Source organism: Lotus japonicus, chromosome 1 (genome assembly GCF_012489685.1).
Source record: "Lotus japonicus ecotype B-129 chromosome 1, LjGifu_v1.2".
Classification (NCBI taxonomy): domain Eukaryota; kingdom Viridiplantae; phylum Streptophyta; class Magnoliopsida; order Fabales; family Fabaceae; genus Lotus; species Lotus japonicus.
Genome location: NC_080041.1, coordinates 28,546,265 through 28,618,353, shown reverse-complemented (window position 1 = coordinate 28,618,353; position 72,089 = coordinate 28,546,265). Strand labels below are relative to the sequence as shown.

At 41.0% G+C, this 72,089-nt stretch overlaps 2 protein-coding genes and 2 non-coding genes across 4 annotated transcripts; 2 read left to right on the top strand and 2 right to left on the bottom strand.

Annotated features, from left to right (window-relative positions):
• Window positions 1-6,607: 6,607 nt before the first annotated feature.
• On the top strand, window positions 6,608-6,714 carry LOC130734883 (small nucleolar RNA R71). The gene has a single exon (XR_009018220.1). It is a non-coding gene; the product is annotated as a small nucleolar RNA R71 (small nucleolar RNA).
• Window positions 6,715-25,360: 18,646 nt separating this feature from the next.
• On the top strand, window positions 25,361-25,467 carry LOC130734757 (small nucleolar RNA R71). The gene has a single exon (XR_009018103.1). It is a non-coding gene; the product is annotated as a small nucleolar RNA R71 (small nucleolar RNA).
• Window positions 25,468-44,784: 19,317 nt separating this feature from the next.
• LOC130731946 (uncharacterized) lies at window positions 44,785-48,477 on the bottom strand. Its single transcript, XM_057584107.1, has 8 exons — window positions 48,150-48,477; window positions 46,977-47,179; window positions 46,799-46,885; window positions 46,506-46,700; window positions 46,255-46,422; window positions 45,752-45,808; window positions 45,518-45,664; window positions 44,785-45,156 (listed from the first exon to the last, which is right to left on the bottom strand). The coding sequence occupies exons 1-8, from the start codon at window positions 48,475-48,477 to the stop codon at window positions 44,785-44,787; spliced, it is 1,557 nt and encodes a 518-aa protein (XP_057440090.1).
• A 42-nt stretch (window positions 48,478-48,519) lies between these two features.
• Window positions 48,520-49,566, bottom strand: LOC130731935 (uncharacterized). Its single transcript, XM_057584098.1, has 2 exons — window positions 49,133-49,566; window positions 48,520-49,024 (listed from the first exon to the last, which is right to left on the bottom strand). Exons 1-2 carry the CDS (start codon window positions 49,564-49,566, stop codon window positions 48,520-48,522), a joined length of 939 nt encoding a protein of 312 aa, XP_057440081.1.
• Window positions 49,567-72,089: the final 22,523 nt, after the last annotated feature.

The window sequence follows — 72,089 nt, the reverse complement described above, 5'->3', positions numbered from 1 at the left end:
TAAAACCTGGAACATAAGACCTAGGGAAAGCTCCCAAAGCTTCAGAACTCAAGCTCTCTCTTCTAACTTATGTAAAAAATTGATAAAAATGACAAAAGGTACAAAAGAAATGACAAAAAGCCTATTTATAGGCAAACAGGTCGAGTCTGGGCGCTCAGGCGCCAATTCGGAGTGCCTGAGCGCCAATTGCATGTAAAAACATGCCCTCTGGACCCAATTGGCGCCTAGGCGCCCATCCCCCAGCGCCTAGGCGCTTAAGCTCGCCTGAAAAGGGCTTTTTGGCTTCTGAAACTCCTCTTTTCAATCCTCTTTAAGTTTCCCATCCATTCCAAGCTTATTGGCCTTCTTCCTTCTTCAGTTCCTGATCTGAAACTTAACCAACAAGCCAAGGAAAATTCTAGAAGCTCAAAGAGCTTATTAGCACAAGAGATCCTTCAATTAACACAATAAAACCATGCAAGTCCTAAACTTTACCTAAAATGCAAGAAAACTCCCTATAAAACTACTAAATTACCAAAACAAAATAAAGACTAAAGAAAAGATAAAAATGCATGAGAATGCATGAAATACTACATGAGACTCAACAAAAAGACTCAAAACTATCAAAGAAATGACCCTAAAAACACTACTAAGATAGGGTCATCACACCACTATACCCAACGACAGCTGGCCCTCGAGCGTAAATAACGCTCGCTTGTCCTCAAGCGCAAGAAATGCTCCCAAACAAGTGCTCTCAATAAGGAATACTTCACAAAAACAGGGGGACAAAGTAATCACGGCTAGTTCCAAGAGAAAGATCCAACAACCTACTTCATGCATCTTTTGAAAAGAGAAGAGTGTAGAGTCCATTCATGAGAAACATATAGAACTACGAATCCTAGGACGAGATGTTAATTTAGTGCACTGAGCACACAAGCAAGCTCATAGGTCCTGAGTGTCGTTCACCCAATAGCAACAAAGATTAAGCATGCAAATATTCAAAGAGACTTTCAAAAGGGTTGAAACATTGGCTAGGAAAAACATGATGGTGGTTGGTCCCTAAGGGAAAACTAGGCTTTCAAGCACACTGAGTGTAGTCCTCTTCTAATAACCCCGGAGCTTACAACACACTTTTTTACAAGTCTCTTGCACCCACCTTTTCAAATTTTTTTCTTTTTTCCAACTCCAACTTTTGGTTAGGAGCCCTTTTTCTTTCCTTCTTCTCTACTGATTTTTTTCTTTTTGGGGCAAGAGTCTATTTCTCATTTTTCCAGCTCCTAACAACACAACAAGGACCATCACTCCCCAATATTCCAACCAAACATCCGTCCCAAAAACTTGGCTACAACAAATTCTCCAATAAGGCTCAAATGGGACAACTAAAGACAATGTTCAAACAATGAATTCAGAATCTCAAGAAATCCTACAAGTCTCAAGAATAAAGCAAGAATCACTAAGCATGCTATGAGCGAAATCAACGCAGAACCAAGAATTGCAAGTGAGTCAAGATCCTCCAGGGACATTTTATGGTGAAGGGTCAAAGATAGACCCTTAATGGACTCACCTCGACTCTTTTCTCAAGAAACACTCGGAAGACCGAAGTCTCCTCCTCTCTTCCCCAAACATGCAATCACTCATCCCCAAAAACAAAACACAAGTATTCACAAAAAACATTTTCAAACCAGCACAAGTAGGGGAGCAAAACTATAGCTAAAGCATGTGAGTATAGGGAAGTAAAAGACCCCAAAAACAAAAACTTAAATAACAATGCATGATTAAAAGAAAAATAAAAAGCTACAAAAGGAAGATATGAAAAGATGCATGAGCTAAACTAAGGGAAAGAGTTGACCTTCTTTACCAATTACCATGGAGGTCTTAGAGTCACCTCCTACTCTAGAATTTAGGCTCTCAATCCCTACAAAATGCAACAAACAAACAAGCGAAATAACAAAACTTGGGTTGTCTCCCAAGCAGCCCATTGTTATAGTCTTAGGTAGACTATCCCCCTTATCAAGGAGGTTTGAAAAACATGGTTTCCAACTTCAGTACCTCACCACCTTGGTACACTTTCAACCTCTGTCCATTCACGGTGAAAGTGTTCTTGGTCTCTGGGTTTTCAACCTCAACAGCACCATGAGGAAACACCCTCTTGACCACAAAGGGTCCAGACCATCTAGACTTAAGTTTCCCAGGGAAGAGTCTCAATCTAGAATTGAAGAGCAGCACCAATTGCCCTGAGACAAATTCCCTATTCAAAATTCTCCTATCATGCCACTTCTTCGTCTTTTCCTTATAGATGCTAGCATTCTCGTAAGCTCGGAGTCGAAACTCATCAAGCTCATTCAATTTCAAGAGTCTCTTCTCGCTAGCAACTTTCCAATCAAAATTCAATTTCCTTATGGCCCAATAGGCCTTGTGTTCTAATTCCACAGGTAAGTGACACGCTTTCCCAAAAACTAAATGGAAAGGAGAGGTACCAATCGGAGTTTTAAAAGTGGTTCGGTAGGCCCATAAAGCATCGTCAAGTTTCCTTGACCAATCCTTTCTGGAAGAATCTACCACCTTTTCAAGAATACGTTTTAACTCCCGATTAGAAATATCAACTTGCCCACTAGTTTGGGGGTGATAGGGGGTAGACACTTTGTGCTTAACACCATATTTTTCCAAGAGAGACTCGAAAGCTCTGTTGCAAAAGTGGGTACCCCCATCACTTATAATTGCCCTAGGTACACCAAACCTAGTAAAAATATTCTTTTTTAGAAAAGCAACCACCACCTTAGAGTCATTTGTTGAGAGTGCAACAACTTCAACCCACTTGGAAACATAATCAACAGCCACTAAAATATACTGGCAACCAAAAGAAGGTGGGAAATGTCCCATGAAATCGATGCCCCAAACATCAAACAACTCAATTTCCAAAATATTCTTGAGGGGAATCTCATTTCTCCTTGAGATGTTACCAGTTCGTTGACATCTATCACAACTCTCAACAAAAGCTCTACTATCCCTATGCAGTGTAGGCCAATAGAAACCACTTTGGAGAACCTTAGCAGCGGTTCTCTCTCCACTAAAATGTCCACCATAACTTGATCCAAGGCAATGCCAAAAAATTTTCTCAAAATCAACTTCTGGGATACATCTTCTAATGACTCCATCAGAACAAATTTTGAAAAGGAAAGGGTCATCCCAGAGGTAAGATTTTGCATCATGCATAAATTTTTTCTTTTGCTGCCATGTCAAGTCATGGGGAATAAGTCCAGCAACACGGAAATTAGCAAAGTGTACATACCATGGTAGGGGTTCCTCGGTGGAAACAGCTAGGAGTTTCTCATCCGGGAACTCCTCTTGAATAGGTATTGGGATGCACGCCCCACCTTCCAATCTTGACAAATGGTCTGCCACGCCATTGTCCTTGCCTCTCCGGTCAATGATCTCAAGGTCAAACTCTTGAAGGAGTAAGACCCATCGAATCAACCTTGGCTTGGAGTCCTGTTTAGCAAACAAATGCCTCAAAGCAGCATGGTCAGTATGAACAATTACTTTAAAACCCAAGATGTAAGGCCTAAACTTTTCACACGCAAAGACCACACCCAACAACTCTTTTTCAGTTGTAGTGTAGTTCCTTTGGGCCTCATTTAACACTCTACTTGCATAATATATCACATACAAAACTCTTTCTTTCTTTTGACACAAGACAGCCCCTAAAGCTAGATCACTAGCATCACACATGATTTCAAATGGTAGAGACCAATCCGGAGCAACAATTACCGGGGCTGTCACCAAACTCTCTTTAATCAACTCAAAAGCTTTCAAACAATTCTCATCAAAAGTAAAAGGTGCTTCCTTCTCGAGCAAGTTGGTCATAGGCTTAGCTAGTTTGGAAAAGTCTTTAATAAACCGCCTATAAAATCCAGCATGCCCAAGGAAACTCCTAATACCCTTGATGTTAGTCGGGGGAGGGAGCTTTTCAATGACTTCAATCTTAGCTCTATCAACCTCAATCCCCTTTTCGGACACATTGTGTCCAAGAACTATGCCATCCCTAACCATGAAATGGCATTTCTCCCAATTCAAGACCAAGTTGGTCTCTTGACATCTTTTCAGAACCAAGGCTAAATTCCCTAGACAAGCATCAAAATTTGGACCAAAAACAGAGAAGTCGTCCATAAAAATTTCGATGCAAGTCTCTATCCAGTCAGAGAAAATAGAAAACATACACCTTTGGAAAGTAGCTGGGGCATTGCAAAGCCCAAATGGCATTCTCTTATAAGCAAACACGCCGTAAGGGCAAGTGAATGCCGTCTTCTCTTGGTCTTCCGGTGCAACACAAATTTGGTTGTACCCGGAATAGCCATCAAGAAAACAGTAGTATTGATGCCCAGCCAACTTATCCAGCATTTGATCTATAAAAGGAAAAGGGAAGTGATCCTTTCTAGTTACCGAATTCAGCCTTCGGTAGTCAATACAAACCCTCCACTTCGTCACTTGACGAGTGGGAATCAACTCATTGTTCTCATTGGCAACCACAGTGATGCCTCCTTTCTTGGGAACCACTTGAACGGGACTTACCCATTCACTATCCGAAATTGGATAAATCACACCTGCATCAAGCAATTTAATTATCTCTTTCCTCACCACATCCTTCATGGAAGGGTTAAGTCTTCTTTGAGGTTGGACTATTGGTTTGTAATTTTCTTCCAACAAAATTTTATGCATGCATATCACAGGACTAATACCTTTGATATCATCAATAGTCCAACCCAAAGTTGACTTGTGATCCCTCAAAACTCTGAGGAGTTTCTCCTCTTCCAAGGGTGTGAGAGCACTACTTAAAATAACAGGTTTATTCTCACCTTCCTCAAGATAAGCATACTTGAGAGAGGAAGGGAGTGGCTTGAGCTCACTCTTCTCCTCAATTGGAATCTCCTCATCCCTAGTTAATTCTTCTTTCCAAATGCTTTTGGTGGCAAGAGATGATACAGATTCTAATTGAGATAGAGTAGCATTCACCTCATGGTACAAGGAATCAAGTTCTCTCTCATGATTTTGGTCCTCTATCTCTAACCCCTCCATGATTGTTGTTTCCAAGGGGTCCTTAATAGATATCCTAACAAACTCTTCACACACGAGCTCATCCACTACTTCACATCGAAAAACTTCCTCATCCGCTCGGTGTTTCAAAGAGTCAAAAATATTGAAGAAGACCTCATCTTCACCTACTTTCAAAGTTAGAGTTCCCTTAGCCACTTTAATCTCAGCCTCACCAGTGGCTAAGAATGGTCTCCCCAATATGAGAGGAACTTTCGAGTCCTCTTCCATGTCTAAAATGACAAAATCCACTGGGAAGACAAACTTATCCACCTTAACCACAACATCTTCAATGATCCCGTAGGGGGTTTTTAAGGACCTATCCGCCATTTGCAAAGAAATCATAGTTGGGGTAACCTCACCTAAGTTCAACCTTTTAAACATACTAAGCGGCATCAAGTTGATACTAGCTCCTAGATCACACAAGGCTTCTTCCATAGTTAACCCCTCTATCTCCACCGGAATAGTAAAGCTCCCGGGATCTCTCCTCTTTTTAGGCATCTTCCTTTGCAAAATGGCACTACACTCTTCGGTCATCAAGATAGTATCATCGACCTCACTCAACTTCCTTCTCTTACTGAGGATATCTTTCATGAACTTAGCATAGATTGGCATTTGCTCCAAGGCTTCGGAGAAAGGAATGTTAATGTGAAGCTTCTTAAAAACCTCTAAGAACTTAGAAAATTGTTTATCCAAATTTTTCTTCACCAAAGCCTTGGGAAATGGAATCTTGCGGAGTTCAGGAGTATGGGTATTAACAACTCTAGTCCTAGTAGGCTCTCTAGCTCTTTCCTCCATAACACCCTCATCTCTTTCTACCTCAGCTTCCTCATTTCTCTCTCCCTCAATTTTTTCCTCTGGCCCATGTAACACTCTTCCACTCCTAGTAGAAACCACAGCAGTATTTTCTTGCTCAGTAAAAGTTAAAGTTTCGGAAGAAAACTTACCTTGGTGATTCTCGGACATTTGCTTTGCTAGCTGTCCCAATTGACTCTCCAAGCTCTTGATAGCCATATCATGGCTCTTGAAATTGCTCGATGTATTATCAATGAATCTCTCAATCAGCTCCTCAAGACTCTTCTTGCCAACCGTCTTTACAACAATTTGCGGCTAGACAAGAAGCCCTTGTTCTGAGGTTGGAGCTTTTCCTCCTTGAGTCAATGTTCTGACCTTGCCACCATCATCATTGACAGTACACTGGTTACTATCTTGAGATTCACCACAAAATTTTCACTCCAAACTAGTTACTCTCGCTCCAATGGACTTGGCATCCTGAATATGTTTCCGCATTTCCGCTACTTCCTCGGAGAGTTGCTTGTTGGAGGCTATGAGCTTATCATAAGATTCCACTTCAAAAGAACTTCTTCGGATTTGGCGTTCATTCTCGGAGTTCATGGCTCTCATCGCCATTTTCTCTATCAAATCATACCCCGCTTGTGGGGGAAGAGCATCGAACTCCCCACTTGAAGCCGCGTCCAAGCCAAACCGTGATGAATATAGTAACCCATCATAGAACTTCGCCACACATTCAGCTTGGGTGAGATTGTGTTGAGGACATTTCCTCAAAAGCTTCTTGAAATGCTCCCAAGCCTCATAAAGATTTTCATCTGAGGATTGCGTGAACGTCATGATGTCTTTTTTCAATTTCCTCAAGAGGGACCTTGGGAAGAACCTCGTTGTGAATTTTTCTGCAAGGTCTTCCCAAGTAGTGAGACTCCCTTGAGGTTGTGAGTTCAGCCAATCCTCCGCTGCGTCCTTCAAAGAGAAGGGAAATAGGCTCAACCGGATTGCTTCTGAAGAAACATTCACCACCCGATAAGTGTTGCAATTCCGGATGAACTTCTCCATATGAGCATGAGGATCTACCGAGGAACCTCCACCATATTGGCTTTGGCTCACCATGTTGATGAATGCCGGTCTTCATTCAAAGTTCCCCACTCCTTCGGGAATGACAATACTTCCGGGATAGTCAAAGCTCATGGACCCCGAAGTTAGTTCCCGAAGAGTTCGGTTGGCATTCTCAACTTCTTGTTCACGCAAGCGGAGGGTGATACCCTCTTGGATCCTTGCCTCAATGTGGGCTTGCATCTCCTCCTCTGTCATGCGGCCACCCATGGTGGTGCCTCTCTTGAAAGCAACCTGCGTATGACACTCACAGAGAAAGATTAGTAGCACCAATTCTAGACAAGTTAAAACTTAAAACTTAAAACTTAAACCAAAAATCGCAAAACAATTCCCCGGCAACGGCGCCAAAAACTTGTTGGTCAATTCGCAAGTGTACGAAAACCTCCGGGTTTTAAATTATCGAACCACAGGGAATTAGATTGCAAATTCAGTTTAAGATTCAAGTTCAAAGTTGAAAAGCAAGTAAAATTCAGTTTTAATAGCTGGTTGTTTCTTGAGTTTGTAAAAGACAAGAAATCACGTAATAAAGCGATTGAAAAAAAAAACAGAGATGAAATTTCCTTGGGTTCTTGTTCAACTAATTCAGTTTTAGCAAACCTTTCTATTCAATCAATCCGGAGTCTCTCCTTGATGTTCTAGCCTAGATAGTCATCTATCGATGCCTCGTAAAGAAAACCCTTCCTAACCAATAGATAGGTTCAATTCCTTGATAACCTAAACAATTGCTAGGAGCACTAAGCATACAAATCAGGCCAACAGACCCCAACCCTTCCTGTATTCCTAGCAGCAAGTATAGAAGGAGTAATCTCACCACAAGTCCCAATTCTATAACAAACTATCGTTATGTTTATAGAAAAGTAAAAAGCTAGCATGCATTCAAGCTTGAAAGGTAAAGCATAGAAGTGAGATTCAAGGGTTTACTCAGAACATCATGAATAGAAATGTATTGAAAGCTAAAACATCCAAAGTCTTACAAAGAACCCAAAGCAAAAGGGGTTTTAGCCAAGCATGGCTATGAAATCCATGCTAGAAAATAGAGATAAAACCTGGAACATAAGACCTAGGGAAAGCTCCCAAAGCTTCAGAACTCAAGCTCTCTCTTCTAACTTATGTAAATAATTGATAAAAATGACAAAAGGTACAAAAGAAATGACAAAAAGCCTATTTATAGGCAAACAGGTCGAGTCTGGGCGCTCAGGCGCCAATTCAGAACGCCTGAGCGCCCATTGCATGTAAAAACATGCTCTCTGGACCCAATTAGCGCCTAGGCGCCCATCCCCCAGCGCCTAGGCGCTTAAGCTCGCCTGAAAAGGGCTTTTTGGCTTCTGAAACTCCTCTTTTCAATCCTCTTTAAGTTTCCCATCAATTCCAAGCTTATTGGCCTTCTTCCTTCTTCAGTTCCTGATCTGAAACTTAACCAACAAGCCAAGGAAAATTCTAGAAGCTCAAAGAGCTTATTAGCACAAGAGATCCTTCAATTAACACAATAAAACCATGCAAGTCCTAAACTTTACCTAAAATGCAAGAAAACTCCCTATAAAACTACTAAATTACCAAAACAAAATAAAGACTAAAGAAAAGATAAAAAGGCATGAGAATGCATTAAACACTACATGAGACTTAACAAAAAGACTCAAAACTATCAAAGAAATGACCCTAAAAACACTACTAAGATAGGGTCATCACCTTGTTTCTAACTACATCACCTTTCTCATTCAACTTGTTTCTGAACACCCATTTGGTTCCAAATACATGGACACTTTGAGGTTTCTTCACTAGGCTCCAAACATCATTCTTTGAAAATTGATTCAGTTCTTCTTCCATAGCCAGAATCCAATCCTTGTCCTGAAGAGCTTCATCAATTGACTTGGGTTCAATTAAGGACACCTATCCTTTCAGATTAAGCAAGGTCTCTCCAGAGGGTCTGAAGGCTGATATGGTTCTGACTGGTTCATCTTTGTTGCCCAGAATCAATTCCTTAGGATGAGCCGCAGTGATTCTGCTATTCTTCTGAGATTGTGAATCAGAGGGACCAGCTTCTTCTGGTTCATCTTCCTCTGGCTCAACTTCCTCTGGAGCTTTGCCTTTGTCAGAAACATTTATGCTTAAATCTGCAAACTTCTCAACTAGCTTTGACTGATCAGAGTCAAGCTTATCATCAAATCTAACATGTATAGATTCTTCAATTGTTTTAGCATCAGTATTATAAAATCTAAAACCTTTAGATCTCTCAGAGTAACCAAGTAATAGACATTTAGACGATTTAGCATCAAACTTATGCAATCTATCCTTAGTATTAAGAACATAACAAACACAACCAAAAGGATGAAAGTAAGAAATGTTGGGTTTTATATTCTTCCACAATTCATAGGGAGTCTTATTCAGAATTGGTCTCACAGAGATTCTGTTCTGAATGTAACACGCTGTGTTTACTGCCTCTGCCCAAAAGTGCTTAGCCATGCCAGTTTCTTGGATCATGGTTCTAGCCATCTTCTGAAGAGTTCTGTTCTTCCTCTCAACAACACCATTTTGTTGAGGAGTTATGGGACAAGAGAAATCATGTGTAATTCCATAGGAATCAAACAGGCTCTCAAACTTATCATTCTCAAACTCTCCACCATGGTCACTTCTGACACGCACAATCCTACAAGCCTTCTCGTTTTGCACTTGGGCTATGAAGGTAGAGAACACAACATGAGACTCATCCTTACGGGTTAGAAATTTTACCCATGTCCAGCGGCTATAGTCGTCAACAATGACCATCCCATATCTCTTGCTACTTATAGACTCAGTTTTCACTGGTCCTGTAACACCCCGATTTCGGTGGTGCCACTTTAGTGACTTTAAATCAATAGTGCGGAAAATGCGTAAATATTTTTTTCGTTTTCTTTTTAAAGAGAAGACTTAACATAATGAAGACTCAACCCAAAGATAATAAACATAAAGTAATTGGAGATAGTGCCCGCAGGCGAATAAGTACATCCCATGGTCAGAGCCATGAGTTTTGTGAATACAGTTTTCAAGAAGATAAGTCAGCTCCAAACGGCCTTCGAAAGACTTCCTATGCCCGACAAACTCCCTGTGATCCTCCTGGAAGAGAACCACACAAAAGCTAATAGTCGGGGATCTTCCCTGCCCCAAAATGAGAAATGACAATCAGAGCTGTGAAAACAATCCCCCATATAATATACTCCTAACATCGACCCTCATCCGATCATGCATGAAGTCCGGGTCCACGTCGAAGGCCAGTAGTAGTCGTTGCGCTCAGGATCCTCCCCGAACGACGAACCATCTTGAATCAGCTGTTGGACGTCTGGCAGCAGGCCGACCGCCCAAACACAACCATACACACATAGCCAAGGCGCTGGGGTCAACTCACAGAATATAATAGATAGTACAAGCAACATGTGATGAATAGAGGGGTATATATATATATATATATATATATATATATATATATATATATATATAGGTTGTATATATACATATAAGTTCTGTATCGTCTACCCTAAGGTATATACATAACATGTTATCAGATTTCGAATAACAATTCAATATTCAATATCTCAACAATTCAATAAGTTATATCTTGAAAACTCAATAAGCAACATCTCAACGAATATAGTTAAGTGCATGGTATGCCAATGCAATGTCATGCTCAAAATATGATCCGGATAAAATGTCACCCTCACGATGACCCGAAGCATCTCGCTCCGCTAAAGCATCTCGCTTTTATGAAGCATCTCGCTCCTATAAAGCATCTCGCTTTTATGAAGCATCTCGCTCCTGTGAAGCATCTCGCTCCAATGAAGCATCTCGCTCCGATGAAGTCCGATCTGAGATCGTCCTTCGGAAAGCAGCACACTTTCCAAGAAATGTATGCATGAATGCAATATGGTTAGCCAAACAACGAATCGTCCTCACCAAGGTACGCATGTCTAGCTAGAGTACATTGTTTCTACCACTCCCTAAGGTACACAAAGAATGCTAATCGCATTTGGTAACTTTCCTAGTCACTTGGGCTCACCGTCTCGATGGCCAACCAAACTGCTCAACGAGCAAAAGAATGCAGCTCGCACTCAGTGACCTTTCAACTTACTATGGCTCACCATCTCGATGGCCAAACAAACTGCTCAACGAGCAAAAGAGTATCAACATACTCAGAACTGACTAGTTCCCCGGCTTATCCCTTGGATTGGCCAACCAATAAAACTCGCTCACCGAGCAAAGTGCCAACGCACAATGGTTTCCCGAAAAACCTGGATCCGACGACACTTCTCATTTTCAAAACACTTATGTTCAAGCCCTAAACTTTCATCTGAGTCTTTTATCATTATATTAAGGGTTTTGAGGTTGTTCAATACATTATGGAGGTTCATTATGAAATTGTTTAAGTTTCGTCTCTAATCCTATTAGTTTCAAAGATCCCATAATTCCAATGATTCCCTGTAGAAGGTCTCAAAACAAAAGGTCCATCATCACCCAAGTAATGGCCCGAGAAGTTCCCAGGTAAGCTGGCCGGGCACAATGCCTCATTAAAAGCCCTTCTTGCCTTAGACAGAACAACCCAAGTTCTTACGTGAATTCAAATGGGGTTTTTCCAATATCATTTTCAAACTCAATTTTCCTTTGAGAAGGTCTCGATCCATAAAACAATAATAGGGTACGAACCTCGGTCCGTCCCATCAAACTTTATCCAAAAACTCATCAGGAGTCTGGCATAACTACCCGTTATCCACTTTCTTGACGTTCCTCACTCATTCGCACAATTCCACGGTATATTCAATATAGTCAGCAATTCAAGTGCGTAATAGAAAGACACAATATAATCCAAATATCATGTGAACAAATAATCACATAGCCTATAGTTAACCATCTAACAATTAAGCATGCGAGTCAATTATCAACATATCAATGCGATAAATCCTAATCTCCCATGTCGGCCGAAGCCTCCAGAAAACATTTTTCAGAACATTTCATGCAATATTTGGGCAGGATTTAACAAATAAGTCGAATAAGTCGACTCTAGGTCATTAGCTAATAACGGTGAGTTTCCACTCACTATCACAATATATTCAAGTCGAATTTATCGACGCCTACACACAAAAATAGCTAGTAAGTAAGTTGCCCTAACCTCAAACTCGTCCAGTGTGTTCAAGCAAGGCTCCTTCACAATCCTCTTTTCCTGCTCCAAGTATTCCTCCAAACGAATCTTCGAGCAAACGAAGCGAAAGTCAATCAAAACAAGTCAATTCGGTCAAAACAATACTAACTAGCGTTGGACAAAGCTTAAGAAGCTTCAGAGTACAATATTTAAGCATGGATAGACGACAGAACCTCGTTTGCTAAAACGAGCATAACTCGAGCTACAGAACTCGGAATGACACGAAACTAGCGCCAAAATTTCGACAATCGAAAGAGCTATGCAATGGCTCAGGTCATAGAGACCCAAAAATTATTTTTGGACATGGTACCCTAAGCAATAGGTTTCGGCCACTATGTAAAATAGGGTTTCCGAACTTTTTCTTCGATCCAAATCGATTCCTAGGTATTCTTAGGCGATATCTAGGCCAAGGAAACTCTCATAAAAATTATCGAATCGAAAACTGTCGCAGGGGTATTTTGGTCAATATATTCAGCTCAGAATTTCAAAATCAGAGTTTCGAAAAACAAATTAGATGTGGTTGATACTAACGATGATTATGGCAACTAATCTTACTAACGCTAAGCTAAGTCGAGGGTTTTAAGCCCAAAGGTTGGAACTTTAGCCAAAAAGGGTATTATGAGCAGAATTGAAACTCGGCAGCAATTCGGCAAGAATCGGCGAAATGTAATCCGCTAAACATGCTCAGGGGCACGCAGGGAATAAGTTTAGATAGAAAGATGAAGTTATTTGGATAGTTTTTGCAAAAACCTCAAAACTAAGAGTACAGAAAGACATAGTGAAAAGCGGCAGAATTTACTATCAGAAGTAGGGATTAGCATTAGTACCTTGAGACCTACGCAAAGCAACGAACTGTGGGACGATCAGGCAAGAAACGGCGAAAAACTCTTCTCCTCCTCCTTCCTCCTTGGCCGCGGGTTTGGGTGGGTTTTTGGGTGAGATTTTTGGTTTTTCATTCTTCAAGCTACACATATATATAGGGAATGAAATGGAAGATATTTATCAAAGATCGGATAAGGATGAATGGATATTTATCAAAGATCGGATAAGGATGAATAGATATTTATCAGAGATTGGATAAGGATGAATAGATATTTTGTAAACCGGTACAAATTTGTTTAGATATCGGAGGATTTAACTCATAGAGTTAAGATAAAAATATAAGAGTGATTCCGATTTTTCCGGCTTCATTCTCCGTGAATTCTAAGATAGGTTTTGGCGACAGAATTCCAAAACTAAACAGAGGTTTCCTTGTATTTTAGGTGACTAACGCAAAGTCGGTGTAAAACTATTTTACCCGATAAGTTACTTTTTGCAGTGGATGTCGGAAGAGAAAACTTCCTTCTGAAGAAAGATGGGAAACATTAAGAGAAATGGGTGTATGCGTGTGGAATCTTCATTTGAAGCTCCAAATAGAAAAAGCCTTCATCGTCGGTTGATTTTAGGTTTCCTTGAACTATCAGGGTTTTAGTTTCGGCAAACTTCCGAGGATTGGAATCGGACGTTCATAGATTCTAGGGTTTCGCCTCGAAACGATTGTCGTATAAGGATTAAGAGAAGTTCTAACATTTCTCTGAAAATTTTTGGAATTAGTTTGCATCATGACTTTAAGTGTAAACTAGCTATTTACTAGGGTTTCTGCCCTAGGTTTAAGCGTATATCGATCGTGTTATACCTTTTATCGATCTTGATGCAATCCTTAGACTTTTCCTGAACTTTCTCCTTCACAAATTTATTCTTTCCGATAAACTCTTGTTCAGGTTTTCGTTCACGATACGTCAAGCCTAATCATAAATGGAAATCTCTTCCACTTATTTTAAGCTTAAAAACTTGGGTCTTACAGGTCCAAACAGGTCGATATGCAGAAGTTCCAACGACCTTGAGGTTGAGACAACATTCTTTGCCTTGAAAGGTACTTTTGTGAATTTGCTTTTCTGACATGCTTCACAAAGAGCGTCTGAAGAGAACTTCAGAGTGGGTAAGCCCCTGACAAGGTTTAGCTTGATCAGCTGAGAAAATCTTTCTCATACTGGCATGCCCTAACCGTCTATGCCATACCCATTGCTCTTCATTAACAGACAGAAGGCACTTCACATTCTGAGCCTCCAACTTAGATAATCTGATCTTATAAATGTTGTTCTTCCTCTTGCTGTTAAACAGAACAGAGCCATCGATATGACTTACAGCCCGGCAGGACTTTTGATTGAAGATAACATCATAGCCCTTGTCAGCTAATTGACTTATAGACAATAAGTTATGAGTTAAACCGTCTACCAATAAAACATTGTCAATGCATGGACTACTATCTACACAAATAGTACCAGTACCAACAATTTTACCCTTTTCGTTGCCACCAAAGCCAACTTCGCCTCCAGGCTTAAGTTTTAGCTTTTGGAACATACGCCTTTCTCCCGTCATGTGACGCGAGCATCCACTGTCCAGATACCATGATTGGTGTTTCAGTGGAGCTATCAAGGATATCTGCAACATAGACAATCTTATCCTTAGGTACCCACTTTCTGGGTTCTCTCTTGTTAGTTACCCCAGAGGTTCTGATCACCTTGGGTTTCTCAACATGGATATGTAAAGGAATTTTTGCATGATATTTAGACTTGGAGAAATATCCCTTTTTGAGAGGGGGTTTAGCAACTTCAGCAGGTAAAGGGTCAGGCAATATGGTACTAGAGGGAACAAAGCATTCATACAAGGATTTAGCTTTAGGCATAGAAGGCTCATTTCTAATTGGTTTAGAATAGCCAATGCCATGCATTCCATTTCTGCTTACGCCATAGATCATTGAAGCCATTAAGCTTCTGTCTACGCTTTTAGCTAGGAATCTTTGAAAAGATTTTTCATACTTAGATTCATGCTTACTATCAGAGGCATCACAGGCAATAACTTCTTTTAACTTAGCAATTTGATTCATAAGCACAGAGTTAGAATTCACTAAAGCATGGTTATCATTTTTCAAATCAGAAATGATTTTTTCATGTTCAAAAGGAGTCTTAGAAGCAGCAGATAAGTCCTTTTTCAACTTTTTATGCTTATACAATAAAGAGTTATACTTATCCATGATATCAGACAAAGCATGTTTCAGTTCAGAGGTTGAGAAATAAGCGAATACCTCATTTTCATCGTCTGAGTTAGGATCTCCTTCTGATTCTGAGTCAAAGTCAACAACATCCTTTGACTCTGCTCCTTTGTCTTTGACAATAGCCATGAGTCCTTGGACTTCACCATCGGAGTCATCATCCTCTGACTCTGATTCGTCAAAAGTCACCATCGGACTTTTCTTGGTCATGAAGTGCTTCTTTGGCCTCTTGTCCTTTTTCAGCTTTGGACAGTCACTCTTGTAGTGCCCTGATTCTTTGCACTCAAAGCATGTGACTTCTTTAATTGAGGACTTCTTATGGCCTGAGGATTCAGACTTTCCTTTGGCCTTTCCAGAGCCTTTGTACTTGCTCTGCCTGTGCTTCCAGATACGGTTGAGCCTTTTTGAAATCAGAGTCAACTCATCTTCATGAGAATCTTCTGATGCTTCTTCAGATTCTTCTGCTTCAGCTTGGAGAGCTTTTGACTTCTCAGATTTAGCCTTCTCAGATTTGGATTTCAAGGCTATAGATTTCTTCCTCAGATCTTGCATCTCTGACCGCTTCAGCTCATGACATTTTAAAATGCTGATGAGTTCTTCTAAACTCATACACTCAACATCTCTCGTAAGCTCTATTGAAGTCGCCAAGGACATCCAGCTTTCAGGAAGACTTCTGATGACCCTTATGACATGATCTTTTGTTGTGTAGCTTTTGTTGAGAGGTCCTATTCCAGCTACAAGCAACTGAAATCTGGAGAACATTTCCTCTATGGACTCGTTGGGCTCCATGATGAAGGACTCATACTTCTGGATCAAGGACAATGCCTTTGATTCTTAGACTTTCTTGTTTCCTTTATGAGACAACTTCAGGGATTCAAAAATGCCCTTAGCAAACTCACGATCTGTAATCTTCTGGTACTCTTCATAAGAGATAACACTTAGAAGAATAGCTCTAGCTTTGTGGGGTTGTGAGTAAAGCTTCTTTTGCTCTGTAGTCATCTCTGACCTTGGGATCTTCTTGCCTTCAACATCAACTAGATGCTCATTGCCATCCACAATAATATCCCAAAGATCTGCATCGAAACCCAGAAAGAAACTTTCAAGTCTATCTTTCCAATATTCGAACCTTTGACCGTCGAACATGGGAGGCTTTGCATTGTAACCATCTTTTTGCGTTTCACTGGTGGTAGCCATTGTTTTTCACAACGGCCCGGATCACTGAACACTATTAAGTGTGGTAATCAGAACTTGCGCTCTGATACCAATTGAAGGTATGAAAAACGGTAGAAAGGGGGGGGGGTTTGAATAACGTTTTCAGAATAAAACTTCCACCTTAAAGATTTTAACAAATCTTTCGAGAACAAAGTGCTTAAGATAAGAGATAGAAAAAAACACAAGGATTTTATCCTGGTTCACTTGATGACTCACTCAAGCTAATCCATTCCACCCGTTAAGGTGATTTCTTCCTTCTTAGAATGAAGGCAATCCACTAATCAGGTAAATGTTACAACTGCAGTTGAACCTTCAAGTGACTAACAATACACTGACTTAGCTCACACTATGATTCACTCTTTTAGTCTTCTCTAGGATCCGATCAAACTTGATCTCCTAAAGGTAACTAAACAATTGTTTAAGAAAGAATGTTTACAAGAAATTTGCTTCTGAAAAGCTAATAGTAAACACAATGAATTCAGATGAAAGAATTCTTAGAAAGTTTGAGTATAGCTTGCACGTGTGAGATTCTTCCAACCGCATCTTTCAATCTCCAGCCTCTATTTATACGCCAAGGATTAGGGTTTGAACGCTGCATGGGAATGCTACCGTTGGAGGGCAGTTCTGGAAATTCCAGCTTCTGCTGTGGCTGAGAATGTTAACTAGGTCGTCAGGATAGTACATTTGCTTTTGTACTTGGATAGTGACTTAAACTTTAAACCTAGTAGACTTATGATCAGGGGAATGCTTTATGTTGGAACTTGTGAAGCTCGTTGATCAGAGTTAGAGGGAAGCAGAGATCCTCTTACCGTTGTATCTTCTGATTCTGAACTCAGAGGGAAGTACATGGTCTTCAGAGTCATCTTGCTTCTGGACTTCAGAGTTTCCACTTTTCAGCTTTTGGATCTTCAGAGTCTTCTACACCATCAGAACATCTGAACCTTCAGAGTGTCTGGGTTGTTAGAACGTCTGGATCTTAAGAACTTCAAGTGACTGAATCCATATCAGAGCTTGTATGACTTCAGATCTTCTGAAGCGTTTCGACTGTTCAGAGTGAACATAGATGTTGCGAAAGCGTTGCTTGGGTCACTCTTTAGGCACAGTGCTTCTGATTTGTGTGAGATAAAATTGAGGTCAGAGCCTGTAAATAGCACACTCAGAAAAACACGTTAGAGTACCATAATTGTTCATACTAAAATGTTAACTTGTAATCATCAAAACATAGAGTTGTACTACTCGATCAAAACTTGATCTTACAGAGCCCGCCAAGGACTTGGGCCTCCCTTCCCGAGGCCCAACTGGCCCATCAAGATGAGTTGAAGTCGCTAAGGCCCAACTCCACACCTATAAATAGGGGACGGTTACCAATTTTAAGGGACTCTTGGCTCATTTAAGAAATATTCAGATTGAAATTCAGTTATTCTCTCTCTCTCTAGCAGTTAGAACTTCTCTCTCTAAAACACTCGTATCACTTTCCTCACACTATGGGTACTCTACCCCATTCAATGTTCTCAGGATAGAACACTTAGACAATCAAGTCACTAGGCATAGGGACTATGATCTGAACAGAGGATCAAGGAAAGAAGGAAAACACATGACATGAAATGACTTTCTTTGCTCAAGGCACAAGTTCATGGTGGAAATTGATGTTTTTGATGTAAATATACATGATCAGATGTCAAGAATGAGTTTCGAAGCTCGAGATCTTACCAAGACAATATTCTGGAAATTTTCCGGTGAAAGTTCACCAGCGATGATGGCGGCTCGCGGTGGTCCACGGCGGAGAAGTCGCCGGAGATGGAAAGGAGTAGCTGGTTTTCATGATTTCTCTGCCCTGAACGCGGAGGTGACGTCCGTTTATTAGAGTACACTATGTAACGTGTAAGAGAAGAAACTGTTAGTTAGTTTGCTGATTGTGTATACAGTCAGCTATAGTGTTAGTTATGATTAGCTGTCATAGTTAGTTATGCAGAGCTGTCATACCAGCTGTAATAACAGAATCAGTTAGGATTGTTAGCTTCATCAACAAGCTAAGTGCTCTTCTATAAATACTGATGTAATCTCTTGAATCTGTAGCTTTTACAAATCAATACAAATCAGTTTTTTCATTTACAGTTTTCAACATGGTATCAAGAGCGTAGTGTGATCCTTGAGATCTCTCACTCTTATTTTTCGCTTCTTCTTCTTCATCACCATGGCTGTTGAAGTTCCTGAGATTCCAGTTCCAGTGGCTCAATCACTGTTGAGTTCTTCCGCTCTAGTTCACAAGCTTACCTTAAAGCTTGATGATACAAATTTTTTTTCATGGAAGCAGCATGTGGAAGGGATTGTGAGAACTCGCAGATTGCAGAGTTTTCTTGATCATCTAGATATTCCACCAAGATTTCTCAGTGAAGAAGATCGTGTGAATGTAGTTAAAAATCCTGCATATCAGGTTTGGATTCAGCAAGATTCAGCGCTTTTCACGTGGCTCATCCCTTCTCTTTCACCAACTGTGCTTCCTACAGTGGTGAATTGCTCCCAGTCATGGCAGGTTTGGGAAGTAGTGCTTGATTTCTTCCAAGCACACTCGTTTACACAATCAACAGAACTCAGATCTGAAGTTCGCTCTATTTCCAAGGGATCGAAGACTTGTTCCGATTATCTCAAACACTTCAAGTCGATTGTTAATGCGTTGATCACCATTGGTGATCCTGTTTCCTATCGTGAGCATCTCGAAGCGCTTTTCGATGACCTACCTGATGACTATAGTCGTCTTCAGACGATTGTGTACAATCACGATATGCCAAGCCCGATCTCGCACATCGAAGCGATGATCATTGCTCACGAAGCGCGTTTGGATTGCACTCGTTCGCGGCAGATCAATGCGAATCCACCATCAGCGCTTCTGCCTCAGGTGTCGCCACCTCCGTCTGCACCTGCTCCGCCGTCGACACCGTCGGAAGTGAATTACGCTTCCAGTTCAGTTGATTCCTCTTACGAGGAACACTCCTATGATGATGGCGGTGGCGATCGCGGTGGCTACACTTATTCGCGTGGTCGCGGAGGCTAAGATGGACGTGGCGGCAGTCGTAACTTTTCTCGCAGCGGCTACGATGGACGTGGCGGTGGTCGCGGAAGAGGAAGCAAGGTAAAATGTCATATTTGCTCCAAATATGGTCATGATGCCAGTATATGCTATCATCGTGGATCTTCTTCTCACTCTACTGGCATGTTTGGCATGAACTCTGGTTTTGGCATGAATTTTCCTAATTTTCCTATGATGCATATGATGCCTCAGTTTGGTTTTCCTCCTTACTGTGGTCCTTCACAATTTGGAAGGTCTACACAATTTGGCCAGCAATTTAGTACTGGTGCATCATTTCCTGGTTTTTTCTCTTGTCCTGGACTTGGCATGGGGCACCCTTCACATCATTTTGCTTTTCATCCCTTTGCTGGTTCATAGTGGAACAGTGCACCTTCCTCTCAATTCACAGGTGGAGGTCCAAGGCCTAGAAACTCAGTAGCAAGATCTCCACAAGCTATGCTCACTGGACCACCCTCAACTGTGGGATCTTCCTCTGCTTCAGCAAATTTAAGCACCTGGTTTCCTGCTACACATCATGTTAAGAATGATGTTTCAGTAATTTCCGACAGTGTTTCCCTTACTGGTAATGATCACATTCTTATGGGGAATGGACAAGGTTTGCCAATTCTCTCTATAGGTTATGCTTCCTTTCCTTCTCCATATCACACTAGAACCACACTTACTCTTAAAAACCTTCTTTTAGTTCCAAATATAACCAAAAATCTTGTCAGTGTAAGCAAGTTTGCTAAAGACAACAATGTGTATTTTGAATTTCACTCATCCTTTTGTGTTGTGAAATGTCAGGTCACCTCTAGGATTCTCCTTCAAGGCACTGTTGGTCCAGATGGTCTGTACACCTTTGAAGGCATGCACACACCTTCATCCTCTAAGGAGTCCTCAGTTCCAGTTTCTGCTCCTTTGTCTCCAGTTGTTGTTTCAGCTCCAGCTTCTGCTTTATCTGCTATTTTACCTAGTTCAGCTGTTTCTAGGCCTAGTACTGAATCTTCAATTCCTAGTTCTCCTATTGTATGCCCAACCTCTTATGGTTTATGGCACTCTAGACTAGGACATCCTCATCATGAGGTTTTGCATTCAGCTCTAAATAGTTGTAATATTCCAATACCTAATAAAGCAAAATTTACAGTTTGTTCAGCTTGTTGTCTCTCTAAATCACATAGATTAGTTTCTCATCCCTCTAATACTGTATATACTTCTCCTTCTGAACTTGTGTTTGCTGATTTATGGGGACCAGCTTCCATTGAATCTTCTTATGGATATTCATATTTTCTTACTTGTGTTGATGCCTATTGTTGGTCAATCTGCAAGTGTACAGATATCTCCGGGTTTTAATTTATCGAACCACAGGGAATTGGGATGCGAATTCAGTTTAAGCCTCGAGTTTACGCTAGGAAAGCGAGTAAAATTCAGTTTTATGGTTGATTGTTTCTTGAGTTATGTAAAAAGAACAAGTGAACAAAAGATAAAGTGAGTGAAATTCAGAGATGAGAATGCCTTGGGTTCATGCTTAACTAATTCAGTTTTAGCAAAACTTTCCTACTGACAAAGTCCGGAGTCTCTCCTTGATGCTCTAGCCTAATTAGTCATCTATCGATGCCTCGCATAGACAACCCTCTCAAGTCTAAAGATAGGCACAATTCCTTGACAACCTAAACATTTGCTAAAGGAACTAAGCATGAAATTCAGGCCAACAAACCCCAACCCTTCCTCTATTCCTAGTAGCAAGCAAAGAAGAGGTAATCCCACAACAAGTCCCAATTCTATAACAAACTTCTGTTATGATTATAGAAAAGCAAAAAGCTAGCATGCATTCAAGCTTAAAAGATAAAGCATAGGAGTGGGATTCAAGGGTTTATTCAAAACAACATGAATAGAAAAGGAATTATAGCTAAAACATCCAAAGTCTTACAAAGAACCCAAAGCAAAAAGGGTTTTAGCCAAACATGGCTATGAAATCCATACAAGAAAAGAAAGGTTAAACCTGGACCATAGGACTTGGAGGAAGCTCCTCAAGCTCTAGAACTCAAACCCTCTCTTCTAACTTATTACAATATGAGAAATTGACAAAAAGTACCAAGAGAAATGTCTAAAAACCAATTTATAGGCAAAACAGGCGAGTCTGGGGGCGCATGCGCCAATTCAGAGCGTCTGAACGCCAATTCCAGCTCAAAACAATGCCTCTGGAAGGTAATTGGCGCCTAGGTGCCAATTAAGCATGCCTAGGCGCCAATTCCAACACCTGGAACATAACAATTGGCGCCTAGGCGCCAATGGAGCACGCCTTGGCGCTCTGACTTTGCTGGAAAACCTTTAGAACTTCCTTTTAACTCCTCTTCAAGCCTCTTTAAGCCTCCCTTCAATTCACCAAGCTTCTTGACCTTCCTTAGTCAACAGTTTCAGACTTGGTAACTTAGGCACAAAGCAAAGGAGATATCTAGAAGCTTCAAGAGTTAATTAGCAAAGAGAACCTTCAATTAAAAATAGGAAAACCATGAAGTCCTAAACTCACTTAAAATGCAAGAAAAGTCCCTATAAAACTATAAAATTACCAAAGCACAGTAAAATCACAAAGAAAGATAAAAATGCATGAGAATGCATGAAACACTACATGAGACTAAACAAAAAGACTTAAAACAAACAAAGAAATGACCCTAAAAACACCACTCAAATAGGGTCATCAAACCACTATAGTCAACGACAGCTCGCCCTCGAGCGTAAACAACACTCGCTTGCCCTCAAGCGCAAGAAATGCTCCCAAAACAAACGCTCACAAATAATAGTTTAAGAGAAAACCGGGGGATTTAGCAACTACAACCGGTTCCAAAAGAAAGACACAACAATCCGCTTTATGCCACCATCGGACAAAGAAGAGTGTAGAGTCCACTATGAGAAGCATATAGATTTAAAATTCCCATGATGAGATATATATTTAGACTGAGCACACAAACAGTTCATAGGTTCTGTTTATCATTCACTCAATAGAAACAGAGATCAAACATGCACAAATTCAATGAGACTACAAAGGGTTGAAATGATGGCTTGGTGAAGTACAAGGTAGTTGGTCCCTAAGGAAGGTTAGGCTTCAAAACATATTGAGCGTGGTCCAATTAGCAACTACCGGAGCTTTCAACAACAAACCCTTTTTTAGCACAAGTCTCTTGACCCATTTTTCAACTTTTTTTTCTTCTATTTTTTCCTTTTTGCAACTCCAACTTGATTAGGAGTCCCTTTTTTTTTCCTTTTTCTTTTTTCTTCTTTTTTTTTTACACTTGCGGCAAGAGACATTTCCAACTTTAATTACTAGCTCCAACACAATGCAAGGACCAACACTCCCCAAAATCCAACCTATCATCCATCCCAATCATTTGGCTAACAAAGAAATCTTCAATAAGCTCAAAAGGGACAACTAGGGACAAATGTTCAAGCCAACAAACTCTGAAGCTCAAAAACCTACAAGTCTCAAGAATTGTGCAAGTATCACAGAGTATGCAAAGAGTGAGATCAACACAGAACCAAGAAGTACAAGTGAGTCAGGATCCTCCAGAGAAATTTTATGGTGAAGGGTCAAAGATGGACCCTTATGGACTCACACCAACTCTATCCTCAAGAAAAACTCGGAAGACCGAAGTCTCCTCCTCTCTTCCCCAAAGAATCCAATCACTCATCCCCAAAAGACAACACAAGTATTCACAAAAACATTTTTGAAAACAACAACATGTAAGAGAGCATAACTACGGGCAAAAGCATGTGAGTAAAGGGAAGTAAAGACCCAAAAACGACTCTAATAAAACAATGCATGATCAAAAGAAAAAAAAAAGCTACAAAAGAAAAATATGTAACAATGCATGGGCTAAACTAAGGGAAAGAGTCGACCTCCTTTACAAGTTACCATAGAGGCCTTAGATACACCTCCTACACCAGGATTCATGCTCTCATTCCCTGCAAAATGCAAAAAACAAACAAGCAAAATAAAACAAGACTTGGGTTGTCTCCCAAGCAGCCCTAAGTTATAGTCCTAGGTGGACTCTCCTTCCTTTGATGTCAGGGAGGAAATTTCTTACCATCAATCTTCCTTCCACATGTGCAAGGTAAGAACCTTGCACAAAACCTTTGGAACAATTCCTCCCAAGAGAGGGTATCATCTAAACCATCGTACCAAATCCTTGCTCCCCCCTTCAAGGAGTGAGGGAAGAGCTTAATCATGAGCTCATCACTAGTCACACCTTCCATCTTTACAAGGTGACTAGCTTGAGTGAATCGGGCCGTGTGGGCTTTGAAATTCTCATCTTTAGACCCCCCATACTTGTTTTCACTAACAAGCTTGATGAGAGCTTGATTAAGATCAACACCTTTTTCACTTATCTTGGGGGTCTCCTTCGAAGACCTGGACAAGCTTTTGATCATATCACAAACAAAATCATCATTAAGGTTAGTTTGTGAATTAGGTTTGAAAACCGAAAATCTTACCTTGTCCTTACCAACTCGGAGGATGAGCTGACCCTTATCAACATCAATCTTAGCCCTACCAGTGGCTAAGAAAGGTCGGCCTAGAATGAGAGGAATCTTAGCATCCTCCTCCATGTCTAGCACCACAAAATAAAGTGGGAACACGTACTTATCAACCTTAACCATCACATCTTCAATGATCCCATAAGGTGTTTTTAGGGATCGGTCCGCCATTTGTAAGGAGAGCATGGTCGGGGTGACCTCTCCTAAGTTTAGCCTTCTAAACATGCTAAGCGGCATCAAGTTGATGCTCGCTCCCAAATCACACAAGGCTTCAACAATAGTCAACCCCTCAATCTCCACTGGGATAGTAAAACTCCCAGGATCCCTTCTCTTCTTAGGCATTTTCCTTTGCAAAATGGCACTACACTCCTCGGTCATCATAATAGTTTCATCAACCTCACTCAACTTCCTTCTCTTATTTAAAATGTCCTTCATGAACTTAGCATAGATAGACATTTGTTCCAAAGCATCGGAAAAAGGGATATCAATATGGAGTTTCTTAAAAACATCCATAAATTTTGAAAACTTTTTATCCAAATTCTTTTTAGCCAATGCTTTAGGAAATGGAACTTTGCGAAGCTCAGGAATAGGATCATTCATCAATCTAGTTTTAATAGGAACACTCCTTTCCTTCTCAACTATCTTCTCACTTTTTCCCTCAATTTGCTTTTTTAACTCATGTAACACTCTCCCACTCCTAGTGGTAACAACAGCAGAATTTTCTTGTTCGGGATTGGGGATTGTATCGGAAGGAAATTTACCTTGAGGCCTTTCGGCAATTTGCTTGGCTAGCTGGCCAAGTTGGTTCTCCAAGTTCTTGATAGCCGCCTCTTGGTTCTTATGGTTGTTGTTCATGCGGTTGATGCAACTCTTCAATAGCTCCTCTAAGCTCTTCTTGCCACCATCATTTTCACCAACTTGCTCTTGGACTTGTTGAGAAAATCCAGAGCTTTGACCTTGGAAACCCTGACTAGTAATGGTGCAAAATTCACTAACATTGGGCCCTCCAATAGCCATACACTCCACTTTGGCTGCAGTAGCACCGACCAAATTGGTCGCCTTTATGTGATTTTGAATATCTGCAATTCGTTCGGAGAGTTGCTTGTTGGAGGCCAAGAGTTTGTCGTAAGCTTCCACTTCAAGCTTACTCCTTCGGGTTTGGCGATCATTTTCAGAGTTCATGGCTCTCGCTGCCATCTTTTCTATTAAGTCATACCCCGCTTGTGGGGGAAGAGCATCGAACTCGCCATTTGAAGCCGCATCTAGGCCAAACCTCCAAGAGTATTGTAGACCATCATAAAATGTTGCAACCAATTCAGATTGGGTGAATTTGTGTTGAGGACATTTCCTCAAGAGCTTCTTGAAGCGCTCCCAAGCTTCATAGAGATTTTCTTCAGTGGGTTGCACAAAATTCATGATGTCTTTTTTCAATTTCCTCAAAACGCTCTTGGGAAGAACCTTGTTGTGAACTTTTCCGCTAAGTCTTCCCAAGTAGTGAAGCTCCCTTGAGGTTTAGAATTCAGCCATTCCTCAGCGGTGTCCTTCAAAGAAAATGGAAACAAGCTCAACCGAATTGCATCCGCCGGAACATTGTTCACCCGGTAAGTGTTGCAATTCCGGATGAACCTCTCCATGTGAGCATGTGGATCTTCCAAAGTACCTCCACCATATTGGTTTTGGCTCACCAAGTTGATGAATGCCGGTCTCAACTTAAAGTTTCTCACTCCCTCGAGAAAGACAATGCTCCCGGGATAGTCATAACTCATGGTAGCCGAAGTGAGTTCCCGAAGAGACCGCTTGGCATTCTCAACTTCTTGTTCACATAATCGGAGGGTGAACCCTTTTGGGATTCTTGCCTCGATATGGGCTTGTATCTCTTCCTCCGTCATATGGCCACCCATGACGGTGTCTCACTCGAGAGCAACCTGAAAGTGTGACACTCAAACAGAGAAAGGTTAGTAGCACCAATTCTAGACAAAGATAAAAACAAAAAATAAATAAAACCACAAACTAAAAGCTTAAACCAGAAACCACAAACAATTCCCCGGCAACGGCGCCAAAAACTTGTTGGTCAATCTGCAAGTGTACAAATATCTCCGGGTTTTAATTTATCGAACCACAGGGAATTGGGATGCGAATTCAGTTTAAGCCTCGAGTTTACGGTAGGGAAGCAAGTAAAATTCAGTTTTATGGTTGATTGTTTCTTGAGTTATGTAAAAAGAACAAGTGAACAAAAGATAAAGTGAATGAAATTCAGAGAAGAGAATGCCTTGGGTTCATGCTCAACTAATTCAGTTTTAGCAAACCTTTCCTACTGACAAAGTCCGGAGTCTCTCCTTGATGCTCTAGCCTAATTAGTCATCTATCGATGCCTCGCATAGACAACCCACTCAAGTCAAAAGATAGGCACAATTCCTTGACAACCTAAACATTTGCTAAAGGAACTAAGCATACAATTCAGGCCAACAAACCCCAACCCTTCCTCTATTCCTAGTAGCAAGCATAGAAGAGGTAATCCCACAACAAGTCCCAATTCTATAACAAACTTCTGTTATGATTATAGAAAAGCAAAAAGCTAGCATGCATTCAAGCTTAAAAGATAAAGCATAGGAGTGGGATTCAAGGGTTTACTCAAAACAACATGAATAGAAAAGGAATTATAGCTAAAACATCCAAAGTCATACAAAGAACCCAAAGCAAAAAGGGTTTTAGCCAAAAATGGCAATGAAATCCATACAAGAAAAGAAAGGTTAAACCTGGACCATAGGACTTGGAGGAAGCTCCTCAAGCTCTAGAACTCAAACCCTCTCTTCTAACTTATTACAATATCAGAAATTGACAAAAGGTCCCAAGAGAAATGTCTAAAAACCAATTTATAGGCAAAACAGGTGAGTCTGGGCGCTCAGGCGCCAATTCAGAGCGGCTGAGCGCCAATTCCAGCTCAAAACAATGCCTCTGGAAGGGCCTAGGCGCCAATTCCAACACCGGGAACATAACAATTGGCGCCTAGGCGCCATTGGAGCACGCCTAGGCACTCTGACTTCGCTGGAAAACCTTTAGAACTTCCTTTTAACTCCTCTTCAAGCCTCTTTAAGCCTCCCTTCAATTCACCAAGCTTCTTGACCTTCCTTATTCATCAGTTTCAGACCTAGTAACTTAGGCACAAAGCAAAGGAGATATCTAGAAGCTTCAAGAGTTAATTAGCAAAGAGAACCTTCAATTAAAAATAGGAAAACCATGCAAGTCCTAAACTCACTTAAAATGCAAGAAAAGTCCCTATAAAACTATAAAATTACCAAAGCATAGTAAAATCACAAAGAAAGATAAAAATGCATGAGAATGCATGAAACACTACATGAGACTCAACAAAAAGACTCAAAACAAACAAAGAAACGACCCCAAAAACACCACTCAAATAGGGTCATCACCTATTCTCGCTTTACTCGGATTTTTCCCAAATAGAGGAAGTCTGATACATGTTCTGTTTTCCTTCTGTTTCAAGCCATGGTTGAGTTAAAATTTAGTTTAAAACTCAAATCAGTTCAAACTGATAATGGAACAGAATTTAAGCCTTTAACACCCTATTTCACTAAGTTAGGGATTGTTCATAGGCTTACTTGTCCCTACACACATCATCAAAATGGTAGTGTAGAGCGCAAGCATCGCCATATAGTTGAAACAGGTCTCTCTTTGTTGGCACATGCTCAATTGCCTTACCAGTTTTGGGACCATGCTTTCCTTGCAGCTGTGTTCCTCAAAAACAGATTGCCTACCTTAGTTTTGGGCAATGTTAGTCCTTACTTTAAGCTCTTCAAGGTGCAACTTGATTACAAGCTTCTAAAGGTCTTTGGCTGTGCATGTTATACACATCTCAGACCTTATACACACTCCAAGTTGTCTTTGAGGTCCAAGCTTTGTGTGTTTATTTTCTCTTCTACACATCAGGGTTACAAGTGCATGGATAATGAAGGCAAGATCTACATCTTCAAGGATGTCATTTTTGATGAATTTACATACCCCTATCATGTACTGTTTAACCCTACTGAGAGTGGAACTTCTGGACAAGGATTTTCTTCTGTTATTCCTCTCATACCTGTTGTTGCACACATTCAGCAACCTAATAATGCTGCTGCTATTTCTGCACCTTCTTCTGAGCATCATGAAGACAGTGTTTCTTTTGTTCAGCAGCAGCCCATACATTCTCCCTTGCCATCAGCTTCTTCTGGTTCAGCAGCCCAAGGGAATCAGTCTACTACATCTTCTTCTGCTGGTTCTGTTCCTCAATTAGTTGGGAATGTTCACCCTATGCAGACAAGGGCCAAATCTGGCATTGTAATGCCTAGATTGTTTCCCACCTTACTTCTTACTCAGGCAGAACCAACAACTACAAAACAGGCTCTTAAGGATCCAAAATGGAAAACTGCAATGCAGGCAGAATATGATGCTTTGATGGCTAATGGTACCTGGACTTTGGTTCCTTTTCCTAAGGTTAGGAAGCCTATTGGATGCAAATGGGTATTTAGAATTAAAGAGAATGCAGATGGCACCATTAATAGGTACAAAGCTAGGCTTGTTGCCAAAGGTTATCATCAAGTAAAAGGCATTGATTATTCAGAGACTTTTTCACCAGTGGTAAAACCTATTACAATTAGAATTATTCTCACTTTGGCCATCACCAAAAAGTGGCATATTCACCAATTAGATGTGAATAATGCATTTCTTAATGGAGCTCTCCAAGCGGAGGTTTATATGACTCAACCTATTGGTTTTCAGAATTCAGATACTACACTTGTGTGCAAGCTGCACAAAGCTCTCTATGGCCTAAAACAGGCCCCTAGAGCATGGTTTGAAAGGTTGAAGTCAGCTTTAGTTAAGTATGGATTCACACCTAGCAAGTGTGATCCATCCTTGTTTACCTTTTACATAAAGGGGTCAGTCATCTACATTCTTGTTTATGTAGATGATATCATCATCACTGACAGTTCTCTGCCTTTGGTACAACAAGTAGTGCAGAACCTTGACTCTGAATTTTCTTTGAAGCAACTAGGCCAGCTTGATTATTTTCTTGGAGTTCAGGTTCATCACTTGAAAGATAGGTCCTTGCTTTTCACTCAAAAAAAGTACATTCATGATCTACTTGAAAGAGCTGAAATGGGGGAAGCAAAGGGTATTTCTACTCCTATGATAGGTGGTGCCAAGTTGAGAAAATATGGGTCAGATTATTTTGCAGATCCAACCTTGTACAGGTCCATTGTTGGTGCCCTATAGTATGCTACTCTAACAAGGCCAGAAATCAGTTTTGATGTGAATAAAGTTTGCCAGTTTCTTAGCCAGCCCTTAGAAGACCATTGGAAGGCTGTCAAACGTATCTTAAGGTACCTTAAGGGTACTATTCATCATGGTCTTCATCTCAAGCCTTGTTCCTTGATCTCTACAGTTCCTCTTGTAGCATTATGTGATGCTGATTGGGGTTCTGACCCTGATGACAGAAGGTCTACCTCAGGGTCTTGTGTGTTTTTTGGACCTAACTTGGTGTCTTGGAGTTCCAAAAAGAAAACCTTAGTTGCTAGGTCCAGTACTGAGGCTGAATACAGGAGCCTTGCCAATACTTCTGCTGAGTTACTTTGGATACAATCTTTGTTGCAAGAGCTCAAGGTTCCCTTTTCTCCTCCTAGAGTTTTCTGTGACAACATGGGGGCTGTTACTTCAACCCATAATCATGTTCTGCATACTAGAACAAAGCATATGGAGCTTGATATCTTCTTTGTCAGAGAAAAGGTGCTGAATGGCTCTCTTTTTGTTCACCACATTCCTTCTGAAGACCAGCTTGCAGATATCTTTACCAAGGCCCTTTCTCCAACCTGATTTGAGCTTCTTCGTTCCAAACTCCATGTGGCTGAGAAAATTATTTCCTCACCACCTTGAGTTTGAGGAGGTCTATTAGAGTACACTATGTAACGTGTAAGAGAAGCTACTGTTAGTTAGTTTGCTGACTGTGTATACAATTAGCTATAGTATTCGTTATGATTAGCTGTCATAGTTAGTTATGCTGAGTTGTCATAACAGAATCAGTTAGGATTGTTAGCTTCATCAACAAGCTAACTGCTCTTCTATAAATATTGATGCAATCTCTTGGATCTGTAGCTTTTACAAATCAATACAAATCAGTTTTCTCAATTACAGTTTTCAACATCGTTTTATAAAAATCTCAGCTGATTGCTCAAAAAACTCAGTTGCAGGTTTGACAGGAATTTTACGAAGGATCTAAAACGCGACTTAGCTTGCTCCAAGAGGTTTCTGAGTCTCTCTTCTGTGTTTTGAGGGTTGGAAACAACATTTTCAGGGAGTTTTGGAGGTAATTCGAGTGGTTTACCAATACTATTTCACTCTGTTTTGGTCTCTGTTTTGTGTTGCTCCAATGCATGTTTGCATCCCCTTTTTATAGCCATGGTAGAGTCACTCAAGCAGCTGAATCATGCTTCTGCTGATGGGTTATGCTTGCAATACTTGTCCTCTGTAGAACGTCTCTAAGTGTCCATTCTTATCTTCTGCCAAAACTGTTGTGATGTTGATTCAATGGCTATCTTAAAAATTCCATCACCATTAAGGATTCCTGTGACGCCCTGAGCTGAGAAGGGCGAGGATTGATCGCCTTCTATGTGGAGGGACGCACCGCACCCGAACAAGAGGTATTCCGAGACTGTGTAGGGATGGACTATACAGTTGAGGAAGGCATATATGATTTGATTGTACTACCCATAACAACAAGTTGCAACTTCTTTTCGGGAGCCCAACTCATAAGAACTCCATGGTTAAGTGTGCTAGCCTTGGAGCAATATTATGATGGGTGACCTCCTGGGAAGTTTTCCCAAGAAGTGCGCGAGTGAGGACAAAGCGCGCTGAAAAGACTTGTGTTGTTACCGTGAGGCCAGTCGTCAGATCGGGATGTTCCATTTCACACCCTTGTCCCTCACGATCCACACTTCTTCTCCTTCTCTTCTTCGCTCTTTTTGTGTTTTCCTTACTGTCCAAGTCTTCAATTTATTGTTTATTTTGTTTTGTCTCATAGATATCATAAGCTTAGGATAGGAATTTAAATATACACTAATTTTGGTAGTGTTGAATTTAACTCATAGAGCAATAGAAAAATATTACAAAGATTGTCCCGTCATGAACATTGAGATGAGGTGTAGTACCTAAAGTGCAAGGAACGTGATGCAAGATTCCTAGAGAGAATGAGAGCGTAACCGCTTTAGAGAGAGAATAACTGAATTTCAAACTTGTTATTGCACAAATGAGCTAAGAGTCCCTTACAATTGGTATCCTTCCCCTATTAATAGTTGGGGGGTTGGGCTTGGCGCCCCTTTCCTATCCTAATGGGCCAGTTAGGCCTCGGAGAAGGAGGCCCAAGTCTTTGGTTCATTCATTATCCTAGGCCAGCGCTCCTTGGCGAGGGACCCCAGGGTCTCGCCTAGTCCACAAGACACCGAGCTCGAAGCATGAGAGCTAAGCGTGTCTTTAAGTTGGAAGAACAAGGCGATGGCCACAAGAAACTAACTAATGCTAAAACATAAGGTCCAAAAACGAAGTATAATCGCCAACATGCTTGGTAATTTAAAACTTAAGAATTCACATTTTGAACGTCTCGTCACACTCCCTTGACGTCCCGAGTCCACAAGCAGGCTCGCGACGGTGACGCTTGGTCCGCCCGCCCTGCCATAGCCAAGCATGTGCCTTGAATTGCGATATTCTAACATGTGTCGAGCCTTCGCCACGCGTTGCGCTCTGAAGTGGTGCTAAGGTCAGCGAATCCACGGAATCCCAACCGCTATCTATGAAACGTCTCTTCAAATCATAGTAAAGCCTGACAATTTGAATTCAGACCAATAGGCTTCAACTGTTGTAACTTTCCATTTAATACGTTCAACTGTTGTAACTTTCCATTTAATGCGTTGCCTTTGTTTCCTGAAATCCGCGCCACACTCCCTTGAGTAATCATTCCACCTTTGTCATGATGGGGAACGATTTCCCAACCACTGCTTATCCCAACTTTTAAATTCTCCCTTATCCCTTCATTTGCTACTTCTAGAATCCTCACAATCTGCCGAAGTTGACAACCTTGCACCCTCTCCCCTTTTCATCTTTATTCTCCCTGTTAGCAGAAATGACTTCCCAGCGCCACACCAAAGGATCATCCCGACCCCGCAACGAAACTCCCGCATCTCCTCCTCCGGTTAACCCTCCTCCATCCGGAGGGTTTCCCCTTATTGAGAGTGAAATAAACGCCTTCTGGCACCGGATCTTCGCCACCTTGCCCCCATCCACAGATAAAATCCCCACTCAAGAGGCCATTTGCCAGCCTTCTGAGCAGTCTACTGACGAGTCCATTACCGAGACAGCCCGCCAGGCCGGCGGGCTTTGCCATGATAAGTCCCTCGAAGATGTCCTTGTCACCAGTCGGGGTTTGAAAATTCGCCGTCCCTGGCAGCACTGCACGGTTGAACAGGGCTCGGAGCAACCCCACTTCTTTTATTTTTATGAGTACTTCTTCCTTGACCTGGGATCAAACTACCTTTCTCCCCTTCCTTCGCCAAGTGATGAGGGAAATTAACGTGGCCCCGAGCCAACTCCATCAGAACGCATGGGCCTTCATTCGATGTTTCGAGATTCTTTGCAACGCCGTCAGCCTTGAAGCGAAACCGCCCATTTCTTCTATTTCTACGACGTGGAGCCAAAATCCTTAACGACCCCAACCCCTGTGTGGGTTTCTCTGAAATCTCGTACAGGTCAGCAACGCCTCTACCCCTACAAGAGCAACGTCAAGAAGGGACCCGGGCGCCGGTACTTCCGCATACTCGTACATCCCACTTACCCTGAAGCTTTCACTCGTCGAGACAGGACTGCTCTCTTCCCTTTCTACTGAACCAAGAGTCCTCGCGACGTTCCGCAGCCGTCAGATACGTCGCTAAGTGATGAAGATAAAGTCATCCTTGGCTTTTTCGCTGGGCTCCCCATCCTCGAGTGCTCACAATTGCTTGAAGCTGTTCGCACGAACACTCTCTACTCATTCCTTGGAAGAATCAACTTTACTGAAGCGCGCCCTTGCTGCTAAAGCGTTTGAGTTTCCTCCCGTTTTTAACACCAACGGGATTAAGAGGAAACACTCCGCCGCAGATCCTAATGCTGAGACTGTCGTTTCCCCTTCAAAGAAACAGACCAGATGATCCTCTTCGGTTAATCGGTGCTGCTCCTTCTGAAACAGCCGCGACGGCCCCAAACGTCATTGTTCCTAGGTCTGGCGAGTCAATACCGCTGGAGACTGACGAGCCGGCCCCTGGCGCAGATGAAAAGTCTGGGGTCGCGACTTCCTCGCCTCATAAGTTGAAGAAGAAAAAGAAGAAAATCAAGAAACCCAAGGCCGGCGAAACATATGCCCCTCGTCAAGACCCGGTGGGCGGGGAAGAGCCAAACCCCATGAGCCAAACATCCTCGCCCTTTCCAGAGGAAGCCACCGCTGGTCAACATGCTCCTGAGGGTGTTCCCTCCGGTGTTTCCCAAACGACCTTTCCTCCTGTCCATTCATGTCAACAAGCTGAGGCAAGCCCACCTAGGGTCTCCCCTATCCATACAATGAGCCATAAAGGTGAAGATCAAACTCCCATCGCCTCGCTCTTCCCTCGCCACTCTTCCCTAGCCAGCCGATTGTTGATGGGCAAACGTGCTTTGCTCCAAACCAGCAACCCTCCCCTATCGACTTTATGCTGACTGACCCTTTCCTTGGCGGCATGAAAAGAAACGAGAATCCTGACCTTGATGTGTTGCGCAAGAAGCCATCTCGATCTTTTTGCATGCGGGGTGTCTCTTCGCCAAGTTATCGCAAGATTCAGCCACAGCCACTGAAGTCGAAGAGCTCCGCCAGAGGGCTGAGGGTTACCGCCACGCTACACTTAAAGCGTATGGCGAGCGTGACCAGTTGCTGACCCAGGTAGCGGCCTAGATGACCAAACTGAACAATTTGGGCATCGAGATGAGTCGTCGCGAGGCTGACTTGTCCGCTTGTGAAGGGAGAACGGAGGAACTGGAGGGCGAGCGGGACGATTTACAACAGGAATTGAAGGCAAATGCCGAGTTGGGGTGCTTGCCTTCTCAAAGACAAAGAGATCGCGTTCCTTCGTAGCGAGTTGGGGTCGACGAATGAATCTCTCGCCGAGGTGAGATCTGAATTAGAAGCAAAGGCCAAAGCTGTCGCGGATGCGGAAACCCGTGCAGACTCCGAGATTAGAACTCTTCGGGCAAGGTTAGTGGTCGGAGCTGCTGCTGAGGCTGTGAAAGAGCGTGGCCGCGGTTTCTTCCTCGCCAAAGCCCAAGTTCAAAACCTTTACGAAGGAATCAATCTCAGCGGAATGGGAGCTTTCAAGAGGATTACTCCCCATGGATTAGTCGGCCCCGATGACCCCCCAAGCTTCAATATTGAGAATTTTCTGGCTACTGAAAACGCAAGGGAAACAGAAAATGTTAATGCAGCTTGAGTATTTTGTATTGATTTTCCCTTATCATTTTGTAATTAATATTACTCAGCGTTATTTAATGAAAGTTTGTCGCAATTTCGTTTGTCCGATTTTCTCCTCGTGTTCGCCCCTTCGCCTTTTAGGAATTGTATTTTGCATTTGTGTAGCGATTTTGAATGTGTGCTAGTGGAAACTAGGACTTTTGCTATAAGGCCCAAGTTTTTAAACTTATGCCAAGTAAATAAAATCCTATTCACGATTAGGGTTGATGTATCGTGAAGGGAAACCTGAACAAGAGTTTACCAAATGAAATAAATTTATGAAGGAGAAAGTTCAGGAAAAGTCTAAGGATTGTACCAAAATCGATAAGAGGCATAGCACGATCGATATACGCTTAAACCCAGGGCAGAAACCCTAGTAAATAGTTAGTTTACACTTAAAGTCACGATGGAAATTAATTCCAAAAATCTTCAGAGAAATGTTAGAACTTCTCTTATTCCTTATACGACAATCGTTTCGAGGCGAAACTCTAGAATCTACGAACGTCCGATTCCAATTCTCGGAAGTTTGCCGAAACTAAAACCCTGATAGTTCAAAACCCTAAAATCAACCGACAATGAAGACTTTTTCTATTCGGAACTTCAGATGAAGATTTTACACGCGTACACCCATTTATCTTGATGATTTCAATCTTTCTTCAGAAGGAAGTTTTCTATTCCGACATTCGATGCAAAAAGTAACTTATCGGGTAAAATAGTTTTACACCGACTTTGCATTAGTCACCTAAAATACCAGGAAACCTCTTTTGAGTTTTGGATTTATGTCGCCAAAACCTATCTTAGAATTCACGGAGAATGAAGCCGGAAAAATTGGAATCGCGAAACTTTCATTTTCCCGCGTTTTTCCAACCTCTATATATAGCCAAGAAATGAGAAAAAAACACAAAAATCTTACCCATTTTCTCTCTTAAACCCGCGAGCTTTGGAGGAGGAGGAAGAGAAGAGATTTTCTTCATTTCTTGCTTGATCGTTGATTCGACAGTTGCTGCTTGAAGGTATCGAGGTATAGTCGCTAATCCTTACCTCTGATCGTCTTTTCCATAGCTTTTCTCTATGTCTTTTTGTGCTCATAGTTTTGAGGTTTTTGCAAAACTATCCTGATAACTTCATTTTTGATTCTAAACATCTTCCCTACGTGCCCAAGAGCATGTTTATCTAATAATACTTCGCCGATTCTCGAAAAACTACCGTCGAGTTTCAATTTTGCTTAAAATACCCATTTTGGGGCAAAGCTTCGTCCTTTGGGCTGAAAACTATCGCTTTAGCTTAGTGCTAGTTGGATTAGTTGTCATAAACGTCGTTGGTGGCGTCCCCATCCAATTTGTTTTTCGAAATTTCAGTTTTGAAATTCTGAGCTAAAAATATTGACCAAAATACCCCTGCGACAGTTTTCGATCCGATAATTTTTCCGAGTTTAGAATACCCTTAGTTACGACTAATAATAACCTAGGAACCAAGTTTGATCGTAGAAAAATCGACCCGCCTAATTACCAATAGTGGCCGAGAGCTATAGAGGAGGAGGAGGAAAAATTCTTTTTCAAAAACTTGTCCTTTCGCGCTAGATTATCGTACCTCGGAGTATATACTACTTCGTGTAACCTTAGTGGGTATTTATTACTGAGTTTCTGATAGATTTTTATGGAATTCTGTGGTTTTGCTCTAAAGGTGCTTTTGAGGAATTTCCTGAAGAGCAAGGCATTGATTGTGAAGGAACTTTCGAAGATCACCCTGGAGAATCTACAGGTGAGGGCTACTCACTGAATCTTTAGTTAATGCTTAGGGTCGATGCTTTCGACATTGATTTACTGTTTATGCACTTGTTTGTGTTTGATTGGAAAAATGTTTTCTGAGGCTTCGGGTGACAATGTAGATGATTCATCTACTGAATGTTTTTGAGATTGATTTACATGGTACGTACTAAGTGGGTAATCTAGGATGTGTGATGCATGCCTTATATGCTAAGTACTACGTGATTATTCTAGGACGTGTTGCTATATGACATGTTGGTTGACTGTGCTGATTTAATTATGTCTTTTCACTGATATCTGTGATTCTGAGTAGTGAGAATAGCGGACAGGTCATGCCGATTTTATTTTGAGATTTTGGAGAAAGTTTGATAGGACGAATGAGATTCGGGCCTTGTTATGGTTTTTCATGGATCGAGACATTCTCTGGAGTCATTTGGGATTAGGAGATCCCGAGAACTTATAAGATTTGCGATAAGACTAAAAGGATATTATTTTGTAAAGAAAACTCATAAGACATTAAACAACCTCTAAATCTTCAAATAATGATAACAAACTTGAAAGGAAGCTTAGGATTCAAATCTGAGTGTTGGAAAACGAGAAGTGTCGTCGGATCCAAGTGTTGAGAATATTGATAAGTTTTGAGTATGTTGGTACTCTTGTGCTCTGGGAGCAGTTGTGTTGTGGGGCTATCCGAGGGATAAGCCGGGAAACGGGTAGTTTCCGAGTATGTGATACTCTTTGCTCATTGAGCAGTTTTGACCATCGGATTGAGATGAGTCGGATGATTTGGAGATCATCATGAGTTATGTGTTGTTGTAAAGAAGTGTCTTTTGTCGCAGAATCGACTTTACCTTAGGGTAAGCTTTTAGAGACATTAATTTAGCTAGAACACGTGGCGACGTGTCGAGTGAGGTCGGAGACATTGTTTGGCTAATCACTGCATTGCATGCACTCATTAAGTGGTTTAAACACGGTGAGATGCCGGACCACGGCGGATTCCAAAATGGTTATAAGACCGGGATTTCCGCGTAAGAGCGCTGCTAGGCGACTCGTAGTAGCAGACCGAAATGGCAGGCCTTCGGGTTTTATGCTGATCTGACTACCGTTGTTGTTGGTATAAGAGGCACGTGGGCCGAAATGGTCCCACCGTGGCTGGTTCTAGGGCTGATCCGTTGATATCCATCCGTTCCGGAATGCATTTTGGTTAACTGGGTTAACCTGCATTGTATATCATGCAATATGCATACTAACTTGTTTGCTGAGTGTGATTGTTACTTGTTAAATCCTACTTGGAGCATGCTATTTGTTATTACTGTCGTTTATATTCATTGTGGAATATGCAACCCTAGGATGCTATCCCTAGCTATAAGCCTAAGTGGCTAATCTCTTATTTGTATCTATTGGTGGTATTATTTACATAATTCTTTGGAGTTGACCCTCGCGTCTTCTGTGTGTGTTTTGGCGGACTACGCCTATTGTCAGATGTCTTTAGCGGACTGGTTCACAATGGTCCACCCTTCGGGGGGGACTAGATACGAGATGATAGACCAGGATGACCCCGGTTCGTGGGTGGTAGACCCCGCTAACCATCGCGCGACGTACTCGGGGAGGATCATGGAGGATCGGGTAGATAGAGTAGGACACTTGATGGAAGGAGTGCTGAGGAGGAGCACTGTCAGCTTCAACTTGCCGCCAGGAGTGCATTGCGGACCAGGAGTGGGAGCACCACCGCCACCGTCGTCTTTGGATGATGAGGACCCCTCAGAGGAGGAGCCTGTGGGAGTGCATTCTTCAGAGTCCAGCACACCCACCGTTGCTATCATTGATGATCATGGTTCGGGCCCAAAGCCCGTGAGTCCAACACCGGAGCGCATCGCGGTTGCGAGGGGAGGACGGATAGTGTTTGTAGACTTGGTTCTTCTGGATTCAGATTCAGACGACGATCATGCTAGCATGTAGGTTTTAGTGCTCGTGTGAGCTCCTCGAGATAGGATTAGTGTAGGAGTAGAGTCTTAGCTCTGAACATCATTTGTTTCTTTGGGGACAGGGTAGTTTCCCACCTATAGCTTTTTGTGTGGTTTCTTTACGGGAATCACAGAGAGTTGGTTGGACTTAGGAGGTCTTGGTTCAGGCCGATTGGGCTAACTTATTCTCGGTTTTGAGGTTTGTGTTGCGGACACTTCACCATTACTTCGGTCTGTACATATTGCCTACGGGCGCTACACTTTTCTCCTTTCCGTCACTGGAGGTTACTCGTGACGAGGTTACTACTTACAGCGGGGGCTGTAATATATATTGTATATTAGCTCTGTTGTCTTTCGCATTTGCGTTTTATTTATTTCAGTTTTGTTTATATTATCGACGAAAAAAAAATATTCACGTTTTTCCGCATTAAGTTTATTTTGGATACTAAAGTGACGCCACCGAAATCGGGGTGTTACATTTGCTCAGTCTTGGACTGAGGCTTTCTTCACACCAATATTTCCCGTAAGAGCAGGTGCGGCCTCGCCGGTTTTATCCCGGCGAGGACTTATATTGCTAGGGACCCAATGGTCATATAGGTTTACCCAGACTTATGCCTAGTTTTTGTTCTCGCCCATATTTCGGGGAGGTCTCGTTTGCCCATATTTCGGGGGGAATTTTTGGATAAGCGGCTTATCTCTTGAGATAAGAGGCTTATCCGCACACATAGCCAACGAGAGGTCAGCGATTCGCGCCGGACTTTCCGGAGTAATCCCCAAACATCAAGGTCATGTTGGGATTGCCACCTTCAGGGAATTTTTCCCACCGGGCGAACGTGACATGTTAGTTGAGTTGCTATCTGGGTAGCAGCGGTTCGCGCCGGACTTTTCCGGAGCGATCCTCAGACATCAAGGTCGTGTTAGGATCGCCACCTTTAGGGAATTTTTCCCACCGGGCAACAGTCGTAATATAGTCGAGCTAGGAGAATTGCTTTAGAATATCCTTTTGCATTTGATCTGTAAAAGTTTTTACATCGGGGATGCCTCATTAAAAAACTCCCGTGTCAGAGAAAAAGAGTGCATCTTTATTTTTGGGTCCTAATTTTTGGTTTCCTTGCTGCTCCGCTGCTCCTGCTTCCTTCATGCTTCTGCTCCCAACCCCTCAGGTCAAAGTATCACTCCCATCACCTCATCTTCCGTGCCCGACGTGCTCGCCACCCACTCATTGTCATTGCGAGGTTGAACTCTTCGCCAGCGCGCCCCATCGTAATGGTGAACCTTTCCTGCCTCGCTCTCCCGCTCATCGCGCTTAACTATCTTGTTCCTGAAAGTTGTCGTTCCCGCCGGCTTCCAGCGCTTTGCCTTACCCTTTCCTTTGCCCTCGCCGAGATGTGCCAGGCTCTTTTTTGCCGCCTTTGGTTTGCCCTGAGATCGCCCAAGTACCTGGTTTTCCTTTTGCTTAACACCGCCACGCTTGAAATCCTCTCGATCCATTTTCTGACAAACCCTATGACCCATTCCTTGGCTCACCACCTTTTTTCCCTTTTGTTCGCCCAGGCGCTCGATTAGGAGAGCTGGCTTCCTAAACTTGGGCAGCTCCCAAAGTGTGGCATCCTTCGGACTCCAGCTGAAAAGGTCGAAGTTGTCTTCTACCAGTTTTTCCAGACGCTTCTCCTGTCCAATCGTGAGCCTAGGCTCAATCGCCAGCACCCTTGTGCTGAACTTATACCTTTCCAAATCATCTATTATGCCTGCCCTGCATTCCTCGGCCCGCGCATCTGTAAACTACCCATCCTTTCCTGACCTGCCATCTGACCTATCCTGCCCTCGGTTGTTCCTTGATTCGGCTATTTTCCTGTCCACCATCTGTTCCAGCGTTCCCGGCTCGTCACGCCCGCGCTTCTGCTCGCCCTGCTGGTCTTGACTGCCTCGTACGATCTCAATCTGATGACATCGGTGTCCCTCGCCGGCTCCCTTCTTTCCATACAGACTTAGACAGTTGTTATAACACTCTCTCGCCCTCCTTTGGTCAACTACAATTTTTCCCACTCTTCTGCACATCAGCGGATATTTCACCGCGAGGTGCGCCGTCGAAATTACCGCGCAGAGGCGATTAAGTGTGTTCCTTCCAATGATGACGTTGTAGGATGCCACAACCTGTAACACAAGATATCTTACGCGGAGAAGCTTGGCGTTCTCGTCGATACCAAAAATTGTGTCCAAATCTATATACCCGCGTACCCAGACTTGCTCTCCCGAGAAGCCTACCAACGTTCCTGTGTAGGGCATCAAATCTTTGTCTATCAGTCCCAATTGATCAAACGAATCGCCGTAGATAATGTCGGCAGAGCTTCCCTGGTCCAAAAGAACTCGCCGCACATTAAAACTGTTGATCCGTATCATTACAACCACAAGATCATCTTTGTGCGTCTTGATCCCCTCAAAATCTACTGATGATATCACAATATTTGGATGTTGGAAACCGAATGGGGTCTCATACTGTTGCACTGACGTCACTGCTCTCACGTGCCTACTCCTCGCGAGGCCGTGTCGCCACCTCCGCCAAAGCCACCCGCGATTGTGTTTATTGTCCCAACTGGCGGCTCAAAATCCGTATTAAAGGTTTCTTCCGCCCCCTTCTTTCTTGTTGCCAGTGTTTCCTTTTTGTCAGCGGTTGGCGTACGGCGGCGGTCGTCCCGCTTGCGGTCATCCTGCTAGCGGCCCCCTTTGTACCAGTTTCCCTGCTGTCGCTCTCCATTACATCGATCGCCGCGATCATTCATCTGCGATCGCCACGCCCGAATGAGCCTCTCAATTTCGTTTTTCAGTGTGAAGCAATGTCCCTTGTCATGGCCTGCTGAGCAGTGATACTCGCACCACTTTGTTTTCTCCACCGCCGCTCGGGGCAGGTCAGCCTCTTTTCCGCCTTCTTCAATTGCGTGGGTCGCCTTGACCTCACAAAGCAGCTCCGTCAAATGTGCATTTAGACTCTTCTCGGACACCTCTCGCCGGCGAGAGTGAGCCTGATGCCACGACCTGCGGTGCTCGAAATTTTCCCTCTTAGGGTACAATGGCTCCTTTAATGCCTTTTCCCTTGACCTCACCTTCCTGTCTCGCCTCTTGCTGCCTTCTCCTTTCTCCTTACTCTGGTTTCCCTCTGGCGATGCGACCCTCTGTTCGCCATCCTTTTCCTGTTTCGCGCGCCTTCGTTTGAAAGCATCATCCTCCTTGTCCAGAATGTAGGTGTTTGCTCGCGTCCGGATCTCTGCCATGGACCGGGCCGGCTTTCGGCTCAACTTGCTATTCAGCTTCCCCGGATGCAACCCGTTCTTGAAGGCACACGCGCAAGCGTGCGGTTCTGATTCCTCAATTTTCACGGACGCTGCGGTGAATCATTTCACGTACTGCATCAGAGTCTCACTTTCGGATTGGAGAACATTGTACAGATCCTCAATCGTCACTTGCTTGGTTTTACTAGCGGAAAAATGGACGAGGAAATTTGATGAGAAGTCACGAAAATTCGTTATGGATCCTCGGGGTAGAGTGGTGAACCACGCCATGGTCATGCCTTTGAACGTAGCTGGAAACATCCTGCACTTCACTGCGTCGGAAGCGGCACTGATCACCATTTTTGTATTGAAATATAGCAGGTGCTCCTTGGGATCAGCTTTCCCACTATATGTCTCGAGGACAATATTCTTCATGTCATCTAGTATAGCCACCTCCCTCACTGCCGCTGAGAACGGTTCAAATTCAGCCACGGCTTCCTCTTCATGCTCTCCTTCATCCTGCTGCTCGAAACGATAATATTCCAGCTGTTCTTGTAAGTAATCGTTTCGCTGTCGTATATCATTGACACGACGGATCAAGCGCCTCCAATCTTGGCCGAAGATCGGTGCCTGAGGTGCCGGAGTCTCCTCTCCCGAAGCTCCGGGTGAGTGCACCGGTGACCTCTGCTGCTCTAGTGAAGTTGGCGGAGAAGGTAGTGGAGGCGTTGGAGAAGGAAGAGGTGGAGGCGGTAGTGGAGGAGGTGTTAACTGATCGGTTTCGTCGCGGCGAAGTTGCTCAAGTCGCGGTCTGCCTCTCACACGACGTGGAGGCGAACCGCGCCGCCGCTCCTGATCCTCCTCCCGTCGTCGACGACGTGTCTCCATTGATCGTTGTTAGTGAACCAAAGAACTTCAAGCGAAAAATTGAAAATCGAAGCAAATCCCACAGAAAATCGAATTTCCCTAAACCAATTCGCAGTCCACGTAGTCCGGGAATCGAAATCTACCGATCCCCACAGACGGCGCCAAATGTTCCGTCATGAACATTGATATGAGGTGTAGTACCTAAAGTGCAAGGAACGTGATGCAAGATTCCTAGAGAGAATGAGAGCATAACCGCTTTAGAGAGAGAATAACTGAATTTCAAGCTTGTTATTGCACAAATGAGCTAAGAGTCTCTTACAATTGGTATCCTTCCCCTATTTATAGTTGGGGCGTTGGGCTTGGCGCCCCTTTCCTATCCTAATGGGTCAGTTGGACTTCGGAGAAGGAGGCCCAAGTCCTTGGTTCATTCATTATCCTAGGCCAGCGCACCTGGGCGAGGGACCCAGGGTGTCGCCCAGTCCAAAGATAAATTACTATCCTAAAAATTGTGAGAAACTCTATAATATATGAAGATTACTTTGAGCAAGTTTAAGTGATCAAGGAACGGAGTGTTAAAATATATTATTGTTTCTTCTTATATTATATTTTCTCACTTATCAACAAGTCACTTACGTGACTATCATTTCATTCTTTCATTTTTTTTTTTTTTTTTATCTTTTTAACTTAATTTTTAAATTTTCTTTTCTTTTCTTTTAAGTAAGAAAATAATAATAATATTAATAGTAACACATAGTCAGACTTTTCTAAATCAAACATACATTCTCAGAAAGATGTCCGAGATATCAAATTCTCGCTCTAGCCCTAGTAAGGATTTGGTGTTGTTTCTACGGCGAAGTGTAGTCATCGAGCTTTTTAGTAAGACGAACGAATTTAACGATGTCGTTCCAAAACACTTCAACTTAAGCTTAATGGCGTTTATCGCCATTAAACCATTTATAAATAACTAGTTAATTAAACGCTTAATTTACCTAGGTCTTACACTTAGGAAAGATATTCTGACGATATTCCGACATTGTGCACTGGTTTTGCAAAAAAATTTGGACGCCACTAACAATACAAGGAGGAATTTGATTGGACAAGTACATTACAATTTCTCATTCTTGATTTCTTATCGTACTAAAAATCATTTCCCCAAAACAACAATAATGTTATTTGTTACGGAAGATATTCTGACGAAATGCAAGAATGACACTGTGTAGTGCTTTTTGAAACTTTAAAACCCCAATAACATTACAAGGAGGAATCTTATTGGACAAGTTGGTTACAACTTCTCTTTCTTGCTTTTCTTGTCGTACTAAAAGTCATTTCCCATAGACAATAGTAGAGTTATTTGTTACATAAGATATTCTGACGAAATGCAAGAGTGACACAATACAATGCTTTTGGAAAACATTTAGGACCCCACTAAGATTACAAGGAGGAATTTTGTTGGACAAGTTGGTTACAAATTCTCGTTCATCCTTCTCTTATCGTACTAAAAATTATTTCCCAAGACAACAATAATGTTATTTGTTACGGAAGATATACTACTGAAATGAAAGAATGACATTGTTCAGTGCTTTTGGAAAATATTTAGGGCCCCACTAACAATATATAAGGAGGAATTTTGATGGACAATTTGGTTGCAACTTCTCATTCTTGCTTTCCTTATCATACTAAAAATCATTTCCCAAAGACAATAGTAGTGTTATTTGTTACAGAAGATTTTCTGACAAAATGCAAGAATGACACTGTTCAGTACCTTTTGAAAATATGTATTAATGTGCCATTTTTGTGCTTTTGGAAGATATGTATTAACAATAAAATGGTGTGCATTGTGCGAATTTTGTTGGTTTCATTAGTGAAGATATATATTAATATGTGTGATGGATTTTGGAGAAGGATCAAATATCTCATTTTGATTAGAAAGAACACATTACCCTAATTAAAAAAGATTAAACAACTTCTAAACTCATTGATGTGTAACTATTTTATATTTTTTTTATTCCTTGATTTTTCAATTTTTATGCCATTTTCTACTTTTTAGAATTTTTACTAAATATCTACTAAGTTAATTAAAACTGAGGCAAAAATTTGGTGTTCACAAGTAGTAATATCTAAGAGATTTTTGAAGTATCTTCAGAACCTCCATTGAGGAACAAATTATCTTCCTGGAGTAATTGCATGTTTAAGGAGTCATTGAATTGGTTTTTTAATCAACCCACACGATAATCCCTAAACTTAAATTCATTTGAATCAACGTAGGAAAAAAGTTCTTTTCAGTATATCAATGTTATTTTTATTTATTTTGAAAATGAATTAAAACATACGAAAAACATTAATCAATTTCCACATTCACCACCAGGTCCACCAAATATGAGAGAATGTTTATCTTCCCCTTCTTGATCTCCATAATATTTAGCTCCAAAGCAATTCGGTTTGTCTGTGAATGTACGTATCATAAAATCACTTGGCGTGTAATGTTCACTAGATTCATCCTGATATGAAATATGCTTAAAATAACATGCATGGGAAAAGTTATCATCAGGAAATTGTCCTGATCCCATTGGAGGACTAGGAGTTCCATGTGGAGTAGTTGTTTTTCCACCCCATCCCAATAGAGAAGCTGAATTCAAGTTGGAGAATAAAACTGCTGGAAAATATCCAATGTTTTTATCGTTGATAATCACCCACCAATTTTTTGTTATGTTGTCCTGAAAACATTAAAAAACATATTTTATGAATTTATCATCACCAACCTTCACACATCTCACAATATAGTTGTCATTTTAGTTATTTAAGAATGAATAATTTTGAAGTTGAATCAATATAAATCTTGTAAAAAATGTTTATAGTCTTTCTTATCTTCCTTAAAGTAAGTAGTTTTTTCTTGGTACATTGGAAAGGTAAACTACACCCTCCAAGAATTGATCCATGGATCTCCCTTTCCAAACCCGTATGTCCCCGCTCTTACCTCTTGAGCTATCATTCGGTGACCTTAGAATAAGTAGTTTAATTTTGATGAATATTTACTCAAAAGAAAAAAAATTAAATATTTAATAGAATTTACATGACCTGTGATAGAGAAACCGTCATCTCAAACTGAGGTCCACCGTAGACAGATGTTCTGTCAATAACTCCTCCGATGTAGACTTCTTTGTCAATCTGAATGAAACCCTGACATAATACATTGTAGCATCCAGTCTTCTTCGAGTTGTGTGACTGCCAAATTTCAAAGTAATGAAACATTGTGTTCTTTCAGTTAACCTCTAATGTCTAAAAAATTATTTTACTAAGAACATATCGTACCGACGTCCAGAATGTGAAAAGATAAGTTCGATCATCGCCGTAGAGATATGGAGACACCTGATGCCATTAAATTAATGTATAGCATAAATTAGATATTATTTCCTATATCATTAAATTGATATTAATCAATAAGTTATGTTGACGTTAATTAATAAGTCAAATATACCCAGGCGAAACATCATTTGGGACTAGGAGAAGACATGACCCCCTACTAAAAAAACATATATTTTAAATTTTAAGTATTCAGGGTTGTGTTGATGAATGACACATTTGCACAAGTGGCATGAACTTGCCCAACTCACTTCTTCTTAATTTTATTTTCTACCTTGTAATATGCGAAACAACTTCAAAGGCACAAATAAGAATAATGAAGTTTGTTTGTTACTCATTATAAATTTAAAGTCGAAAGAAGAAAATACAATTACTTTTGAGGTATAGTTTTTTTTTTTGGGTTTTTTAGGATATATATATATATATATTAGGTAGGAAATATTAAAACTTACTTGCCACCCAACGGAGATTGCATTCATATCATCTTCTGATCCATTTTGAACCCACATATGAGACAAACTTGATTGATTCTTGTTAACTCTCGGATTGTAAATGCTATTAGTTCCACGAACTCCATGATAACTGATTCCAGAAATTGGTTTTTGAACTACTTGCGCATGCTGTAATTTTAAAAGATTCACATAAATACACCAAAATTAAAATAAACCAATAAACATTCAAAGTTAAGCTGTACAATACTTACATGAACATCGAGAGAACTTGGTCTCATGTCATGATAATCGACCACTGATTTACCTCGAATTAGATCATCTTTTGTAGTCCTTCGAATTGGAATAGTTCCTGTGGGACAATGATTCTTCCCAAGGCCAAATTCCGGTTTGGAAATAGAATTATTGATAATATTTTTTCCCGTTATGCTCTTAAAGCTTGGTTTTCTCTACCGTTAACAAAAGAACATTAGATGGGTAAATGCAATCAACGTAGAAAAAATGAGTAAGAATTAACTATAGTTTCTATTATTCAAAATAAGCGTACCTGCAACTTATGATTCTGCAGCAAAGGATGGTCAAAGGCTGGTTGATTCCTTATATCAATGCAATCAATAATCTGCCCAGACTTTGTCTGTTGTTACCAAAATCCAAGAAAAACAATATTAGACATATAGTGAGAGAGAATTAAAAAAAAAAAACTCCTCCATAAAGAAATAAAATACATGAATAATCTTTATAGGAGTCTTGTTAATAAGTTTTAACTGTCTTTCCAACTCCAAATCTGTTTTCAGTGTATGTCGCATTCCGTCAACCCTGTTGCTTGTATTGCTAGCCACCAAGCACAAGGAGAAGATAAAAAACAACATATTAGTCATTTGCACATATAACTTGTCAAACAAAATTACTTGATAATATATTTTTGTGTCTCAGCTCCTTTTTATACTGCATTCACCACATATAATATTTTAATTTCAAAATATAAAAACTTTAATTTTAAGTAAATTTTTTAAATGTGTATATATATATATACATATATATGATGATAATTCTAATTACTTGTTGATAAACTTTATTGACCATCATATTCTTGATAAACTTTATGGACCATACACAAGTATTTTGTTGTGTATGGTAAATGACCCTAATATGTTTACTAGTAATTGTAAAATATCTCAATTTCATTAATGGACAAATAATTACTAATGATAAATTTATATTCTTAATTATAGTAACTAGTATTTGTAAAATATCTCAATTTCATTAAAAAGACTATTAATTAGTTATTGATAAAATTTTATTTTATTAATTACAATAATTGAATTTTATTTTTATTATGTTTTTGTAAAGTTTTCTGAAATACATATTAAAAAAATTGTTGACCTTCGTACTAATGATAATATTAATTACTTATTTATAAATTTCAATTATTAATTATATTAATTATTAATTGTATAATATCTCAATTCCATTAAAGAGATCACTAATTACTATTAATAAATTTATATAATAAATTATATTTTCATTAATGAGACTTTAAATTATTTATTGATAACCTTTTATGTTATTATAAAATGATTAAACAATATTTTCAGTTATGTATGGGTAAAATTTTCTTGACCTTCCTATAAATGAAAATATTAATTACTGATCGATAAATTTATATTATTAATTACATTGTCTAATAATTGTAAAATATCTAAATTTAATTAGTAAGACTATTTATTAATTCGTTCTTGATAGCCTTTTATTTTGTTAATTACAAAAATTAATAACTTACTTTATTTATATATATATATGTAATATTTTCTTCAATATACATGTAAAATGTTCTTCACCTTCGTACTGATGTTTTTTTTTTGTTACATCTAAAAACAAACAAGAAAATAACACCTAACAGGCAAGCAAAGAATCTCTCATGAAAAGAGTCTCTACTTCCAACGGAGGCTTATCCAAGAAGCTATAATCGACACCCGGTGAGCGCGCACCCAATTTAGCCAGGTAGTCCGCCTGGGCATTACACTCCCTTCTAACTCGCTCCAATGAGATACGCCAACCTATGACCTTCATGTGCCTGATATCACTCAGGATAGGGAGGAAACTCCTGCGGTCCTCATCATCTAAGCTTTGTATCAGTTCAGCACAGTCCACCTCGACTACAACGTCCCTGTATCCTCGAGCCCAAACCAGCTCCAGGCCCTGCAACAGCGCTTGCGCCTCTGCCATCAAGGCATTTCCTCCACGACGATGAGCCAGAAAACCAAACAGTCAGTTGCCCTGAGAATCCCGCGCTAAACCACCCGCTTCGCTGCACTCATCAACAGCTTGATAGCTCCCATCAACATTCAATTTTATCGACCCCGCCAACGGGGGCTGCCACCGGCTACCTAACCAACAGTCCATGGAACCCGCACCCTCACCCAACACGGCAACAATTTCATCATGCTCATGACACACCCATCGCCACGCCTCTTCCAATGACCAAGGTGAATCCTCAAAAATCATGTTGTGCCTCCACTTCAACACACCCCAAAGTCCCATAATAAATTTTATTCCATTGCTGCTTCTAGCTTGGCTACGAATCCAGGAAGAGTGGTCTCCAACAGTGAAGTTTGGCCACGTGAATGCTCCAAACTTGAGCCAAAGTTCTTGCGAGTGACGACAGTTTCTGAGGCAGTGTAAAACATCTTCCTCATGCGCTGAACAATGCGGGCAAGAAGGGGACGACCGCCATCTTGCACCTAAAACGATGGGAATTGACTTGAATTGAGTTCTGCAGTGTCAACCACACAAAGTTATAATTTTCTCTAGAACTTTTAGTTTCCAGATCCAGTTCCAGTCATCAACCACTGGTAAATAATTATGTTGGTCCTGAAGCCACCTATAAGCATCCCGCACAGTATAAATCCCCATAGTATTTGTCTCCCAAGTCCACACATCATGACGGTTTGGAACAGTTGATGGCTTAATTTTCTGCAGCCGGTGTAGCACGTTCACGGGAAGTCTGGTGTACAGCACCTGCAAATTCCAAGCGTTGTTAACCACGAGATCACACAGCTTTCTTTCAACATCATGGATATCCACGTAAGGGATAGTGGGAGCAATATTCCCCATGCCACTCCAATCATCATGCCATAGAGATGTCTCACCAATACTCAGTCTAAAAACAAAACCGGTATGTAGACGATCACGGGCATTTAACAACCCTTTCGAAACTGGAGAGTCCTGGGGTTTTGCTTGGACCTGCAAAACAGAAGAATTTGACAAGTATTTATGTGGTAACACACGCACCCACAGCTTGTTGGGTTTGTGCATTAAACACCAAACGCTGTATTAGCAAAATCTGTGTCACGAATTTGTGAAGACTATGTGGGTGTAGTTTGGTGAAGAATCTGGGTTGTTTTTATTGCTGTGAAGACTATGTTTTCTACTTGGGAACTTTCTATTTGGTAGCTTTCTTTCAAGACAAGGAAAGTAACTGGTTGTGTAGTACTCCAAGCTGCTACTGTTCAAGTTACTACTGGTTTACACTTGTTGGATAGTTAGTATGTTCTGCTGCTATGTTCTTTGTTCCAACTATGTCTTTTGGCAAAGGGGGAGATTGTTGGTATGGATGCATCATTTGAGGGGGAGTCTGCTGCTAAGGGGGAGCTTTGGTTCTCTATGTTTAGACAAAATTTGACAAAGGGGGAGGGGGAGATTGTTGTTACATTGTTGTCTGCATTTTGTCAAAAACAACCTGATGTCGAAGCAGATGCCTTGACATCTGATTTCGTGAAGCTAGGACATGAGTCCTTTGCTTGGAACGTGATGTGGGCCCTTGAAGATCTTATGAAGATATGTTTTTTAAAGTTACTTGAGGTTCAAGTAGCTGTACCAGAATGATTTTAATTGTGGGTTGTTATTTGTTGAAACAATCTTTATTAAAAGATTGGTTTCTATCTTTACGTTTGAATTTTGCAACAATATCTTGGAGATTCAGTTTTGATTTGTTGCTGCAATTTGTTACTTCAGCCCAAGAAAACCCTAGTGCCCAAGCCACTGCTGCTGAAGTTTATAAAAGGACAAAGACCTAAAGCTTGAAGACCACCGAAGATAATAGAGAGAGATCAAGTGTTTTAGGGTTGTTCATTGTTCTTTGTCCTTATTTCTTGTGAATAAACTTTGCTCCCTGATTCTATAAAGCAAAGTTGTGTTCCGTGTTCTTTGATTCTACAAACTCTGGTTGTTGATTGTTTGTTACCAATCACTGTGGCAGTGATTCAGAGAAAGGGAGAGGGGCTCTCATACTTAGGTTGAGATACTAAGTAGAAATACACTGGGTAGATTAGGAAGTGAACTGTGAACTGTGGTGTTCATGAGTGTCTGTAATTCCTGAATCTTCAGATAGTGAATTTCCTTTTGTTGGGTGCGAACCTTCCAGACGTAGGTGAAAGTTTTTCACTGAACTGAGTTACCAATCCTTTGTGTTCTTCTTTTTTATTTTGCTGGTTTTGTTACTGTTAGTCAATTGTCGAACCGGTTGTCCCAACATCGCGTTCCACATCTGTCCTGTGCGAGAACCGTTATTACATAAACAACAAAAATTATGTCTGTTTTCAATTTCAGGTTCTATCGTTCTGTTCATCATCATCCTTTTCTATATTTATTTTAGAGTTTAGTCTGTTTAATTTATTTAGATTTCTTTAATATTTTGTTAATTTTTTTTATTTTGATTATTTACATAAGAAAATGTCAAATAGAAAGTATGAATCTGGTTATGAAAAATTGAAGAAAACACGAAAAATTAAAAAAGGCCCTTTAACAATTTCGCTTAAGGCCCCAAAATGTCTGTACACGGCCCTGGTTCTATCTCTTGATTTGTTTATAATTCAATAACATTTGAACAACAAGGTGCAATGTTTTGCAAGCAAAATGATATAAAAACGGGTTTCCCGCAATATGATAACATAAGTTGTGTTTTATTTTACAAAATCACATATGCATTAAGTTAAGATATGATGTGAGTCTGAGGCTACAATTGTAAGACCCAAGTTTTAAGCTTAGAATAAGTGGAAGAGATTTCCATTTACGATTAGGTTTGACGTATCGTGAACGGAAAACCTGAACAAGAGTTTATCGAATGGAATAAATTTATGAAGGAGAAAGTTCAGGAAAAGTCAAAGGATTGTATCGAAGTCGATTTAAGTTATAGCACGACTAATATTCGTTTTAAAACCTAGGACAAGAACCTTAGGAAATCAAACTGTGTTCCACCCTTGGAACACTGTAGGAATTTAGTCCAAAAATCTTCAGAGAAATGTTAGAACTTCTCTTTTTCCATATATCACAATCGTTTCGAGGCGAAACTCTAGAATCTACGAACGTCCGATTCCAATCATCGGAAGTTTGCCGAAACTGAAACCCTGGTATTTCAAAACCCTAGAATCAACCGACGATGAAGACTTTTTCTATTCGGAGCTTCAAATGAAGATTCCACACGCGTACACCCATTTCTCTTGATGTTTTCAATCTTTCTTTAGAAGGAAGTTTTCTATTCCGACATACGATGCAAAAAGTAACTTATCGGGTAAAATAGTTTTTACACCGACTTTGCATTAGTCACTTAAAATACAAGGAGACCTCTGTTGAGTTTTGGTATTATGTCGCCAAAACCTATCTTAGAATTCATGGAGAATGAAGCCGGAAAAATCGGAATCGCGAAACTTTCGTTTTCCCGCGTTTTGCCAACCTCTATATATAGCATTAAAAACAAGCCTCGAAAACCAAAAATCATACCGATATTTCTTTGAAGAATTAGAAGATTCAGCGGGGAGAATATCGTGTCTAAAATACGTTGGAATCAGTAGGAAGAATCGGAAATCACTCTCATATTTTTATCTTAACTCTATGAGCAAAATCCTCCGATATCTAAACAAATCTGTACCGGTTTACAAAATATCTTCTCAAAATATCTGTTCATACTCATCCAATCTTGATAAATATCTATTCATACCTATCAAATCTTGATAAATATCTATTCATACTTATCCGATCCTTGCTAAATATCTTCCATTTCATTCCCTATATATATATGTTGAAGCTTGAGACAAAACCTCACAAACACACACACACAACACGCGGCCAAGAGGAGAGGAGGAGAAGAAGATTTTCTTGATTTCTTGCTTGATCGTTGATCCGACAGTTGCTACTTCAAGGTTTCGAGGTATAGTCGCTAATCCTTACCTCTGATCGCTTTTTCCATAGCTTTTCTCTATGTCTTTCTGTGCTCATAGTTTTGAGGTTTTTACAAAACTATCCTGAATACTTCATTTTTGATTCTAAACATCTTCCTTACGTGCCCAAGAGCACTTCTGTCGGATTAGTTTTTCCGTTATGTCGCCGGATTTCCGCCGGAATCAATTTCTGCTTAAAATACCCATTTTTAAGCAAAGTCTCAACCTTTGAGCTGAAAACTATCGCCTTAGCTTAGTGCTAGTAGGATTAGTTGTCATAAACGTCGTTGGTGACGTCCCCATCCAATTTGCATTTTGAGATTTCAGTTTTGAAATTCTGAGCTAAAAATAATGACCAAAATACCCCTGCGACAGTTTTCGATCCGATAATTTTTCCGAGTTTAGAATACCCTTAGTTACGACTAATAATAACCTAGGAACCAAGTTTGATCGAAGAAAAATCGACCCACCTAATTACCTAAGAACTAGGAGCGGATTGTGAAGGAACCTTCGAAGATAATCCTGGAAATTGCCTAAGGTGAGGGCTACTCTCTGAATTACTAGATAATGTTTTAGGTGTCGACGAATTCGACTTGATTTATGTGTTATGCACTTAATTGCTAAATGTCTGAAATGATTTCTGAGGCTTCGGCAGAGCTTGTTGATTTCATGATGCCTTGATATTGTGTGCTAAATGATTCACATGTTATGTGCTAAATGGTTAATCTAGGATGTGTTGGAATATGCTGTTTATGCTTATTGGATTACGCTGATTTAACTATGTTATTCCACTTATATCTGTGATACTGAAGAGTGAGGATAACGGGCAATTCATGCCGAATTTTTATAAGAGTTTGGGAAAGTTTGACGGGACGAACGGAGTTCGGGCCTTGTTAGTGTTTTAAGTGGATCGAGACATTCTCTGGGGATTACATTGGGATTATGGGATCTTTGAAAACTTATAGGAAATACGATAAGACTAAAAGGAAACTATTTTTACAAGGAAAATTCATAAGATATTAGACAACCTCTAAACCTTTAAATAATGATAACAATCTCGGATGCAAGCTTAGGATTGAATATTAGTTTTGAAAAAGGAGAATTGTCGTCGAATCCAAGTTATGGGAGAATTGTAGGTTTCTGAGTATGTTGATACTCCTTCGCTCTTTGAGCAGTTTGTTTAGCCATCCAAGGGATGAGCCGAGAAGCTTCACTGAGGCGTGAGACCTTGTGAATGCGTGATACTCCACTGAGGCGTGAGACCTTGTGGAAAGCATGGATCTTCACTGAGGGGTGAGACCTCGTGAACAGCATGAAGCGTCACTGAGGCGTGAGACCTTGTGAATGCGGGATACTCCACTGAGGCGTGAGACCTTGTGGAAAGCATGGATCTTCACTGAGGCGTGAGACCTCGTGAACAGCATGAAGCTTCACTGAGGCGTGAGACCTTGTGAATGCGGGATACTCCACTGAGGCGTGAGACCTTGTGGAAAGCATGGATCTTCACTGAGGCGTGAGACCTCGTGAATAGCATGGAACTTCACTGAAGCGTGAGACTTCGTGCAAGTGTGTAAATTCACTGGGGCGTGAGACCCCGTGAAAGCATAAAACTTCACTGAAGCGTGAGACTTTGTGAATGTGTGAGACTCCACTGAAGCGTGAGACTTCGTGAGAGCATTGATGACTCGAAGAGTTATCGTGAGTGTTTGCACTCATTTTATGATTATTGTATTTTGTCGCAGAATCGACTGTTACCTTAGGGTAAGTTTTTAGAGACATTAATTTAGCTAGAACCCGTGGCGACGTGTCGAGTGAGGTCGGAGACGTTGTTTGGCTAATCACATTGCACTCATGCATACATAGGAGGTTAATACACGGCGTGATACCGGACCTCGGTGGATTCCAAAATGGTCATAAGACCCGGATTTCCGCGATAGAGCGTTTGTAGACGACTCTTAGTAGCAGATCTGGCTACCTTTGTGTGGTGTAAGAGGCACGCGGGCGGAAATGGTCCCACCGTCGCTGGTGCTAGGATTGATCCGTTGATGTCCATCCGTTTCCGGAATGCATTTGGTTAACTGGGTTAACCGTCATTTGCATTTCATGCAACATGCATACTGATTTAGTTGTTGAGTGTGATTGATAATTGTTAAATCCTATTTGATGCATGCTATCTGTTATTACTGCGTTTATATTCATTGTGAAATATACAACCCTAGGATGTTATCCCTAGCTATAAGCCTAAGTGGCTATTCTCTTATCTATATCTATTGGTGGTATTATTTACATAATTCTTTGGAGTTGACCCTCGCGTCTTCTGTGTGTGCTTTGGCGGACTACGCCCTTTGTCAGATGTCTTTGGCGGGCTGGTTCACGACGGTTCACCCTTCGAGGGGGGGGGAACTAGGGTTGAGACGCTGGAATAGGAGCGCGTCGCGGTTGCGAGAGGAGGACGGATGGTGTACATAGACTAGGTCGTTCTGGATTCAGATTCGGACGACGATCATGCTAGCATGTAGGTTTTAGTGCTGGTGTGAGCTCCTCGAGATAGGATTAGTGTAGGAGTAGAGTCTTAGCTCGGACCGTTATGTTTTCTTTTGGGAACAGGGTAGTTTCCCGCCTATAGCTTTTTGTGTGGTTCCTCTACTGGAATTACAGAGAGTCGGTTGGACTAGGAGGTCTTGTTTTAGGCCATCTGGGATGCCTTATTCTCATTTTTGAGGGATAGTGTTGCGGACACTTGACCTTTCTTTTGGTTTGTACTTTTGCCTACGGGCGTTACCTTTTCTTACTTCCCGTCACTGGAGGTTTACTCGTGACGTGGTTTACTACTTACAGCGGGGGCTGTGTTTATATTATGTACATTAGTTCTGTTAGCTTTTGTTGTAGAGTTTTATTTTCTTTCAGTCTTCGATGGTACTATCGACGAAAAAAAAAATAATCCATGTTTTTCCGCTTTAAGTTTCTTTTGGTTACTAAAGTGACGCCACCGAAATCGGGGTGTTACAACAATAGGTTCGAGTAAACCCGAAACCCAAACCTGGGTTTTGGGTATCAGAGTTCGGGTTTGGGTTTAGGAAAAGCAAAACTCGAGCTCGACCTGACTCATTGTCATCCCTACAGGAGAGAGAGTGAGTGCAACAGTGCAAGTGGCGTCTCGAATAGTGGTTTGTCGCTCTTTTATGCACGACTTAGGAAGGCAGTGGTGGGTTCACGCGCAAGTTCAAGAGAGGTGCGTGTAAGCCCCGGTGAAGGTGAAGCCGATGAAAAAGGGTCGGTCTTGGCCAAGCAATCTCAATATGATGGTCATCGACTATTTGTAGCGTGTGACAGCGGTGATGGTGAGTGGGCAGCGCGGTGGTGGTGGAATCTGACACTGGGCATCGAGGTGGTTGGAAGGAGGCACAATAGAGGTAGAGGTAGAGTAAAAGTGGGCAGGTCGGACCAATTGTTCGGATTGGAAAATCCTAACAGGAAAATTTTTGAAGAATAAGGACAGAAGAGTATTTTTCTTTTGTTGGTTTTTCTGATTTAAAGACTGGTATAAATAAGGGTTAATGGTCAAATCAGTCTTTGTCTTTGTAGCTAGTTTTGATTTTCGTCCCTCTCTGAAGAATACTAAGCAATATCTCCTTGAAATTTCACGTATTTTGGTATTGGTCCCCGCTTAAGGGCGTAGCTCCGGTGAGGCCTCACGTAGCACTCTTATGTGTTAAATTAGTTTTTGTTAGAACTTTCATTTTTTAATACATTACACATAAGATAATTAATTAAAATAAAAAATAAACCTTTTAAAAACAAGATTACCGTTCATTAATACCCAAATTTCTAAACCTAAATAAATTACACAAAATCCACACTAAAATTCATAATCCTCACATCTTCTCAATCAAACCTCCATTTCTCTTCCCAAGTTCCCAATCTGAATGATGAAGCCGACCCTAACATAAAGTTCCAGGAGTTTTCTCTCATTTTCCTCTCCAAAAACCCTAACCATGAATTCCATTGCTCTCCCCCACGGTACTATTGCCGCCACCTCATTTACCTTCCTAGACTCGTGTCACCCTCACCACTCCTCTCATCGACGCACTAATATGCGTTCTAAAAGTGCGCAGAAAGCCCGAAGTAATATAAAAAATGTCAAACCACAGAGATTGGCGAATGATCGACTTACACTATCAATAGTTACTTAAACCAGAAGAAAAGTAAAGACAATTTATAATTGACTGGAAGGTTAAGATCTTAGAGTTCAGAAGTGTAGAAGAAACAATGTTGAAAGCTTAGCATTTGGGTTAGTTTCACCAAAACAAGTCATGTTGTAAGAAATCCGAGTGCATATGGAATGTAAAGGAACTCTTTCTATTGTTGATAAAGCCTAACTCTCTTAGGGTTGATTCCTCCTGTCAAAAGAGCTTCCAATAGACTTCACCAGTCTGATTCCTCATCACATATGAGTAGTCTAATTGAAGATTAAGTTCATTTTAAGTTCAGGCCATCAACTACTAGTCGTTGCCCTTATTCCTAAGGCACAAAATGCTCTAATAAACGTAACCCTAGGTCCCCATCTCTAAACCAAACTTCCATTTGTGAAAAGAAAGGTAAGATAACTTACATGCATTCAAGCTAATATTATAACCGTAGGTTAGGCTCATAGAAAGAAAACTCTTTATTCCATATGAAGACTCAGAAAGTTAAAACATAAACAAGTAAGGGATCCACATCCCAAATGCTAAAAGAAACTTAGCCAAGCATGGCTAAGGTAAATAACAGAAATTTTAACCTAGCTTACAGAGGAAGCTCAAGGAAGAAGAAGAAGAAGAAATTGTATTGAATCTTGTAGAAATGAATATTCAGATTACAGAGTGTTTATGCGATACACTATTTATATGGTAAACTCTTAACTAACAGTAGTTATAACTATCCTAACAAACTGACAGCTGGAAACAACTAGAACTAACTAACTACTAACTATTACAAATGAGTCCTTGAACTCTTTCTTTTATTACATACTAGTCCTTGAACACTAGTATTTTCACACACTCCCACAAGCTGGAGGTCGAAAGATATCTATCATGACCAGTTTAGCTGTAAACCCTTGAAAGACTCGTGGCTGGAGTGCCTTGGTAAAAACATCTGCAACTTGTAGTTTTGTAGGAATAGGTAGCAACTTGAGAATTCCAGCTTGAAGCTTTTCTTGAACCACATGGAAATCAATATCTAAATACTTGGTTCTTTCATGAAAAACAGGATTAGCAGTGTAAGACCTGGATTTTCAGAACAAGTTAGTTTCCGACTCACGCGTAGAATCAGTGTAAGCGTGACAGGAGTTTGCTATTTGAGAAAGATTAATGAAGAATAAATTTCTGGAATTGCTTGAGGAATGTTGCGTAGTCGTTTTCGGAGTTAGTGCGAGTCGTCTGCACACTTGCCTTATGGCGAGCGTGTCCAGAATAGGCTAATTCGCCCTTAGAGTAACGTTTTAAGTGAGATTTCGAACTCATGGAAAATTTAAAGATTCTCTTTATTTTTCCATCGACCAGCGTTTCATTTCGGAACTCTGGACTGTACGCACGATAGGTTTCACTTTTCGGATGTCCGCCGACGCTAATTTCTTTGCTTCGAAACCCTAGTTTTGAGCGATGGATGAAGACTTTTTCTATTCGAGACTTCTGACGAAGTTTCCGTCCGTGTTGCCAAATTTTTTTCGACATTTCCAACCTTTCTTCAGTAGGAAGTTTTGTCGTTTGAGCATCACAACAAAAAGTAGTTTTTCGGGACAGACTAACTTACACCGCTTTTGGGATTTTGGATATCGTTTTTCCCAAATCTTAGATAATTGTTTTGAGTTCTGGAATTCTGACGCCAGAATCTCTCTTAGAATTCCTCGGTGAACGTGCTGCAAAAATCGGAATCGCGAAATTTTCATTTTCCCCCGATTTCACCCGCCTATAAATAGGCGAAAAAGCAAAAAAATATCTTCACAAACACCACACAAGGCCGCGAGTTTGGGGGAGCTTGGGGGAGGAGATATTTTCGCGAAAACTTGACCAATCTTCGTGCAGTTCGTCCCTACTTCTAGGTATCGAGGTAACTATCATGAATCCTACCTCTGATTACTGTTTCTGCTGAGTTTCTGAAGTCGTTTCTGTGCTCACAGTTTTGAGCTTTTTCTAAAATGGTCCGATTTCTTCGATTTCTTGGTTGGGTTATGTTCTCTAGGTTCTCAAGAGCCTAAAACCTCTGTTAGTAAACGCTGATTGTGATCCAATTGATAAGGATCTGAAAAACTGATTCAAAACCCTTTTTGTCTCACATTTCGAAACTTTATTGTCGAAAAGCTGTAATCTGACTTCGTGCCTTTAGGATTTGTTGTCACGGATGTCATGAGGATCATTGCTGTCAAATTTGTTTTCAGAACTGATAACTTTGAAGTTTTGAGCCTTTATTTTGGACCAAAATGCCCCTGGATAGCCGTATTTCGACCCGATTGTCCGAAAATTGTTCGGACAGTTTCTTTGCCTTAGTTTTATCCTAAAACTACCTTGTAAACTGATTCGATCGAAGAAAAAGAGCCGAAGCTCTTTTCTCCTTATGGCTGTGGGCTATTCCTTAGGGGGGGGGGGGGTTTTCGTTTTCGAAAACTTGTCTTTTCGTACCCGGATGTCGTATTCTGAAGATTTAATGCTTTGTCTATCGTTTATGTATTGTATTGCGATCGAACTAATCGATTTTGTTTGGTTTTTGCTTTGTTTTCTCCGAGGTTCAGTTGAAGGAACTTTGGAATACTCCGAGCAATTGTTTGAGGAAAACTTTGTTTGCGAAGCTTGAACAGCTCGAGGTTAGGGCAACTTACCATATTAGCTATGATTGCATGATAGGAGTCGATAAATTCGACTTATTCTTTACTATGATATTGATTATGATGATGGTTTATTGTTATGAATGTTTTCATAACTTATGATGTTGATGTTGTGATGAATTGTGCGTTTTGACGCAATTTCGGAGTGGAGATTCATTGATCTGGTGATCTTTGATATTTCGGGTTGGATGAACAACCCTAGGCAAGTCCAAATGTGGGGTTTGAGACTTAGCCCTATGTTGGAATTCTTAGACTTTCCCCGGGAAATGTATTTTGGGTGGTTGATCTTTGAAAACTTAGAACGATAGAGCTATGAAAACTAGAGACTTTGGGAGACTTAGATTTTGAGGAATAAACTCATAACCTGACTAATTCAATTCGAAACATTTTTACTAAACAAATAATCATAGGAGAACTAAAGGGGAAAATATTTACGAAAGACGGGGAAAAGTCGACTTGTTGTGGGTTTGGAGAGTTTGGAATTGGGAAAGCCACTAAGGTGAGCTATGGTGATGATTGAAAGTCACCGAGTACCCTAGTACTCTTGGGAGTGTTGTTGGAGCCGTGTTGTATTGACCGACACTTAGTGCTCTTGTTGTTTGGGCTGTGTTGTATTGACCGACACTAGACCCTTGTGTACTTTTGTGGGTGGAGTTGTGTTGTATTGACCGACACTAACTCATGGGCTTGTTTTGAGTTTGGGTTGTGAGCTAAACACTTTCGTGGTAAGGACGATTCGTTGTTTGGCTAACCATATTGCATTAATCGGGTGAATAACGGGAATGGTTCACCTGTGCATATCATGGTGAATAACGGGAATGGTTCACCTTGCATTTATGATGAATAACGGGAATGGTTCATCATATGGTGAATAACGGGAATGGTTCATGTAACATCCTGACTTGACGACTGGCCTCACGGTAACAACACGAGTCTTTTCAGCGCGCTTTGTCCTCACTCACGCACTTCCCGGGAAAACTTCCCAGGAGGTCACCCATCCCAATATTACTCCAAGACAAGCACACTTAACCATGGAGTTCTTATCAGTTGGGCTCCCGAAAAGAAGTTGCAACTTGTTGTCATGAGTAGTACCAATCAAATCTCTTATGCCCTCTTCAACTGTATAGCCTTGGAGCAATATTATGATGGGTGACTTCCTGGGAAGTTTTCCCGGGAAGCGCGCGAGTGAGGACAAAGTGCGCTGAAAAGACTCGTGTTGTTACCGTGAGGCCAGTCGTCAAGTCAGGATGTTACAAGTGGTATCAGAGCCAACCTCTTCCAGTACGGTGTGGTTCGAGGAAGAACCAAGCGGAAGCTGGTGGGCCTGTGACACCCGGGGCTGACGAGGGCGGGGAGTGATCACCGGTGCAGTGAGGCACGGACAAGGAGCGGCTCCTGGCAGGCCTCTAGGCGGAGGGTCACAGGAATGAGCCGATCTCACACCCGAGCAAGAGGTATTCCGAGACTGTGTAGGGATGGACTATACAGTCGAGGAGGGCATAAAAGATTTGATTGGGACTACTCATGACAACAAGTTGCAACTTCTTTTCGGGAGCCCAACTGATAAGAACTCCATGGTTAAGTGTGCTTGCCTTGGAGCAATATCGTGATGGGTGACCTCCTGGGATGTTTTCCCAAGAAGTGCGCGAGTGAGGACAAAGCGCGCTGAAAAGACTCGTGTTGTTACCGTGAGGCCAGTCGTCAGATCGGGATGTTACAATTGGTATCAGAGCCGACCTCTCCCAGTACGGTGTGGTTCGAGGACGAACCAAGCGGAAGTTGGTGGGCCTGTGACGCCTTGAGCTGAGAAGGGCGAGGATTGATCGCCTTCTATGTGGAGGGACGCACCACACCCGAACAAGAGGTATTCTGAGACTGTGTAGGGATAGACTAGACAGTTGAGGAAGGCATATATGATTTGATTGTACTACCCATAACAACAAGTTGCAACTTCTTTTCGGGAGCCCAACTCATAAGAACTCCATGGTTAAGTGTGCTAGCCTTGGAGCAATATTATGATGGGTGACTTCCTGGGAAGTTTTCCCGGGAAGCGCGCGAGTGAGGACAAAGTGCGCTGAAAAGACTCGTGTTGTTACCGTGAGGCCAGTCGTCAAGTCAGGATGTTACAGTTCACGAAGGATGAATAACGGGAATGGTTCATCCAGAATGAATAACGGGAATGGTTCATCCATAGTGAAGAACGGGAATGCTTCACTTGTGGCGAACGGGAACGCGTCACAAATCCGGATCATATTGTGCATTTCACGCATACATTCATTCTGACTTGAATTGTGTGCTGTTTGTTTATTGAAGCATTGTTAGAGCCATAACATGCTAGGATTGGTTAGATATGTATATATCAACATATATCTATACCCCCTATCACATGTTGAGTGTATATCTACTTATTTCCGTGAGTTGACCCTAGCACCTTGGCTTTGTTTGTATGTTTGTGTTTGGGCGGTCGGCCTGCTGCCAGATGTCGATGGCCGACTGGTTCTCGATGGTCTCTCCCTCGGGGGGGATCAGATATGAGCTGCTGGATCGGGATGCCCCCACCGCTTGGGTGATCGATGTCCCTGGTCACCGAGCGACGTACAGGGGAAGGGTCATGGAGGACCGAACGCCTGACGAGAGGAGTGCTACGGCGTATGGAGCTGAGTTTTGACTTGCCGCCCTCAGTTCACTGTGGACCAGGCACTGGACATGGACCACCTGCACCACCTCCGACTTCACCTTCTGTTGAGGAGGACCCGGCGGAGACCGAGCCTGCTGTTGTTGTTGCACCTGTTGCGCCACCTCCTGCTACTGCTATTGCCCCTACCGACGTGGCGTCGTCCTCTAGGCTCGTACAGCCGAGGAGAGAGTCTGTTGTCCCATCTGCCTCACGTCTCTTATCTTTCTCTTCACCGCACGGCTACCGTGTGGACCCCTTGATGAGGGTGGTGGAGGAGGATGTTCTTACAGGAGAGGTGGATGTGGAGACCGGCTCGACTAGGGCGGTGCGCAGGACAGTGAGGAGAGAGGTTATGGATTTGGACACCGAGATGATTACGGTGGATTCTGACTCTGACTCCGAGAGCAGTGGGGAGAGCTACTCGCCGAGCAGCGATGAGGAGGAGGAGGATTGGTGAGCTGAGCTGGGAGGGTAGGTTAGGATTAGCGACATTTTTTGTGTAGAGCTCTGATCGTCAGTTTCTTTTTGGGACAGGGTAGGTTCCGATGTGTGGCTTTTTGTGTGGTTCTTTTGAGGAGGATCACAGAGAGTCTGTGAGAGTATAGGGGTCTTTCTTTCAGGCCATTTTTGGGTGCCGACTCTCTCATTGGATGACTGTATTTTGATACTTTTACTCACAGTTCTGGTTTGTATATATTTGCCTGCGGGCGTACTACTTTGGAGTCACTGCGAGTGCGCGTGACATGGAGTGCAGCTGAGGCTGTACATGTCTATATATGATGTATATTGGTTAGTTAGTGGTTGGGATATGTTGTTAATTTATATTGCTTTGAATAAAAGGAATCAATCGAAAAAAAATTACCTGTTTTCCGCGTAAAGTTTATTTTTGGTTACTAAAGTGACACCTGGAAATCGGGGTGTTACAAGCAGCAATGTGAAGAGCACTTTGGTTATTACAGAACAGAACTGGTGTTGTAGTGCAAGTTACTTCCTAAGGGTTGAAGTTTCTTGAAGTAAGTCAAGACAATACTATCACATCATCCACATATACCTGCAAGCATGTGAAAGAGGAGTCTTGGAATTTAACAAAAAGAGAATGATCTGATGCAATTTGTGTAAAGCCAAGAGCTTCTACATGAGCTGACAATTTTTCATACCACTTACTGCTAGCATGCTTAAGTCCATTAAGAGACTTCAACAATTTGCAAGCTTCATTTGGCTTTTCTGAAGTCACCCATGCTGGTATGCTCATATACACATCTTCATCCAATTTGCCATGTAAGAAAGCATTATCTACATCAAGTTGATGGAGATGCCAATTCTGAGAAGCTGCCAAGGCCAAAATCAGTCTTACTGTGGTTAACTTTGCCACTGGTGAAAAACTGTCAAAGTAATCCAAACCTTCCACCTGATTATAGCCCTTTGCTACTAACCTTGCTTTATACCTAGCAAGAGTCCCATCTGCATTCCTTTTAATTCTGTAAACCCATTTGTTTCCTATTGGCTTTACTCCTTTAGGAAAATCTACTAATTTCCAAGTATTATTTCTCTCAGTGCTCTAATTTTTGCCTGCATAGCTTCTTGCTAGTGTAAATCTATGTTTTCTTCTGCAAAAGTAGAAGGCTCCTGATCCTGAGAAATGTTGAGAGCATAAGTTTTGTGTGCAGCAGATAGCTTTTCATTAGAATAATGGTGAACAATACTGTGTGCAGTACTGCTGCGAGTAGGTAGAGCACTTTATTGAAAATTTGCCAAGTGTGCAAGCCTTTTGAGTGGTCTTGTGGATCTTCTGATTTCAACTTCTGCTTCAGTTGTGATTGAGCCAGGTTGAGGAATTTCATCTACTACTTGAGTGCCAGGAATAGCATTTTCATTGGAAGCACTTGGGTTATCTCATTCTGTGCTATATCTACAATAGAAGCACTCGGAGTCATCTCTCTCTCATCTCCTTCAGCTGATTGAATTTCTAGAGCAACATTCAGTTTCTCACCTTCTACATGTGTTTGTAGATCAAGACAATTCCAAGTAGGTGAGTTGGAACCTTTGTAAGGCAGCACATGCTCATGGAAGATAACATCTCTTGAGATAAAGATTTCTTGTGGTATAAGATCCATCAAGACATAACATTTCATCCCTTGCTTGTATCCCAAGAAAATGCATTTCCTAGCCCTTGAATCTAATTTGGGCCTGTTATTTGCCAGAGTGTTAGCAAAGCAAAGTGATCCAAAAACCTTCATCATTTCCAGATCCACTTCATCTTGATATAGCAGCTCATATGGTGACTTATTCTTCAAAAGCTTACTAGGTATCCTATTCGTAAGCAATACAACATGCAACACAGAGTAACACCACATTTTCTTAGGTAGTTTAGATTGAAACAATAAAGCTCTTGCAATATTGAGAATATGTTGATGCTTTCTCTCAACCCTCCCATTCTGCTGAGGGGTACTCACACAAGATTTTTGATGAACAATGCCCTGAGCGGAATAGAATGCAGGAAGAAGAAATTCTGGCCCATTGTCACTTTTGATAGCTTTTATTGTCTGTCCAAACTGAGTCTTAACCAATGTGATGAAATTCTTCACTTGTTGTTGAACCTCACCCTTGTTGTTGAGTAATACAACCCAAAAAAACAACTATAATCATCCAGAACAGTGAGGAAATACTTGTGATTATGAACATAAGCTTGAGCAAGAGGACCCCAAATATCCATATGAACAAGGTCGAAGCATTTTTGTGCTTTACTAAAACTAACAGTGAACATTTTTCTCTTTTGGTTGGCCAAGTGAGAAACATCACAGACAATGGACTTACTAACATCAATAGAGTTATTTACAGTGTGTAAAGCAAGTAATCTATCATGGGATAAGTGTCCTAACCTGAAGTACCATAAAGCACTAGGTGGAATGATATGACTAAAGTCATTTATTTCAGAAATAGATCTATGCTGAATTGAAAAACAGGCACTAGAAGAACTACTAACTACTAGGTGATAGAGTTCATCAGGCTGCAGACTACCCAAACCAATCCTCCTCTTGGTTTGCACGTGCTGAACAAAACAGTGAAATTTACCAAAAATCACATCAACATCATGGTTCTTTGCTAACTATGTACTGAGACTAAGTTGTATGTGAATCCAGGCACAAAAAGAACATGTGTCAAGAGAATGATTTGTGTGATTCTAAAAGTTCCAGCATAGCATGTTTTGATGATAGTACCATTAGGAAATTTAACACTAATTGGTTTCACTTTAGTGAGTGTGTTAAAATACATTTTATCAAAGCATATATGATCACTTGCACCTGAGTCTATAATCCAATATCTACTATCATAATGTTGAAAGCAAGATATAACAATGGGATTACCATGTCCTGTAGCATCTCCTTCACAAGCAACTGCCTTCACTACATGATTTACAAAAGCACTACAATTCTCTGATCCTTTCTTTGAAGTTGTGGTTACATGCTGAATCATGTTTATGATTCTTTTATATTGATCTGCAGTAAAAGGTTCTTCAACTCCTCTTTGTGAGTAAACATCATCATCATCTGGATCATCAGTGGAATCAGAATTTCTGGATGCATTGTTGACATGACTTGTACTACCTCTGGAATTGAAAGTAGTTGGATATCCATGTAGCCTATAACATATCTCAACAGTGTGTCCCGACTTCTTACAATGAGTACAAAATTTTCCTGTGTTTCTGTAGGAAGAACCACCAAATTGACCTTTTCCATATGGTGGTTTCTTTCCTTCTGTAGCATTCACTATTGCTAGTGAATATCCTTTCTCCTCTGTCTCAGTTTTCCTCTCATGTTGTGTGGCTAGAGAAACAACCTTAGCTATTGACGGTAGAGGATGGCTCATTAGAATCTGTGATTTCACCACTCCAAAGCTATCATTCAACCTTAAAAGGAATCTGATAGCGTTATCTTGTTCTCTGAACAACTTCACACTCTCAATAGCATCACATCTACAAGGGACAATGTATCTACATTGTGGAATTGGACGACAATGTTCCAATTCCTCCAAGAGTAACTTCAACTTAGTATAATACTCACTCACAGACTTTGAATTTTGCTTCAAATTACTGATTTCATTATGCAATTCGGAAATCCTAACTAGATGCCCTTGAGAAAATCGATCTCGCAAATCTCTCCAAGCATCACATGCATTTTCAAGGAAAACTATGCTATTTGCTATAGAAATTGTTACCGAGTTAAGAATCCACAAATGGATCAAGCTATTGCAGCGATCCCAAGCCTCAACGTTTGCATCAGTTGTTGCTGGTACTGGAATTTCACCGCTGACGAATCAAAACTTGTTCTTCGCGACCAAAGCACGCTTCATCGATCTCGCCCAAGTGTTGTAGTTCTTGCCATTCAGAGGTGGATTCACCATTGTTGGTGCGAGATTATCACTTGAATGTGTATAGTAAGGTGATGTTGGATTCTGAGCAGGATCAAGCACCACATGAGGAACAACATTTTGATTATGATTGTGAAGATTCACCATTGTTGCAGATTGCGGAAGCTCTATGATGATTACGCTCTTGATACCATAACAGAAATCTTAACCTAGCTTACAGAGGAAGCTCAAGGAAGAAGAAGAAGAAATTGTATTGAGTCTTTTAGAAATGAATATTCAGATTACAGAGTGTTTATGCTAAACACTATTTATATGGTAAACTCTTAACCATCAGTAGTTATAACTATCCTAACAAACAGACAGCTGGAAACAACTGGAACTAACTAACTACTAACTATTATAAATGAGTCCTTGAACTCTTGCTTTTATTACATACTAGTCCTTGAACACTCTAGTATTTTCACGGTAAAAATGTTTCTAACCTGAATAAGAGCCTTTGAGAAACTCCAAAATGTCTTACACAAGCTTAAACTTCAGAAAATCCAAGATACAAAATTAAAAACACTAAGTCCTATTTATTTTGTGGTGTGATGAGGATGTGGCTGCGTGTAGTGCAAGTGAAAGCAGCGACTTGCAATTTAAAGATAGACAACAACTTAAAGAAAATGGACCACATGGAAAATGAAGATTAATATATATTTTATTTTAGATGATCAGAAGTTGAATACTTTCGTCTAAAATAAACATCTAGAGCACAAAACGAATTGAACCTATTCTTTGTTAAAGTAAATAGCTAATCGGTCTGCCATAGTCTAGATTGAATTTTTGTTAATCCTTACAAACTCTTCAAAGTCATGCCAAGGTAGTACCAGCTATGCTTTGCTTCCACTTGTGATAGCTCAGATGATTCAGACATGGCATCTTTTGACACTGAATTGTCAGAAGATGATGAAAGTGAGAACTGCCTTCAGGCTCCGCGTGGCGTCATCAATGCAATTCATGAGGTGAGAATCTCATAGTTGAATGAGAGGGTTGAAATGTCACACTGCCCCATTTGCATGGAGGACTTAAGAGTTTGTGACCCTGCAACCACACCTACCATTCTGAATGCCTTCTTTATTGGCTTAACAAAAACAAAACCTGTCCCATTTGCAGGATTCAGTTGGATGATTGGGAAGGTTATGTTGATTCTGGAAGCATAGATGACAATAGTTTGAATCCTGGACCTATAATCCCTCCACCACCACCAGTAATTCGTGCTGATACAGTCTGGGACTTCCTTTTTCAATCATCCCCGGATTCACAAGTTAGAGAGAATAATAATGCAGATGAAAACTCAGATGAAGATGCTCACTCTGATAGTGCATATGACGAGTTAGGTGATCCTCATGAAGATGGTGAAATCGTTGGTGTTACCCAATGTTAGTGGTTGACAAATTTATCGGCTAATGTAGATACATATATATAATGAACTTCTGGAATGGTAATATACCTGACTTGTAATTTGGGTTGATTGTAAATTTGCTGAGTATGATAGTTATATGTCACATATTCTCCTGATTTAGACTTTGTGTATGAGTAATGTCCAACTTTTGATAATGAGATGGCTTAGTTCTGAAGCGAAGTGCATATTTAGATACAAACAGTAAACATAAGCAAGGTCCCTTAACTTTTGCAATTGTCCACCATGAATTAAACCTCACCGTGATTTTCCATTATGTATCCAAACATGGACAAATTAATAATGAATACAACAAAAGTATTGGTTTCAATGCCATGTTACTATTGAGAATTTGAAGGAGAAGAACTTGGTTAACTACAATGCATACATATGACAGATACCCAGGCTGGACTGTCGGGCCTACTGCACTTTGATAACTCCAGCTACGATTACAAGTATCGTCCGACCTCAACAAACCAAATAAAGATCTCTTACTAAATGATGTGAAATGGTTTGAGGACAATGCTGAACATATATTTCCCCCATCATAGAGACTAGCTAGTCAAGATATTTCATTAATCAAATATTTTAAAAATAATCTCATCTTCAGTATCATACATTTTCCGGTTTGAATGTTCAATCAATATATGGAATGATCATAAAGGAACAACACAAGTAGAGTTGAAATTTTTCTCCCTCTCTCAAATCATTGTGATTTTCACAGATGTCTCGGTTGATGGAGAGCACCAGCATGGAACCCTTCAATGTATGTTGTGTTCTTAAATATCATCTGCAGTAAAGATCATCTATTAATCAGAACCACAGCTTTTCATGATAGAGTCTTTTACCAAAAGATTATAACTACAGCAGGGGAACCAATGATCCAATTTAAATGCTTTGTTTCTTGCAAAGGAAAAAAGCACATGACATCATCAGATACTTATAGCAAGGTTTTTCAAATCTAAGCTAAGACCATTGTCAGACACTACAGTACCCAGATGATCTCCATGTTGTTTTGTAGTGTCTTCCTTTATCTTCCTTTATCTGCATGATCAAGATTTTCAGCTTCATGCAGAAAGTAAAGACATTTGAAATTGAAAGAAAGCATGCAGTTTTCTTTACCTCTAACTCTAAAAGCAATAATTCTGATGTTTTATGCAATATTTCTTCAACGAATAGCGCTACATCTGCAAAGGAGCTTGATGAATGAGTATTGTCACCTGGTTTCCTCTTTGAGATTTTCTCACTAAAGGATTGTAAGATCAAGTTTTGATCTAGTAGTACAACTCTATGTTTTGATGATTACAAGTTAACCTTTTGATATGAACAATTGTGGTACTCTAACGTGTTTTTCTGAGTGTGCTATTTACAGGCTCTGACCTCTATTCAATCTCACACAAATCAGAAGCACTGTGCTTAAAGAGTGACCCAAGCAACGCTTTCGCATTCACCATGTTCAGTATGAACAGTGGAAAAGCTTTAGAAGTTCTGAAGCTATACAAACTCTGATGTGGACTCAGTCACTAGAAGCTCTGAAGATCCAGAAGTTCTGATAACCAAGAAACACTAAAGGTTCAGATGTTCTGATGGTGTAGAAGACTCTGAAGTTGCAGAAGCTGAAAAGTGGAAACTCTGAAGTCCAGAAGCAAGAAACTCTGAAGGCCATGTTCTTCCCTCTGAGTTCAGAATCAGAAGATACAATGGTCAGAGGATCTGTGCTTTCCCTCTGACTCTGATCAACCGGCTTCACAAGTTCCAATATGAAGCATTCCCCTGATCAGAAGTCTCCTAGGTTTAAAGGTCGCGTCGCTATACAAGTACAAAAGCAACTGTACCTTCCTGACGACCTATCTAACGTTCTCAGCCACAGCAGAAGCTGGATTTTCCAGAATTGCCCTCCAACGGTAGCATTTCCCATGCATTGCTCAACCCTAATCCTTGGAGTATATAAGAGGCTGAAGACTGCAAGAAACGGCTAGAAGCATTCACATACGCGCAAGACAATCTTAAATTCTTCTAAGTTTTCTTTCATCTGAAATTCATTGAGTTTACTATTAGCTTTTTAGAAGCAAATCTCTTGTAAACAATTCTTTGATAAATAGTTTGTTTAGTTCCTTTAGGAGATCAAGGTTGATCGGATCCTAGAGAAGACTAAGAGAGTGAATCTTAGTGTGAGCTAAGTCAGTGTAATTCTTAGTCACTTGTAGGTTTCAAGTGCAGTTGTAACTCTTACCTGATTAGTGGATTGCCTTCATTCTAAGAAGGAAGAAATCACCTTAACGGGTGGACTGGAGTAGCTTGAGTGATTTATCAAGTGAACCAGGATAAAATCCTTGTGTGCTTTTCTATCTCTTATCTTTAGCACTTAAGTTCTCAAAAGATTTGTCAAAATCTTTTAGGTGGAAGTTTTATACTGAAAACGTTATTCAAACCCCCCCTTTCTACCGTTTTTCATACCTTCAATTGGTATCAGAGCGCAAGTTCTGATTACCACACCTAACAGTGTTCAGTGATCCGGGCCGGTGTGAAAAACAATGGCTGCCACCACCAGTGAAACTCAAAGAGATGGTTACAATGCAAAGCCTCCTATGTTCGACGGTCAAAGGTTCGAATATTGGAAAGATAGACTGGAAAGTTTCTTTCTGGGTTTCGATGCAGATCTCTGGGATATTATTGTGGATGGCTACGAGCGTCCAGTTGATGCAGATGGCAAGAAGATCCCAAGGTCAGAGATGACTGCAGATCAAAAGAAGCTGTACTCACAACATCACAAAGCAAGAGCAATTCTTCTAAGTGCTATTTCCTATGAAGAGTACCAGAAGATTACAGATCGTGAGTTCGCGAAAGGCATTTTCGAATCTCTGAAGATGTCTCATGAAGGAAACAAGAAAGTTAAAGAATCAAAGGCATTGTCTTTGATCCAAAAGTATGAATCCTTCATCATGGAGCCAAATGAGTCCATTGAAGAAATGTTCTCCAGATTTCAGTTGCTTGTAGCTGGCATACGACCTCTCAACAAGAGCTACACAACAAAAGATCATGTCATAAGGGTCATCAGGTGTCTTCCTGAAAGTTGGATAACTTTAGTGACTTCAATAGAGCTCACGAGAGACGTTGAGAATATGAGTTTAGAAGAACTCATCAGCATTTTGAAATGCCATGAGCTGAAGCGCTCAGAGATGCAAGATCTGAGGAAAAAGTCCATAGCCTTGAAATCCAAATCTGAAAAGGCTAAGGTTGAGAAGTCAAAAGCTCTTCAAGCTGAAGAAGAGGAATCTGAAGAAGCATCAGAAGATTCTGATGAAGATGAGCTGACTCTGATCTCCAAGAGACTCAACCGAATCTGGAAGCACAGGCAGAGCAAGTACAAAGGCTCTGGAAAGGCAAAAGGAAAGTCTGAATCCTCAGGCCAGAAGAAGTCCTCAATTAAGGAAGTCACATGCTTCGAGTGCAAAGAATCAGGGCACTACAAAAGTGACTGTCCAAAGTTGAAGAAGGACAAGAAGCCAAAGAAGCACTTCAAGACGAAGAAGAGTCTGATGGTGACATTTGATGAATCAGAGTCAGAGGATGTTGACTCTGATGGTGAAGTCCAAGGACTCATGGCTATTGTCAAAGACAAAGGAGCAGAGTCAAAGGAAGCTGTTGACTCTGACTCAGAATCAGAAGGAGATCCTAACTCAGACGATGAAAATGAGGTATTCGCTTCTTTCTCTACCTCTGAACTAAAACATGCTTTGTCTGATATCATGGATAAGTATAACTCTTTATTGTCTAAGCATAAGAAGCTGAAAAAGAACTTATCTGCTGTTTCCAAGACTCCTTCTGAACATGAGAAAATTATTTCTGATTTGAAAAATGATAATCATGCCTTGATCAATTCTAACTCTGTGCTTAAGAACCAAATTGCTAAGTTAGAAGAAATTGTTGCATGTGATGCCTCTGATTGTAGAAATGAATCTAAGTATGAAAAGTCTTTTCAAAGATTCCTAGCTAAAAGCGTGGATAGAAGCTTAATGGCTTCAATGATCTATGGCGTAAGCAGAAATGGAATGCATGGCATTGGCTATTCTAAACCAATTAGAAATGAGCCCTCTGTGTCTAAAGCTAAATCCTTATATGAATGCTTTGTTCCCTCTGGTACCATATTGGCTGATCCTGTACCTGCTAAAGTTGCTAAAAACCCTCTTAAAAAGGGATCTTTCTCTATGACTAAATATCATGCAAATATTCCTTTAAAATATCATGTTGAGACACCCAAGGTGATCAGAACCTCTG

Bases quoted from the DNA above. Each gene is read 5' to 3' on its own strand.
- LOC130731935 (XM_057584098.1), bottom strand. From the start codon at position 49,566: ATGCACAAACCCAACAAGCTGTGGGTGCGTGTGTTACCACATAAATAC. The intron at 49,025-49,132 runs GTGGCTTCAGGA...TTGACACTGCAG, and splicing joins ACTGTGCGGGATGCTTATAG to AACTCAATTCAAGTCAATTC.
- LOC130731946 (XM_057584107.1), bottom strand. From the start codon at position 48,477: ATGGCAGAGGCGCAAGCGCTGTTGCAGGGCCTGGAGCTGGTTTGGGCT. The intron at 46,701-46,798 runs GTACGCTTATTT...TGTTAACGGTAG, and splicing joins TGCAGAATCATAAGTTGCAG to AGAAAACCAAGCTTTAAGAG. The intron at 45,809-46,254 runs GTAAGTTTTAAT...TAATGGCATCAG, and splicing joins CAATCTCCGTTGGGTGGCAA to GTGTCTCCATATCTCTACGG.